Consider the following 72,089-nt stretch of genomic DNA (forward strand, 5'->3'; position numbering starts at 1 on the left):
TCATCCACAGAAGCCATCCTCCACCAAAGAGGGAAGCTAGTTGGAGTGGTAACCGGTGCATTAATTCTTAAAGTCCTTAAAATATTTTGCAGTTTTAGACTTCTTCCTAATTTGCTTAAATCCTGATGGATGTTAGGGGATCTTTCCTATACAACACAAATCTGCTGTCCATCTGCAGAAAATGTGCAGACTGCCAGTGCAGGATGCATACAGATCCTCTAAAAATAGATCTCATCCTGCAATTCAAAGACTGAACCACGATATCCCTGAGCAAGCAGGGGTGTATGGGTGCTCTTGACATTAGCCACTTTGGAGTGCTTAATTTTGTAGCTTAACACTATGGGAGTATTTCTTTGTCTTGTATGATTAGATCTAATGTAAATAAGACTCTTGACATGCTTTTATTATGAGATTTTGTGGTTATTTAAAATCTTTAAATCTTTTGTGGCTTATCTATTTTTAGCAGGTACACCATTTTCAATCTTGGCAATTGAGCATGGGGCCCTTGTCAGAGTCATGAGGCTGCATTTCAAAAACTGCAGATAGCTGAGAGATGGGAAATGAAGGACTTTGATTATTGAATGGTTTCTCTGTAAGCATTTTGCTTTGGAGCATCTATATTTGAAAGCCACTTTAGTCAAACAGGTAATCTAAGAATATACTGGAAATTCATATAGGCACTGAAAAGCCCAAAGTACAGGGCAAAAAAGTTACAGGAATAGAAGTCCTCTCTATGTCCTTTTCATAGTATCCTTAAATGGTAAATGTTTTTACATCTGCATGAATGGATTTTAATTAAATGTATTCATAAATAGAACACTGAGGTGACACATCTTGTTGCAAATACAATCTGTCAGCAAACAGCACCTGGAAGAGATGGTGCTCTGTCAGCTAAAGTAGATAAAGGACCCCATCTCTGTTCTCTGAAACTGGTCCTCATGGACCCTTATTTCTCAGAGTTACAATGCAGGATTGATCTCTGATCAGAGAGCCACCCTCACTGTTTCCAGTAACATATTTATGATACTCACCCCATGTCAAAAACTGCTCCAAGAGACTGTCCATCTATAAGCATCCAACAGCAGAGGTAGGAAGCCTATTATTGCCCACGAGAAATATCTTCATGGCAAGTAAAAGAAGATGTAGATCTATGCCAACAAAAAAAACAATGCAGGCATCTGTTGTGGGCCTACTTGCATTTTAACATCATGGGCACCTGTTAAAGCAGAGGGTAATTTTGAATAATAAATTTGAACAAATGAAAGGGTGGTACAAAAGAAGGACAGGCTGTGTGCCAGCACCATCGCTGACTGCCGTACTGTGCACACACAGCCACCTGCCATGTATGATGGGGTTGTTTTAAGCTGTGCCAAAAGCAACTTGTTTTCAATATCTTTTTTAATATTCTTTCATGCAATAATTTCCTTTTACTGACTGCTTTAAATTATCTCCAAAATGTAGAACCAAGCACTGAGGGTCATTAATTCTGAAGCACAAATACTTCAGTGAGATTTTTCCTCAGTTCACATGTCTGAGACAAAGTCAGTCCACATTTCAATGGCTGTAGGTACTCGCCTTGGTGCCTGGTGTGATCAAAAGTGCACATTATCAAAGCAAGTCTTGCAAACTGAGGTCTCTGAACCCTACTGCCCTGCAATAATAGCACACCACAAATGCATGAGTATGAGAGAAGGGAAGAAAAGCATAAACATGGATCCAGCTGGAATCTGGCAGGGTTTTGTCACAGATACTAGGAAATCACTAGTAACATAAGGGTTTCAGGGCTTACTTTGGTGATAAAATAGCTGCAGCTTTTGGTAGGTGTACTTAATTAGCAGGAGGTGACACAAGCAATAGGTATATATTTTCCAGGAGGCATCCAGGCACACCAACTGTTTCACATTATACTAAATCTGAGAAGAAGTTGTCTGGACTCAGCGTTGCACTCCTGCATTAAGACAAAACAAGGCACTTTTTGGAATCTGACTAATTGTCAGCAGTTTCTTTCTTCCCAAGACAGTGAGTTACTTATTATCAGTGCTCACCTCTTCTCAAAAACAGTTGCTCTCCTAAACCCTTTCAGATTTTATTTAGCTGCCTGGCTTTTTGGAATTTGTTTCTTAATAAAAAAAAAGGAATAACAAAAATAATTTTTGTAAACTCAAATGCACCATACATCCAGACCTTGAAAAATTGCCATATGTTTTTGAAAATAGACTAATAAAAGCCAAAGCCAAATACACAGAGAAGGTATGGGAGATCCCATTCTGTTGTCAGTGTCAGGAGGGATGAAACATAATCCCTAAGACTGGCATGTATTTTAATGAAGAGCAGTTCTTAACACTTATCATGCTTGACTCCTAGTCCTTTATTAGTCTTTTGTTATCCACCTGGAGTGCTAATTACTTGTAACATTGCCTTGTTTCTTAAATAATTTCAGCTTTTCTGTCTCAGAACATATTCTTAAACAAAAAGAACCAGAAAAGAGCAAAACTGGGAGCACTGAGAACACTAGGAGCACATGAGAGTGGTTATGTGTGGTTATGTTGTCTCCATCCTTGAAGTCTAGCACAGTGCAACTTAATGCTAGAGTAAAATGCAAGAGTATGTGCTGTAACTTTGATATGCATCACTGCTTAGGCCCTGCCTTGCAGAGCTACTGACCACATGAAAATCCCGAACTCAGCTACAAATCCAGTATTTACGAAAACTCAGCTGCAGAATGCATTCTTATTCCTAGATATCTAGGCATATCCTTGGGGAAATGGTATTTTTTATATCCTTTGTTCATCTGGTGAGCTGCCAATTAAGCTTCTGGTTCCTATTAGCAATTGCTAAGTGGCATATGTGATGTTTCTCACAGAAAAGATTGCAGCAAATACAGCCTGAACAGAGTGGCTCCTTTCCACAGATTTTACATTCCACCAGAAGCCACAGATTTGCAATCATATATTTCTGTTGTCTTTCATTGAAGGCACAAAAAAAGATGTAGTGGAACAACTTTTTTTGGGCATTAACATAAGGGTGCAGCACAGACAAGCTGAGGGGTTTGAAGGGGTTCAGTCCAACGATGGCATCACCATAATCAGAGGCACATCAATTTCTTGATGTTTACAAAACTGCACAACTTCCATGCAGAGAGTTGTCATTTCCATGTCAGAGATGGAGAACACCCACGCAGTGAGCCTTAGCTGGATTCCACCCTACCCGAGCCTATGTCCAAACAAGCTCATCTTAAAGTCAGGCAACTGTCCTTCTATATGTAGTGCAAGCTGTGCAGGAAACATGCCCAACTGCTTTAAATGCACAACAGACAGGACAAGACAGCTCTGAACACCTCCTGAGAGCAATTTAGAGAGCCTAAATTAGGAGTTTGCATCTCTCAACTTCTCAGTGTATGCAGAGACTCAAAGGGCCACTTGTCCCTGCGCAGCTGAGCAGGCAGCCAGCCCGAGCCGATCAATAGCCAGCACTTAGCACGGGCTCTCAGCCCTGCTCTTGCCATCTGAAACACAGCAGTGCTGCTGCCTGTCTTCCTGCACAGCAGTCTACTCTCCAGGGACCCCTGCCAAGCAAGAGCTAGCCCTGAATATGGGCTTTACACAGCCTGGAATGATTGCTCTCTCCAGCTCCCCGGTCCAGGGAGGGTAGCCATGCATCAGAACAAGAGAAAGGATTCACGTGGGAACACCTCCATTCCCTTGCTCAGTCCAAACCACTACAAACCTGGGGAACATAAGATTTGTACTGGGAGAACAGCAGCTTGAGAAAATCTGATTTTACCTAGAGGATTATGCTCTTATTGCAAGATGGCAAAGCCATGTGATATCTTTGGGTTATTTCTACTTTTGTCACACCGGCGTCAGATGCATAAACAATCCTGTGGGTGGGAAGGACTGACTGGCAAGCAGAAGCATCAAGAACCCTTTCACATCTCCTTCTTTCTGCCTGATAGTTTGATAATATTTCTCAACATGCAATATGAATCCATTAGGTGTACATTTGCAGTATCTGGCACCCTGTGTCTAAATAGGTTCTTTCTTTGTTTCATGCTGTGTTACAGCAAGACCAACAAGGGCAAACAAATCTGAGGGCAATTGAGAAACTTGGCTTTACAATCAACAGTAGGTGAAGTAAAGGCCCCCTGTTGCAGGGCTCTAGATTTTACTGTATCAGCAGCTATTATAAAACTAGTGAGTGGAGACATGCTTCTCCTATTCCTAAAATTGTGGTTCTTCTGCTGATGCGATTGTCCCAGTAAATGGGCACAAAACAGGAAGCCAATACTATTCCCCAGACTTGCACAGCATTGTGTTCTTCCCTTTACCATAGAGTAGAAAGCAATTCAGCTCTTTCAGACGCTATATTGGCTTCGTTTTCTTTTTTTCACTGCTACAGAAAAACATCAAGCTTTAGCAGAAGATGCTCTCTGTTTAACTTGTAGCTATAACACTTCTCTGAAAATATTTCCTGAATGCAACAGAGCATTTGACTTCGTGTTTTAGAAGCTCCACTGAATATGGAATTGAAAAGAAAGCGACTTTGATTAAGCCAACAGTTACTTTCTTAAGATTACTGCTGTTAAAGAGAGAAAAAAAAAATCCAGCTGTGATTACCACAGAGAAGTACAGATGGATAACCAGCCACTGCTTAAAAAGCAAAGATACAAAATAAAATTTTCTGGGGAATTCTTCAGCATCAAGTGAAAAATAATCTGGCTGCTTTTCACAGAAAAATTGGTGTATTTTAACTTGGGGGGATTATATATATCTATCAATCGATCAATTGATAGATGGATGTTTAGAACAGCAAAAACTTACCAGAGAACCCTACTGACTTATGATATAAAAATGCATTTATAACTTTAATAACTACTTTATTACTATAATAAGACTGGAGAACTTCATTTTTCCTTGTAGTTCTCTACTGGTATTTGTTTACATAATTAATGGAAAGCCTGGGAACTTTGGGGTATACATTTTTGAAATAGATTTTTCCCTTTTTATAACATTAACTTAGTGTTGCTGAGTCCTCAAAGAAGGCCAAAAAGTTACTTACAGAATTTTGAAAAATTTTATCATGTCTGTCTTTACTAGCATTGCCAGTTAATCTCAGGTATATATGGTATTTTCTGTATTGGAGCTCAAGTTTTTTGAAACCTGGAAGGTTCAAGTCCTATGTTCTAATCTTAATTGTTCTATAAAATATTAGATTTTATTAATTAATTGTAAAGAGCAGCTTAGCTCAACAGCTACAGACTGATGTACAGATTAAAGGAAAAGGGGGCATGATGACACTTTAATAAAAGTCAAAATTCCAGTAGTATCTTGGACAGACTGGCTGATTTTATATCATAGTCTGAGTACTGGATATACCCACCAGGAGAATTGTTTTTTCTTCCTAGTTAATTAGCTGTGAAAGACAGGAAACATATTTTTATATACATGGAAGACTAACTGAAGATGTTTCCCAGATGGAAGCTTCTCAAATTCCCTGATGTCACTTAGTTACTGGCAACTTGTCCATTTTCCATTTTAGAACAATTTCATGTCTTCCCACTCACAGCAAAGAACTGATCTCATTTTGACACAGATTATTAAAGATGTCGTGGATGAAATCCTGGCTTTATTGAAGTCAGCAGACATTTTGCCAGTGATTTAAGCAGAGTCAGGATATTACCTGGCTGTCTATAATGCCTGGAGCTTTACAGTAAAACTGAAGTTGTTAATTTCTCCCACTAGAGATAGATCTGCTGCCCCACTCAGCAGTACAGTCCTTTGAACCATACAGTAGCTTTTGAGATAAAGCCTCCCACAACAGGAGAGAGACTTACAGGTTTTTAAGGGCCCTCACACAAGACACCATTAGTTTGGGGAACTTAACCTTATGAGGCTTTGCTGAACTTAAGGAAATCACTAACAAATTAAAGGTTAGCTAAAACATAATAATTTCAGTTAAAGGTGAAAAGGTAGGAAGAGTCTGAGTTTTCAGGTTATGGATTACAAAGAATATTTTTCAAGTGTTATTTGATCACAGTATAATGCTGTGATTATTATATGGTTCCCATTATTATTCCTAAAAATATATTCTTGACTCCTACCCTGATAAAAGCATGAGGAGATAGAAAAGCTCTTGGCCTGTAGGGAAATCACGAAATAGAAGCAGTTGGAAAATGGTTGACTGAAGCAACACAAGAAATTACTCCAAAGACAGCTGGGATCTCATCAGAGTCTACAACTTCCTTGTAAGGGGAAGAGAAGGAGCAGGCACTGATCTCTTCTCTGTGGTGAAGGACCTGAGGGGATGGCCTGAAGTTCTGTCAGGGAGGTTTAGGTTGGATGTTAGAAAAAGGTTCTTCACCCAGAGGGTCTTTGGGCACTGGAACAGGCTCCCCAGGGCAGTGGTCACAGCCCCAGCCTGACAGAGCTCAAGAAGTGTTTGGACAGTGCTCTCAGGCCCTGGTGTGACTATTTGGGATGGTGCTGTGCAGGGCAGGAGCTGGACTGGATGATCCTTGTGGGGCCCTTTCAACTCAGCATATTCTGTTATTTTGTGATTCTTCGTTCTTCATTCTCCATTCTCTTAATGGAGACTGAATATCTCCAGCAAGATCCTTAGGAAAAAGTTTGCTGAGACACTGACACCAGGCTCTCATAACCAGGTAACTTCCAAGACTGAGTACAAGTTAGTATTTCCCTCTGTCTGGTCAATACCTATGAACTTGGCTCAGGATGCCCATTATGCCCAACCTCACACAGGCAGATAACAGAGTGCTGATGTCATCTTTCAATAGAAGGACAAAAGCTGCTTGGAATGGTCACAGGATGCATTAATCAGTGCTGGAACGGCTGTTCAGCCCAGCTAGCATCTTACATGTTCCATGGCCACCGTGACTGTGCTGTGTCTCAGAAGCTGCTGCTGCACATGAACAGATAAATCACCCCATCTGCGCAGGCAGACAGCTGTTGCTGTGCCATATGTTCAAAGGCTTGGCTGGATTTTATGTGCATGTCATCTAACCAGCCTGTGCACATACAGTACCTCTCTAGGATGATGGAGACATCTCCAGAAGTATTGCTCCCATGCCTTCCAAGATCCTGAATGCAGTCTATTCAGAGAATTTGCAGCTCTCTGGGTTAGAAAGCTGAATTAAAAAAAAAAAAAAAACAATGGAATTTAACAGAAAAAGAATTTTTGTCCAACTTCTTGCATAGTTTTATCATGATACATAAAGCAGAAGGAAGGTGGTAGCTTGATTACATCAGTGATTGTAGTCTGCAAAATCGCAATAAAGAAGATACCCAATATGTGCTAGAGATATTCTAAATTACAGCTTTGTCTGAAATGGCATGAGCAGGGACAGTACTGATCCTTCCCAAACCTGTGGGGTCTCTCATCCTGTTGCACCTGAAATGCCAGCAGGGTCTGCCTGGTACTTACCCAATGAAGTCTGTCTCACAATCAGTGACATACCACACCAAACTTGTGTGTCTCTGTCACACTGCAAAGTCACTCTATTGAAAGTTGTTCCCTTTCTTTGGGTACTGTATGATCCTAGTTCATCTTGCAAGGCATAACTTCATTTTATAAAGGTATTACCTAAAAGCCACCATTCTAAGATTGTGTATTAAAAAGAAATAATTTTAAAAAATATAGTGCTTTCAAGGAACAGTGAAGAGCTAAGAAAGTCCCTTCTTTCCCTGCATTTATCCAGTTCAGTTAAGATAGGAACAGACTTTCCATGGAGTAAAGAGCGTTCAACTATTTCTCAGTAGCTCCCAAACTATGGAGTGATGGTTGCTGTTCTTTTCAGTGAAGAGGCAGCATTTCAGCAAATTTACTGCTCTTACCAATAATGAGCATTCACTCCAACACACGTCCAAGCATGTTCCAGGAAAGCCTACAGGAAAAGAAAGAAGAAATAAAGAAAGCAGCCCCAAATCTTACCAGTGATTTATGTTGGTTTAAATAGATTTATCTTGTTGCAATCCCTTGAATTCAGCTCAGGGTCTGTCACAAGCACAAAGACAATGGCAAATATCACTATTACTCTCAGGGGAGAATGATGAAGGTACATCAGCTGGTGGCAAGCAGAACATGTGAATGATTCTGGATAACCAATATATCTTTCTGCCACTTAACCCTCCTAGCCTGCAAATACACAGCTGTAGTATCCATCCTGAATGCTTGCTCCATTATCAAAAGCAGGATGAAGTTTGCTTTGAGCAACTACTGTATTCTGACACCAATATGTCTATATCTCAAAATACCTTAGTTTATTTCTCCTCTCCAGAAAGGAGAGTGGGGAGCACATTGCTTACTGGTTTTGGCATAGTGCATTTCTGAGGAGAATTTTTCCAAAATAAATTTTACATTACAATTCTTAAATATTCAGCTTTTAAAAGAGATTAGGAAAGAAAAACAAGCAATAAAACTAGCAGTGTGCTTCATTTCTCTGTAACTGCAAAAGGATATACACTGAGTTTTCTTTAATTCACTGTCTCTACATGTAACCTCAGCTAAAGTAAACCAGTGGCAAAAAACCATTTTTGGTAAATACATATTCCCCTGTCCCCCCAAAGCTACCTATTTCAGCAATATCTAGGCCAGCAGTTTAATAAACACAGCAAGAAAGACACAAATGTCTCCAGGTGGCAAAGAAAAGAAATTTCTCCCAGAGACAGAAAGGAGTTCTTGGCTATGTCAATTCCAGGTCATATGTATGTTAAAAGGATCATCACTTGTTGCAAAAGAGATTGAATCAAGATTAGCAACCTGTGCAGCTAATATAAAAACCAGTCCATCACTCTTAAAGCCTTCCCAATCAAGAACAATGCTCTAGGGAGTCAAGAAGCTGTTAGGTTTCCCAATGTCCTGTTTCAAAATATGACAATGTAGGCAGGAAAGGGATGCCTTGACATCTGAAAGTGACTTTAGAAATGGCTTATATCATAAGATGAAATCTTTAAAAATAGCTTTATTTCATAATATGATCTCATATCTCTTAATGTGAAAGCAAAAAAAACCCCTTGTTTGCTAAACACAAAGCAGAAGACACATTTGCAAAATACAAAGCCATGAATGTGCAGAAATGAAAGTAAATGAGCATTTATCTGTAATCGGTTTCCCATACTTAGGTAAGGAATTTAGCAAGTTATCTAATGCTGATGGGTTTTTACCAAAACAGCCCTTCACATTTTGCTGTGAAAAGCCTGAACTTCAGACCAAAGCTCATTAACTCATTATATCATATATTTAAATAAAAAGTGCATCAGCTAGCATACTATATAGGCATGTGCACAGGTGTGTGTGTGTGTTACTTACACATGTGTCTTGTACATATATTCTGCTATTTTCTATTGAGAGCAGATACAACAGTGAACCAACCACTTTACAGCAGCCCTCAGGGTGAGCTGTTCCTGGCTTTGAGGCACAAGGAGGCAGTGAAGTGGTTTTCCTCAGTTCTCCTCCCTTTCCCTTCATTCTGTTCATATACAGACCCTGCTCAATATCAATATCTTCAGAGAAATCCACCATGCAGCTCTCTTCATCAAGAAAGTTGCCTCTTGCCAACTGCCTCCCTCTCAGGAGGTACCTGATAGTTCCATTCCCAGAAGGAAGGAAAAAGGCCTAGGATTAATTACTCTCTAGCTAAGTGCAGAAAACAGATTTTCCATTACACATTTATCATATCAGAACATTCCAAAAAGTCTGATATCTTCCTCTTTAAAGGGAAAGCTGGGAACTTTGTTCTAAGAAGCCAGAATTTAATTTCAGATGCACCAGAGCAGAGACAGTAGGGGAGGGACTATAAGAAGGAAGAGGGAAGAATGGTAACTGCATTGTTTCTCAGCTGAGTTTAGGTGTAATATGGTAGGACAGAAATGAGAGCTTTACTCATGTTTTGCTCGAGTGGATCTCCCAACTCTTTGTAAAAGCCCCAGCAGAATTCATCTTGTGGTTAATCTAAAGCCAGTGTACTGTTTTCATTGAAAGCAGCAGGAATCTTCCTGCTGATCTGCGTGGACTTGGGCTGCCACCTCGGCAGCCCGCAGCTCTGCCTCACTGCTCCTGCCAGTGATGCCTGGCAGGCAGAGGTTAGCCAAGGAGGCAATACACCAGCTCACTCCTAGCTCAGCAGCTCACAGATTGCTAACTAACACAGCCCAGGCTGGGACCTGCTGCAGTGCAGTGCAGAGCTGCAGCCCACCCCAGCGCCTGTGCTGAGAGCAGATCAACGCTGGCAGAGAAGTGACATGAAGAGGTGAGCTAAGGAGCTGCCTCAGCTGCAATAGCTCCACTGCCATCAAAGCCACCTCAGAGGCTGGGAGGCCAGGAAGGGGCAGCCCCATGGACTCCAGCAGTAATAGAGTGGCACGGGAGGAAGGGGAGGCAGCAGTAAGTGAAGCAGACAAATGAGCATCATTAGGGAGCAGCACAAAAAAAGGAAGCCAGATGAAAAGGATGCAGGAAACAGCCACATAAATCTTCACCCCCTTTGTGCATCACATTAATTTGCATGGTTGTTATTTTTGTGAGGAGATTTTTTTTTTTTCCTGAGGAGTAATCTGTCAGTTTTCATTAGCCCCTGGACCAGCAAGCCTCAGTCAGCAATAATGACCTCCAACTCTCCTCCCCAGAAGATGCCATTCCCACTGCAGGTTTCACACAGCATGTTCTCCTTTTTGCAAAGTTTGATAGTGCAGATTGGCTGCACTTGATGTAAAATAAGGGACTTGAGCCTCAGTGTATCTGTGACTCCACTGACTTCACTGATTTATACCAGCTCAGCATCAGGCATTAAATTTTATTGCACTGAAAACTAATGGCAAAAATTTTACAGTGCCCATTAAAATCCTCTGTTTAAGACTTAAAGTACAGCAACTAAACATCATTAAAAATATCCACAAAAATTATTAATATATTTTGTTCTGTGCAGTGTGAAAATATCTCTTACTGTTCCCTCATATTTCATCTCATTTTAAAGACATTGATTTATTCGTTTACAGCTCAAGTAAATTGAGAAATTCTGATGCTCAGATTTCTTACATGTGACTTTGGAGTCTCATTTCTCAAATATATTGCACAGTTATTTTGACAGTTATGCCAGATTTAATTAGCAATCAGTTTCCCAACAGTTTGACTACTGCAGCATTATTTCGTTTGTGTTTTCCTCTTTTATGCTTAGTTCAACATAGACTGAACTACAACTTTGAACTTTATTTTGTTAAGGCAGTGTGGCAGCTTGACTTTCTTTTCAATGAAAATCAATTAATAAGCACCAGTCAGAAAATTAGTAGAAAAACAAAGTTCTTGTGAATGTTAATCATTCCCTTCAATAAAACCTGCCTTGTTTCTCAATTCTTTTAATTTGTTGGTTTTTGTTTATAGATGCCTATAAACCCACTCATAAAATATTTCCAAATGATCATATAAACATAAAGGAAAAAAGGGCTTCAATGACCTTACTATAATGTGATTTCAAAGAAATACTCCAATCAATGAAATTGCAAATTTGAATGGGATTAATTGCTAATCTCTTTAGCAATATCTTTAAAATATAAGTCATAAGTGTATTCCATTCTCTTTCTGCATTCCTACATTTGCAAAGCACAGTATTTTCAGAGAGAATGGTTGGTGCTAGCATGATAGGTCTTTCTGAGTAGTCTTTATTAAATATTGCTTTCTTGAAGTGCTAAAGGTATCATTCTACCCCCACTTACAGGCCATTCAGCTCTGATTTTTGTGTAATTGATGCAAATGAAGCATGTAATAATGTTTTGTCAAATGCATGAAAAAGAGCTTTAGGACTTCCTAGTTAATGGAGAAATGAGAATGAAGAGAATTCGAGAAGTTAAAGAAGGTTAAGAACACACTAGATGATTTCATTCTTCCACTGATCAAAATGCCTTCCAATTCCTCTTCTGCCTCCAAGCCTGAATGGGTCCTGACCTGGGAAAGAATAAACCCAGGTTACCAGTACTGGCTGGGGAACAGCCTGCTGGAAAGCAGCTCTGCAGAGAGGGATCTGGAGGCTCTTTTGGACAGCAAACTGCCAATGCCACAGCAATGTGTCCTTGTAGCCAGGGTGGCCAGTGGAATCCCAGGGTGCCTTAGAAAGAGCACTGACAGACACCAAGGGAGGTGATCCTACCTCCTTACTCTGCCCTGGTTCAAGCCTGGGCTTTTCATGGAGCCCCTGGAGTGGGTCCAGCAGAGAGAAACAAAGATAATTAAGGAACTGGTGCATGTCTATTAAGAGAAAAGGCTGAGGGAGCTGGGCCTGTTCAGCCTCCAGGAGGGACAGCTGAGAGGTGGCCTCACCAAATGCCTATAAATATCTGAAGGGAGGGTGCCAAGAGAATGGAGCCAGGCTCTTCTCAGTAGGGCTGAGCAACAGGACAAGAGGCAGTGGGCAGAAACTGATGCATAGGAAGCTCCACTTGAGTATGAAGAAGAACTCCTTTACTGCGTGGGTGACCAAACACCAGAACAGGTTACCCAGAAAGGCTCTGGAGTCTCCTTCACTGGAGATATCCAAGAAGTGTCCAAACACAATCTCATGCAATGTGGTCTGGGATGACCCTGCTTGAGCAGGGGGGCTGGACCAGATGATCCACTGTGGGTCCTTCCAACCTGAGCCATGCTGTGTGATATGCTAACTTGACCTTTCACAGATAAAATACCTCTTCCTTCAAGACCATGCAGCAAACAGATCAAGGAGATTAGCAGCAATATGAATAGCATGTAGAATAAGTCATGTATGTAGAATAAGTCATGTGCATTTGCTGATGGGCAAAACATAAAGCACTTCTGGATGTTAGGCACTTACTAAGTTGTCACTAAATTAGCTAAAATAGTATCTTCATACAGAGGTATTTTTTGTTCTATCCATTTTTTTTTTTTTGTCACTCAGTGCAGTTACAAAAGAGATAGCTGCTAAACCAAAAGGTTGAAACTCACAACTAATAATATTTCAGAAGTTCAATACAGGTTGGGTCATAAACAATGAAAAAATCTCAGAGTGCAGAGAAGACTGTGCAAAGCCAAAGAAATAGGGTCTGAGGTGACAAAAAGTTAAAAGGCTCACTGCTTGGAATATGTGGCTTCCTCACAAGCAAAACTAACAAAATCAAACTCTCAAGCCCTGGAAATAGAGGACAGCCCTCCAGAGAATTTTATATGAGGAGCATATATTCTCTTCCATTTCATTTCATGGGAGACTTGCTTTACAGTGACAGTAATTCATCTTCCTCAAAGATGATGCATTTTTTCAAGGCAAATGAAAGTTACTTTTTGACCAACCCATTTCTCCACTCCTCAGGAGGTCCTCAAGAAAACCAGTGGAGTTTTCTGTATAGCACAAGGGGATAAATCATCTGATAAATAGGTGCATGATAAAAATTGTTTCCTTCATCAGCATGGAAGCTGAGGTTGTAGAAACATGAAAGTTGTCTTAATGTGGCAGTCGTCAGATTAACAGTGAGACCCAGAGTGCTCAGGGCATTTTCCAGCTGCTGCACACCAAGAAAATGGGCAGAGTGATAGTTTGGGAGCTGAACTCTGGGCTGTGAGGAATGATCCAAGATGGCACATACCAAAGGCTGTCAGATGTGGAGTGGTATTACAGGCTCGTAATTCATCTGATCTGAAGGCGGAATTAAGTGGCACAATGTATAATAAATATCAAAATTAACATGGAATATCTTGATAGATTCTTTCTGGAGCACTTAAAGACCTCCATACACCATAAATACACGAAAAATGCTTACAGATAATCCACATTAATTTCTACAGAAGGGAGGCCGTGTAGGGCTCTTTCTTCCTTGTGACTGATGACCTCTCCTTCCAAATATCTGGTTAATTTTGACCTTAATCAAGTAGACAGGTAGCCAACTACCCAGCTGCATGTACAACTGCATGCAAAGTACATGGATGTACATTTTTATATCCCATCAAAGTTGGTGCATGTGTGTTTGGGGTTGCAAATGGATCAAGACCTAGATTAAAGGTTTAAAAATAAAGTCAAAGCCTAAGCCTTCAAAATGCAATTTACTGCTTTCTAGGGACTCAGAAAGGAGTGACTATTTTCCTAAAAGTCTCACTATTATTTGAAGAATACACTTACATATTGTCCAACAGATGTCAAGAAATCCTCCTTGTCTATGTCTGACATACATTCAACCACTTCATGCACTAATACATACATACATACATACATACACACACACATACATACATACATACACACATTTCTGTGCTGTGTTATGAACTACAGAGGCATCAGATCACCTCTTTCTTAGCCAGAAAGTTGCATTTCTGGCAAAACAGCAGTTTAGTCTGTGAGATCTACTCATCCATAGAGTTTCTGTGTGCCTATGTGAGCAGAAAGGGGAAGCTGACACACCATATCTCACCACTAGACTTCACCACACCTGCCAAAAATAAAGAAAAAATACAGCTATTTGTGCGTTTTTAAACACTCTATTCAAGTCCTACTGCTGTAAACTTTGGGTAGGAAAAAAAAAAGATGAAGGAAGGTGCAAGGTGCTGCATAAATGGTTTTGACTGCCTTAGGATCTACTCCAATCTCTTTCAAAAGACCAGAGGACAACTTCTCCATGGCATGTAAGGAGAATAACCTTGCTCAGGTAATGCTCAGGTAATGCTATCAACATCACAACAGGCTGTTAAAAAGCATGGGAGATCTTTAATTCTTGGATCTTTGCAACACTGTTCTTGGTCCAATATGGCTGTACCATGTTACCTCCAAATCAAGTGACATGCTGCAAATTTGGATTTCTTATCCTTTAATTGGTAAATAACTTAAAATACCAGCAGTGCGCATGCCTGGTTTTACACTGAGGGATGGATTAGGGAAATATATTAACATGAGTAAAAATACTTTCCCTGAAATCTATAGATAACAATAAGCAAAGAGTCAGGCAATGCTGCTTAGCAAATCTACTTAAAGAGCACGTATTTGTAAATAACTTACCCTGACAAAGTATACTGCCTACATAGATGCATCATAGTGCTTCAGTTTTTGAAACTCAGAGGTAGACAAGCTACCCTCCTTGGGGACCATTTTGCAAAATTATATGCACTAGGTGCAATCTGGTCCAACTCAGACAAAAAAAAAAAGCATTTTCTAAATGACTACCTTTGAGTCCCAGGAACAAATTGCCTCTATTAGCAAGGATTAGGTGTTCAAAGATTACAGAGAAATCACTTGCCTATTTCTTCAACTCAGTAGAGCTTTGACTCCATCACAGGATGTGCTGGAAACATGAAAAGCCCATGAAAAATAGACCCACCCAGTGCAGCAGCTCTCAAACCAAAATATTAAAAGGCTGCTCACCTTGTCCACACTATCATGGCCTTGGAGAGATATTGGGAAAATCTATAAAGAGATGGCTAACCTTTCTCAATATTTTATTTCAGTGCAAATCCTAACACTTCTGCTGGCTGGCAGTCACCTCCAGAGGGACCAAGGCCACCAGCACATCCCAGCGGCAGCTGGACAAAGTCTGTTCCTTGGGAGCTCACAGGACTGCCTGTCTACTCTATTAAAACCTATGCTTCCTCAAAAATTTTCAGACACAATAAATGATCCCACCCTTCACCAGGATGAGTGCACTTCCAGGTGCCTGCGAGGAGGGTTACCTAATCATGTCACAAAGAGTCTGGCACCAAACCGATCATGGAGAAACTGTACAGCCGGGCAGTAGTCTTTCTTATCCTGCTCCCTCTTTTCCAAGTGGGGAGCAGAGACTCACAGATGGCTGCCATGAGCTGCACATCTCCTGTCCTTTTTCCTTTCCAAGCCATCAGGCCTGCAAGGCTCAGGAAGCATTAAGCCTTGAGGAGGATGCTGGCCAGCCCCCTCAGTTGCCACGGACTATGGCAGCATCAGCTTTCTGCCCTTCCCCAGGAGTTGGTGAAGACCTAATCAGCAGCCACACCTGAAAAGGCAAGAGAGGCAGTATTGCCAGGGCCAGGAAAATACAACCACACAGGTAGAGAAAAGGTTGGGATAAGTGAGGGGCTTGGACACTGCATGCAGCACTCAAGGGCTGCCACTGTCTGCAGCTTGGCTCTGCCGCAGCTCTTTGCAGAACCGGGGCCTGGTGAAGGGACTATCCCTGATGGTAGCACACCACAAACTCATGTTTTCTCACATTGCCCATACAACTTGGACTGCATTTCCTCTTCAGCTTTTCTTGTTAGCCAGATTCCATTTTCTTCTTGGGGTCCTGTATGTGATGCTGCAATGAAGACAGTGTCCTCAAGAAATCGGACATGATGCTTACTTTCAAGATGGTTTTTAGCACTGGGAAGACTCTTTGGAGGCCATTTTACCAGGAAGCAAAGCGTAGAGAGAATGGAAATAAACAGCAGCTCCTGAAAAGGGTTAAAGCCAGGATGGACAACTGTCAGGTCGCTTGTCTGAGTTGCAGGAGAAAATGCCTGTCTTGGCAGGGGGCCAACCGAGAAAGGCAGAGCTCCTGCTTTTGAGAGTAACACCATTGCCGGAGCGTTACAAGTAATCTGCAAAGGCTTCTGCTTAAAGCATCCAGTCTGCAGTCTGTCGTGGAGTCCTTGTATCTGCTGAATATGACTGGAACAGAGTGTGACTCCTCAGAGATCTCCCATTTCTTCTGCAGTGGAGGAATACAAAAGTAGTTTACCCTGTCCCATGCCTTGAGGTTTTTTGATGACCGTATCTTCTGAGAGCCTGGAATACTGTGTTCCTTTATATTATTAGTGATGGGTAGTCCATGTTGACATGAATAATTTGATTTGCATAGCTCAACACCATCTCTTGCCAGGGATAAAATTTGATCATATCCCATTTGATGTCACATGATGTTTGTCCTTATTCATTGCCGCACAGATCTTAAAATCATCCTTCTCCAGAAGGAAGGAGGATGTAAGGACACATCACACTTCCTTGATTTCAATACCTTGTCCTCCACCAGCCAGTCTGTGCTGTTGACCTCTGGCTCTAGACTGGATTCACAAGCACTCCTCATAAAATGGTATGTCTGTTTCTTATGTCCCAAGCATAAACATACAATGAAGACACTAAGGCTCTGGTCAGTGTACCCTGGGATCTTTGAAGGGAAATGTACAAATGTGTCCTGCTCTTTGAGGGCCTTTGGGTAAGACAAATCCATAGGAACAAATGCTCCACAGATGTACTGTATTGATGGATATTTATTGATTCCAAGGCATGAACTGGCCTGGAAACCACAGTGCAGGAAACAGCCAGAAGCCAGCCCTTCTCCCAAACCCCACTCCCTTACAGGCTTCCAAGTGATGATGTTGTGGTCTGAGTTAGACAGCTTGCTCTGCTGGCCCTTGCAGGATCACAGCGTGTGTGACACTGACCAGGCTGGGGCACAGCCAGAGAGAGAAGAGGCCTGCTGGAGACATGAGCCAAAAGTACAGTCTGTTCTGTTTCACAAACCTGAAAATTTTGGGGTCACTGTACACAATTCTTGTATATGTTCCATCACCTGCTAGAAAGTCATGTGACAGCTGCTACGTACACCCTGCCCTAAAGCACAGAACAGAGGCATTCAATTCAACATGCTGCTCAAGTGCCTGAAAAAACAGCATATTACAAAATAGCTTATTCAGGAACAAATTATGTATGTGCCACTGCTCTCCGCAATAAATGGAGAAGTTTTATAGTGCATTTTTTTAAAAACTTGACTTTGAGGTTTTTTTAATAGCATTTAACTAAAATTTTATGTTCATGATTGCCTCCTACAATACACAATGCAAATGGAGAAGAAATATAGGGGGAATTACATCACTAGCAGGAAAAAAATTCATAAATAAAATGTGCTGGAAGTAAAACAGATGGTTGGCACCTGGTGGTCCTTTATAACCCTGGGTGACAGTTAGAACTGTTCCTACACTTAGAGAAGGAAAAAAAGGAAGTGAAACTTGTCTGTATCACTGTTACACTTGTGCTCCTTTAGGGTTCTTGACACTGTAGGGTGGGATTTCTAACTGTTCCTAAACTGAAGGTCAGTCCCAGCTTCTCAGCTGTCCATATCCCCCAACGCTGCTCTTTTCCCAGAGCCTGGAGGATGCTGTGCATGTAGATCAGACTATCAGCACCACACATGCTGGGTGGGCACAGTAGGGTACTCACCACCTCCCAAGCAGAGCCAGAGCACAACAGCAGCCTCTGCTGCTCTGTCTTGCAGTCACCTTCTCCGAGTGCTGAGAAGCAGGAAGCTTCTCAGTGTGCTCACTCCTTGTCTCTGCACCCTCCCTGCTTCTGAAACACTGAGTGTGGATCCATGCAAGGCACTGCATTATGTCTTGCTGCCTGAGCAAGTGGACACTCCCTGCACAGAGGCTCCCTGGCTGGCATGTTTGTGACCCTCCAATTTTGGAGCAATGATGCTTCCAGTGGTCTCAATCTTTGTAACCCTTCCTAGCAATACAGGCTCAGAAATAAGATGCCACAGCTGTCAGTCATCAACAGTTCATCTTTTCCACAAAGCTATTGGATGTGACAGTGAACACTCACCTTCAGCTAAGCCCATTCTGAAAAATTACTTGAAGGCAAATTGTTGAAAAACAGACAAGCTGTTGCAAACGGGAACAGTTGAGACCAGTGCCTGAGCTGATTTGCCTAAGGTATGGATACAAGGTCACATAGTAGGAGAAATTAGGAAAAAAAATCAGCATATGGTGCACAATGGGATAATTTTAATAACAAAATTGCTAATTTTCACCTCTTATTCCCAAAGATTCATTCGGCCAATCTGGAACCTGACCTCTTCCCTCCACAGGTTCTTAGGTTGCACTGGTACTTTCTGATACCACACACAGGAAGGTTACTTCATTGCTCACCTCCCAAGGAAATTCAGCACTGAGCAAAGCAAGGGAAGGATAGGAGCCAGCACTGCTTTTATACCAACTGCAATGAACCTGCAAAGAAGTAGTATCCACCTCCACAAACCTTCTGCAGGGGTGAGAGAAGGGGTCCAGATTAAAGAGTGATTCAGTGAGGGGGAGATCTTATGCCAGAAGCATGACTTTCCATGCCAGGATGATTGCTCTGAAGGATGAGGCACTACTGCCAAAAAGCATGACAACAGGGAGGATATTGAGACCACTGGTGCAGAAGTAGCTCTTGACATGTGTTGTATGCATGAGTACAATTCCAGTGTATTTACAACGGCTCTACTCATTCAAAAGTCCACGAGCAACAAGATCATTTGAAATTCACCACCTTTGCCACCGAGTGCTGTATTTTCATCATACAAATTGTCACTAGATGGATTACACGTCAGGTTTTGGTAGGTCATATGCATCATCCCCCTTCAAAAGCATCTACCACTTATGTACTGAGCACTCAGCACTCAGCCAAATTATTTTCATGTTACCACAGAACAATGAGCCCCTGTAGCCGCACTTCTACAGGTGAGACTGCAGATATTATCAGCAAGTGCTGTAACTTTTATCATGTCTATAGTAGCATTCCTATAACTCAAGAAAGATTTTATCAAGTCTGTGCTGTACATTCTTAGCAGCTTATCAGAGACAGTAGCCTAAAAGCATTCTCAAATAGAAGTGACAAAAAAAGTTACTATTTCTACAGTTCATGTACTTAAGTACAAGAACAGCATACATGACTTATAACCCTTTCAATACTATAGCAATCAATCAATTACAGCATCTTTAGAACACCATGCCTGAACTTCTCCCTCTTAGATCTACAAGTGTCACTTGGCCACTCAGTGTGTCTACAGTTTCTTGACATGAACTTTCCATATGTAATAGAATTTCCATACTCACAGAAAAGTTCCCATCAGAGTGCATTTTAAGTTAAGTACTTGGAAGAATGTATTGAAGCATCAAAATTTAAAAAGTTAATTTCTTCTTTAATCTGTTTCCAAAGGACTAATTCTACTTCAGATCCCAGCTGTTTTATGTTGTATACTTGAAAATTCTAAAGATTCAGGAATGGACAGAGTAGTCCACAAACACCCTTTCATTTACAGTAACAATACTTAGGAAATCCATTAATTTTGGGGTTAATAATATCAGAGAAGATGCACATGATCTTACCAGCTCTCTATTTCACTCTCTGTTTAAGAAAGAAAAATACCCACTACAATTCCAGACTCTTTCCCAATAAAGAAGGACAAGATTGTCTAGAATACTTTATTTTTCAATTCCAAAAGAATATTCGTATGAATAATTCACATTAGTGACTGGAAGAACTAATTAACTACAGATATATAACTTTGTAAATAACTTTTCTCCAGAGTAGTGAAAGTGTTCTGAATATCAGCATTTTGTTCAAATAAGAAGCTCTTAATTATAGTTTTAATTGACTAATTGATTTAATTGATTGAACGTACTTAACTACATGTGTTCAGAGGGAAGAAATTCTGTGTGAATAATTCTATCCTACATCCAAAAAAACCAGTCATTTGTTTCCACTGCACAATTTATTCAGTTTCAAATTAGAAAAAAAGTACTATGTATTTGACAATTTGCATGCACAAACTCAAAACATTTCAGCTCAAAAAATTATTGATTTCTTCCAGTCTTGTATTAAGGCGTTCAGGAATTTCACCTAGGCAGACAAATATCTGGATTCAAAAAAAAAAAAAAAAAATCAAAACAGACAGACAAGTTACAAGTCAGATTTACTTCCATTAACAAATATGAGCACAGTGAGTCCTGGTAGTAGACAGCTGCATTCCTTATCTTTTCAGTGTGTATAGCTGATAGGAGTCAAAGTGATTAGGGAAGAGTTATCTTCAGCAGAAGTTTCTTCAACAGTTTCTTGATTTGGAGTGCTGAATAAGCCATTGTAATGTTATGTCTGCCAGGACAGATGAAACAAAATGAAAAACTCAACAGCTTGTTTGCAGACTGTAGAAGCACAACAAAACACCAATAGGTTGATACAAATACAAAAACCCCAACCAAACAAAACCCAGAAACCCACAGGTTCTCATTCACACGTAACTGAAGTTCAGAACGTCAACCTCCAGGTGGCCCTTTTCTAGTTATTTTTGTATGTTTTTAAATCATGTGCATTTTGTATTTTTGAAATACAATGACTGACATCAAGTTCTGTAAGATAGATAAGGAACTGTTGAAAAAGCAAAGATTTAAGTTTACCGTAAAACAAACTGTAAAATCCAGACTAGAATGAAATGCTGAGTGAGAACAAAGGCAAATACACAAACAGAAGAAATGAGAAGGGCAAACATCTGACAATATATTAAGAAGCTATTTAGGTAGGTTGTAGGAGTCCAAGGTCTCTGAAAGACATGCAACATTGGACTAAAACTTGATAGCTGAAATTGGCACCCCTCCTGATGCAATCCAAGGCATTGAGCTGAAAACTGCAGCAGTTCACAAACTGAATTATGAGCAGATTAGATTTTTTTGCCTCAAGGCAGTAACATCTGTCAGGAAGGCAGGAAGGATGTCAGGGAGCAGCAGCAGCTCTAGCCCTCAAATTGAAATTTGTTGCCATATTTGTCTTAAGTTCAAGACAGCTCTCCATGAATATCCTTGCAGACCAGATTAGGCTCTGAGACTACAGAAAAAAATCAACCCACTTCGATATTAGCACTTATATCAAAGCTAATAACTATATAATTATCTTCCACAGGCTCTCAGGACACAGTAACTGGCAGCCTTACACCTACATCTCCTGATGAGACCAGTTAGCTAGGCTGCCGTTCACACTGAAAACCAACTATCATCTCATTCAACTGCACTGACATCAGCCAAAAACACAGAGGAAGATGACAGCTGCCAGGTGTCTCCTTAGCAGACTAGTAGTTCCATCACTTTAATAAGCTAGCATAACAGTCTTGCTTTATAAATGGTACTTTCCAGCCCTTTGGTCTCCCTAGCCTCTCACCCAACCTTTTTTTCAATGTCTTCCTCAAATAATTAGCACATGGTGCTCCTACAATGCCCACAGTCCGAAATGGTACACACAGTGTGCTCCCTTCTTTATTTTGTTTTTGGCAAATATTCAAGAACCTGGTGAGTCTTTCTAGGCACAGTATTACACTGGAAGATACCTGACCAAGTCTCAGTTAGGATTTGAGTCTTTTTCATCACTACTCCCAGAACTTCCACAAGTAAGGGATCTATACTGTTCTGCATTAATGATCATTCTTTCATGCAAATTTTAGCATGCTTTTTGTTGCATGCTTTTCTCCTCCAGGGCATCCAGATAAATAGACTGGGATCAAAATCTATTTTCTCTGTTAGTCTTTCAGAAATTAAGCTGTTTTTACTAGTTTCCAGTCATAATCCCACTTTTAAGAATCTCCACTGCAGCCCTGCCAATTTGATGAGGATCAAGCACAGCATTTCAAAAACCTCGATCACATTCACTGCCCTTCAGCTACTGAGATTATCCTGTGTTGTCTTCTACAGTCCTTATCTCCTGAAGTCTAATCTTCCCCAGTGTAGCAGCACCTTCTGTGCATCTCCCTCACTCAGAGATAACAGCTGGACCCCAAGCTGCAGCAAACATGCGTCTGGTCTCCTTCTAACTAACATTCCCAAGTCATCTACACCACTTGCAGGAGAAGCCCTCACTGCCTAACACATCTCTGCACACAGCTGAATTCTCCCCCAGCTTACTGAAGTCCAGGGGCCCCAGTACAGTCTCCTCACTATCTCCACTACCTGGTTCTCTCTGTGTAGGATGGAAATTTCTCCTGCAGCTGAAAGAAAGTGTCTTTCTTCCTATTCCCACTCCCACAGTTCCTCACTCAGCTGAGCCCTACAAAGCTGCCCAGCTCTTCTATCAAGTCTGGCTTCCTCACTTAGCAACTATAAATATCTAGCCAGGCTAGATCCCATCTCATCCAGCACCACCTGTTCCACCAGCATGCAGAGAAGGGTGGCACAGAGGTAGCATTCCCCCAGACAATTGCTGCTGCTGCTAGCTTCATCCCTTCCTCCTGCCCTGTGGAGGGAAGAGAATGGGAGAAAACGACAGAGGAAAGGGACAGGAAAGAGGAAGATAGGAGAGAGAGGAAAAGGCAAAAAGCAAAGGCAGATGGAAGACAAGTTCATGGGGATAGATCTTCACTGACTACAGGATACGCTCATTGCATTTCCACTTGGAAAAAGCACCCATCCCTCGGTTCAAGGAACAGCCACATGCTCATAAAACCTGCTTACTGAATAAAACCATGTGTGGAGTAAACCACCAACAGTTTTTTAGGATAACCTAATAACTGGAAGGCCTTCATACACAGCTACTGTTTCTTCAAAAGTAACACAGGTTTCTTGTAAAGCATTCAAGTACTCCAGGCTTTAAATACACTTTTCCATGGTCCCTGTCAAATTAACTTCTCAAGTAACTAAAGATTTCTACAAGTTTTTTTCTTAATTAAACATAATTCTATGTTGAAACAAATGCAGTGGCATACAATATTTGCAAAGTATCTTTCAATAAACTGAGATCTATTGAGATCTTCAATAATATAGTGGAGGTAGATGTTCAAACCTGATCTGATCCAAAGTACAAACCATAAACTGATGACACTAGAAGAAGCTTACCTATGTTATCCTTCTCTTTACAGGAAATAGAATAGCAACAGATTTCTCTGTCTTGAATAGCTGAAAGGTTTCTACAGAAACAAGAATGATAAGTACTGTTATAACCCCATAAACACTGAGAACAGAAATTTCCATTAAATCATATGTTTTCTGCTTTTTACTCAGTGGGTTCAATTCTATTCTCAGATGTTAAAATATGCCACTGCACACAGAAAACCACACATTTCTCAAACTATAAGATTAAAAGGTTATAAAGTAATTTCACAAAAATTTGAATTTCTAATTAGGTCAGTGTAATAGCAAGAAATAAAACCACAGAAATCCATAAGCTAAAAATAATGTTTTGTGGTCGCAATCAAGTATTACTCATGTCTTATCATTCACCTTTTACTCGTTTCACTTAGAATTCAGAGGTTTTTTTCTCCAGTAAATCATAATAAAATATGAGTGCTCAAATGATCCCACTATTTATCTTCAGGATGTTTACTATATCATACTTAATATATCACATCTGACTCCTACTGAAAGGATGCCTCTACATTTAGGAATAAACTGACTCTTAATCAACTTCTTTCTGGTTGAAAGAAGTTTCTTTCCAAGCCCCCTCAGAGCTTCTGAACACTGTGTTATTTTTTTCATTTATTTATCCTCAGACAAGTGACAATGACATGCACAAAAAATTTTGCTGAAGCAGGTGGGAAGTGAAGGCACTGAGAAGTCTGAAGACCATACAAGAGTAGTAAAGAAGAGAACTAAACAGGGACCTCCCTGGACTTCAGCACCAGTAAGGCTGTACCTGACCAGCTGTGGACCATCAGTACAAGAGGGATATGAATCTATGGATAGGGTCCAATAAAGGACAACTAAAATAATGAGCAACTCACATATACTAAGAAAGGCTGAAGAGCTGGGACTGTTTAGCCTAGAAAAGAAAAGGCTTAGGGAACTTCTTATTAATGTGTACAAAAATCTGAAGGGAGACTGTAAAGAAGATGGAGCCCAGTCATGGGACAAGAGGCAATGGCCATGAATTGAAACACAGGAAGCTCTCTCTGAACACACAGAAACACTTTTTACCTCTGAGAGTGACCAAGCACTAGCAAAGGCTGACCAGAGAGGCTGCAAAGACTCCATTCTTGGAGATGTTCAAGAGCTGTCTGGACATGGTCCAGAGCAATCAGCTCCAAGTGGCAAAAGTCTCTCCATGAGCAGGTAGATGACCCCAAGGTTCATTCCAACCTCAGCCATTCTATGAGCCCCAGTTTAGTAGCCCAGTCTTTGGACCACCCTTACTACAGCAAAACTTTACTTCACTTTCTACTAATTAAAATTATGTGACTTGTGAATCCTATTCTACAAAATTAGTGCTATACTGGTCATTTTTACAAAATTGTTTATTTTCTTTTCAATTACATTTACTATGCATCAATTTTTTAGTTTCAGTAATCCCTAAGTTATGCTTTGGCTATATGGCAAAAATACCTGACTTTCCTAAATGTACCAAGAGTAGATTGATATGGTTCTGTTCTAATACCATTCAAGCATTAAACTGACTCTGCATCATACTCCGAGAAGTCAAAATGACCCTTTCACTATCCATAGCAGTTCTTTCCTCAGTGATGGGAAAACAGGATTATCTGAAATAACTTCACACAACCAAACAACAATCAAGAAAGACTCAAATCTACTGTGGTCAGTTATCAGCCTAGATCACCACATCAGGCACCAGCACAGCTCAAAGTGGAATATCTGAGAATGCAAAATAGCATCTTTTATAGCCAGTTATTGTCATAGACTGCCAATAATTTTGACTTATATATCAAACTTCACAGTGTCTCAGCTTTTTACAAAAGCCAGTTACTTACAATTTCTCAATCAACTGCTTCTCATCCAGTGCACCTGGGAGGTCTCGTTTATTTCCAAGAACTAACACCTGAAAGACATAATTCATATGCATATTAAATCCAGGAGGAATGAAAGCTTATTTTTGTCTGTAACTTTTTGTTGACATTATTCTGGATCTTACAGCTATTTAGAATGTAACAGAGGACATATTCAAAATGACCAATGACTGTGGGAACATCATGGAAATCCTGCTCCTAGTCAGGACCAGATGCTGGATGTATACCCTCTGAAAACTGGATTAAATTATTTCAGGGTGTGTTAGTATCGAAAGTCTCCTCTGGAAGTGAATCCCTCCATTCTGGGTGGCATTACAGGATGGTATCAGATTAAATGCAAAGAAATGTGGAAGAGAGCATGCATCAGGTACACCCAAGCCACCAAAGGATATTCAATTCAGAGGACCAGACTGATGTTAATCAAAAGTAGGGCCCCAGCAGCAGAGGCTAGTCCTAAAGACCCAGACAAAATTCTCTCTACATTTTCATGCTCACTTGTTTCTTAACACTGATGCACTGAACAGCTCAGTCTCTGAACCAACTATCACCTAAGCACCTGCCACCCCTCTGTCCAATTTGAGCATCCATGGCAGAAATCTAAAAAGGCAGCCATTAGGAATTAAGTCCAAGAAATGCAGAAAATTTACAGAATAGATGCTGGAACTTCAGAGTTCCTATTAAAGGCTTCAAGTATAAATGAAGGTCAGATAAATGGGTTGAGCACATTCTAAATAAAGTAAGCAATGGAAGGTTTCTCTAGTTATGATTGCATTATTATTTTCCAGATGTGCTACAATTCTAAGACTGTCCCATTATATCCCATGAATCTGGAACACATCGAATTCATTACTTGCAGTAATTTAGAGTCCAGATTAATAAAGTTGCTCTAAAATCTATAATGCCAAATCCTGAGCACAATAAATTGAAGTAAGTTCAATACTAATTACTACATATGAAAGAAAAGTAAGTAAAAAATACATCACTGCATCTTGGAAATTACTGTGTGGGTCAGCCTGGGCATTTGGAATGTGATATTATAACATATAAGTGGCAAGGAACTTAATTAAATACTACTGAAGATATAAGAGACCAATCATTTCAGTAAGGAAAAGTGAGAAGCAAAAGAGCATGCAAAGAGAGTGCAAAGGACAGGCAATCTCACTCCCCATGAACAGCATAACTGCCAATTTCTGTAGGACTTGTTCAATAGATCATTAACATATAAAATCACAACAAAGAGAGCAAACCTTATAAAAAAGATGGTGAATCACTTGAAAAACTCTCCTTTAAGAATAGTGGGAGGAAAGGAGGGAGAGAGAGAGGGAGACTGCATGCTGGAGGTACCATTTTTATACAGACCCAGGTATCCATGGGGTGTAGATGTCATTCCCATAACTGATGGCATGTGTACAAACACTTCCTTTCCCACAGTTTACCAGGATAACTAACTAAACCTTCAGCTAACTAAACCTTCAGCTCCATTAGGCTGGAATTAGTTCCTGCCTGCTGTGGCATCTGTGCTTATCTCAAGTTCCTGCTGTGGTGGCTTATCTTATGGGAAGTTCCTTCTGTGGCTTTGAACGTGTTTTGACACACTTCAAGTGCATTCTTTAAGTCCTTACACTGCCCACTAACCCTCAGGTAACTTTGATTACTTGTAGTGGCCACGTGTCCAAATTACTGCTTACAAAAAAGGAGCCAAGGAAGAGCCATCAAGTTGTGAGTAACTTCTTCCTCATTTGTATGTAGGACTGTTTTCTTTCTTTTAATCAAGGTATGAACTCTTGTTTGGTGATGTCAACATAAAGACCAATGACAACCTGATGGATGCCTAAATTGGCAGATTATATTTAAATAAACAACATTAGTCTCCACCTTCGTAATTCCTCACTAGAATTTCAGCTGCATACACTATTCTTTGACACTTCCAACTGGAGAACAGATGCATATTTGCATTTTTTCCACACAATTTAGTTTGAAATACTAAGTCAAGCAAAAGTCAGGACAAATAAAAAAGCTCCTACACAATCTCTGGAGGCAGACTACACTAGTTGATGTTACTGTCTGCCAACCTGCAGAAATACTGATCTCACATGCCATAAGATAACTGCCAGAAACGTACCTGGGTCACTGGCTGAAACCCAGCCAACAAGGGACTAACTGGAAGTAATTACTGTCTGATAATGCCACATGTGAAAACACAATTTTTCAAAATCTATTCTGACCTTTAGACAAGAAAATGTACAAATACAAAGCAGTGCTCCTAAGTTGCTAAGTACTATGCAAAAAAACAGTCATTTTTCTAAGAGTGCTCAATGTATCAAGGCTGCATCATATATAACCTAGTATTTTTAAAAGACCAGAGAAACCAACTCAGGAGGATTTAGGCCACACTGTCAACATTCAGGTAGGAATAATAATGAAAATACTTACTGGAATTCCATGCAATTGTGGTTTATCTATCAAACTATGAAGCTCATTCTTTGAAGCTTCTACTTTTTCTAAGTCTGCTGCATCCACCATGTAACTGCAACAAAGAATAGTTATTACCTGCAGAAATTTGCATTAAAACATCTGAAATGTGACAAACATGTTGATATTGATAAGAGCATTAGAAAAATCCAAAGTTGTATAAGCCCTGCATTTACTGATGTAGGAAGATAACAGATTTAGGCTGTGAAATACAGCCTGTGGTGGGAAAATGGCCTGGAATATGCAATTACTAACTTGTCTGGGTTGCTGCAAGTGGAAAACACACTACTTTTATTGTATTGGGTCTTCTTATGTGATGGAGGTGGACAGAAAAAAAATCTATTTTCTTTATGTGTAATGTAATACCTAATTATATAGTAATATATATTACAAAGTACTTTTGCTATGGACATACAAAAGAAAACTTACACAACTGCATTGACTCCTCTGCAATAACGCTCCCACATGCTTCGAAACCTTGGCTGTCCTCCAATGTCCCACACCTGAAAAGGTACGAACACTCCAGCCTCAAAATACTTTTTAACTACATAGCCCTAATCCAACAGAATAAATTAACTCTTACATGCAGCATGCTGGTTGTATTGCCAATTCCACAATTTTATTAAAAGGGCTTCTTGTTCCCTTCTAGCTAGTGGAGGGGGACATGCATATTCACAGAGTGTGTCAGGCCCAGGACACTAAAAGCTCCAAACGTTCCTTTGGAGAACGTTACCCTTTCCCATTTCTGAAAGAAAAGTCTTATTCAGATACTGAAGTGAATTACTGCAAATGCACAGTCTCAAAACAAAAAAGAGTATCATCATTGTATGAAACAGTTATGCAGGTTAATATTTAATGTGGCTAGGGAGACCTGAGTTAAGAAGGTATCAGATTTTCAACAGAGTAAAGACAGATAGTAAATAAACAAAGAGCTGGTCAGAGAGCAGACTGAATCCACATGAGGGATGATACTCCCCACTCCAAGGAGCTCCAATACCTCCACAGTCCTCCCACTGGTTGAACAAATGTGCTTTAAAAGACACATGGATTAATTAATCAAAACCAGAAAGAAAACAGTAATATAGGTAGGCCTGAAGTGATTAAGCACCGTTTCTTGAAGCAAGGAAGCTACAAATTCTGCTTATGTTACAAAAGCTCAAATCCTATAAATACTTACACATGCTATTAGTGCCCAGCAACCCCATGGAATTCCTAAATTTGTTAAAACATTAACACACTATTTTTCTGTACAGGAGTTATGTAGTCTGCTTTACTTGCAAAAAAAAAAATTGGTATTTTTGGTGGATGACAGTGTGTTGTTTCAAAACTGTTTCTCAGATCAACGTACCAGGTAACATATATACATCATGCAGGTCAGGGCTACAGGATAATGTATCTGTTACAGCTATACCCAAAGACAGTTGTGTTACAAGTGACACACAGGTTAAGACAGTGATGAACACTGAATAAAAGGAATGGATTTGTTCCTCTGCCAAGGACAAAGAGAAGTAATTATTTTTTATTTTAAGCAGATTTAGCTATCAAAACAATATATACTGTAAACCAAATCTAGGAGGCATATATATTACAGAAGAAACTAAATTTGGAAGTAATATATACAGAAACAAATTTTTTTAAGAGTTGTCCTCACTTTTACACTATAAATCCAAATTAAGCCTTCTGTGGTAACAAAGCTCTTCACAAAAGAGCAAGGCTTCACAGACCCATGGGCTTCACAGACCCTTTTTCAAATAATGTCCACTATTTTTTAATTTCACAGCCTGTAAATAATTTTTATGTATCAATTTCTATGCCATTTTCAATATCTTATATTCATATTTCAGAAATAAGTATTTCCCAATTCACCATTAAAAATCATTCCCTGATTGATATCTTAACAGTCCTTCCAACATAAAATTATTGTATCACCTAAATGTAGAGTGCTTTCTGATCCCCTGAATAAGATCAAACAATTTTACACATGAAAGAGCTTCTGACCACGAAGTGGGTATCAGTTAATATCTGTACTGACATTTGAAGCACTGTATCAAAGGCCTTAGTAAAATAAACCTTTATACTTTAAAAGCTTGAACGTAATGAGTATTCAGCATTATGGTTAGGTGACAAAACTTACACCAACACTAATTACTCCAATAACTCATCAAGACCTTGAAACTATCCAAAGCCATCTGGTGCACATCTGCGTGTCTTGAAAAAGAAACTACATCATTTTCTTGGTAGACCAGAGGGGAAAAAAAAAGGGGAAAGATGATAGGGCAGGTTAGTAGTCAGATTAGATTTTTGGAATGCTGATAGCCATGAAAATCTACAAGATGATGTAGCACGGACTAATCACAAAATAAATAATACAAGATAAAAAATCCTGGGTTTGTCCTTGCTTGATGATATACTGTATCTTGCAGTATTAAATTGCACTGCAGAACAAGATTACTCTCATTAGGAGAAAAAGTCACCTTGAAACAATGGAAAGATAAGTCATTTCCAGTCAGTTTCCCTAATCAGGCTTACAGCTATTCATTAAAGTACAACATGAAGGACACAATAGAGACTAGGTGTTTTTAACAGAGCTTTAGGACCACATTTACATCAACATAGCAATAATTATGTGATATAGGAAAAAAAAATGCATTAAATTAAAAAAGTTCCTTATCTCTTTCCCTTTGAAATCAAAATGGTTTTAATAGTAACTTTCTAATACTCTTTATTATATTGAATAGCCAATGAAAGAGTTAACTACTTAATTCTAAACACAAATTGCTGCACCAAACCATTTTCATAGTACATGACTGAACAGACAGAACTGTGAGAGTACAAGAAGTACCTAGGAAGGAAAGGAGAGAGGTCTTATTGTTAAAGAAGTTTTCTTGCATGAGCCTTGCATATTTTGTATATCAACTATTTTTGCATCCTAGTATTTAATACACAGGTAAAAAGTATGTTCTGGGTATGAATGGGGATAGGCAGGAGACTAAACCTTAACAATTGAACATACAGCTAGCTATAAAAAGAAGTTTATTTTGTCTGGTTGTTTTTTAAAAGAGACTGGTCTTCAAATCCTTCCATGGCTTTTACTGGCCCCTCAGGAATAAAAGTTTCATAATATTTAAAGAGTAATTTTACCTTGATTGATAAAAGTGTGATTTTAAGAATCAGCAAAAGATTACAGAATGACCAAACTGAGAGAAAGTTTCTTTGATACACAGTACCACTGCCTCACAGGAGATTAAAATCTCAAGGATTTGATGCTCAGGCTTAATCCCAAAGGCACATATCTTGTTGGTACTGCATTTTGATCTGTTTTATTCATTCCTATCTACTTCTGTAGTGTAGCAATCCTTATTGTGCTTGCAGGTCTACACTGTTGTTAATTAGTGCAATGTTTTAATCTGTAAACTAAATCACCAGGATGGAACCACTGTTTACCATGTACTTACCTGAGATATATCGAATTCTTCTAAAAGAGGAAACTTTGGATTTATCTCTTTCCAATTTTTCAGGAGGATCTAAGGCGCCATCTTAGGACCGTAGCTATTAGCTGTGTTTAAGGAGCAGATCCTTTTCTTTTGCACAGAGCTCTATCATGACAGTTGAGCAAAAATGCACATGAATAGGTTCAAAGATTTTTGAAAGCTTTCAGTTACAGGAAGGTTCATTAACACTCTAGCTCTGCTTCTTCAAATTAGCTCATATTGTGGGAAGGCTTGATGGTCATGAGAAAGTTGCAGGAAAAGCATTTTCTAGATGTCATGTTACATAGCTTTTTTCAGATATGCTGGGTACGAGATTTCTTGTGGACAGAGATTACAGTGACAAATGTCCATCTTGATGTCAGTGTGTGGGTTCAGTACCTACAATCTCACAGTAGTCAGCAAAGTCTAGACAGACTTTCAGTTGATCAGATATAACATCTTGTTTAGGATGAAAGAATTATGCTCTAGGCTTGACAGCACTGACTACAGCTCCTCTGACTATTATTAAAAGAGTTTAAGCCTCACTGCAGACATATAGCTGTTTACATGCAGACATCTCAACCTGCAAGATGAATCCAACACTACAAATATTTGAACTTGGAAATGTATCTTTCCTCTTGAAAGTATGCAGAAAGTATCACCCATTAAACCTAACCTAAACAAACAGGTGAGGAATTTGTTAAGCAGAGAGGGGTATTTGGACAGAATAAGGCAGCACCAGTAACATCCACCACCACAATGTACACAGAGAAGCCTAAGATATGACCTATGAGCTCACACAGCAGTCATTGCACTCATAGCCAACTCAGTGTGTAAAAGGGAGCAACTGGAAAGCATGGGACATTTTCAATCACCTAGAATTTAATTTGGTCACCTAATCCAGGTGACCAAAATTTCTCTTTGGCTACTCAAGTGCTCAGAGGGCACCAAGAGCAGGAAATTTTTCTGTTTGTTTCACCCACCTTAGCTACCTGGTGAAGCATTCTTGCAAAGCACCCACTGCTCCCCAGCAAGTTCAGACAACTGGCTCAGGCTGGGTTACTTACCACCTGGCTAAGCTTATGAGGGACAAATCCTAAACACTCACCTATTCTAGACTGGAATCTTCAACCAAAAATATCTTTTTTTTTTTTCCTAATAAACAGAATAATAAAAAACCTAATAACCTTAAATTTTTTAATAAATTGCCCTGTATATACAAATCTACACAGCCTGACCTGTAGTACCTACCAGCCATGTAACTTAACATGGAAGTTAGAATATCTTACTACTTTAGAACACTTATTAATTATTATCCTATATATTGGAAATGCCTTCATAGTTGCCCTTAAGAGTCAAAAAAAAAAAAAAGTGCAACGTGGTTACATTTTCTGCAGGCAATATTTCTCAGAACAGTATGTTCTTTGAAATCAGTCTTGGCTCTTTAAAGAACTCTGTTCTCCCTCCTCACTGGTGATAAAGTCCAACTTTTAAACACACCATTTAGGCTTTTTAATCACATCAAATAAAAAAGCTATATGCACATTTCAGTGTTAATAATTTAATCATAATATTTCCACTGAAGAACTGGAAATAGAATTGCAACAGAAAATGTTCACGAAGTATCTTCAACTCTTGACAACAAGCACTGAGGCATTTTAATGGGAGGGAGTATTTCAAAGTGATCAGAGGCTATTTGCCATTTTATCAGAGACACAAAATACAATGCTAGAAGGATCAATAGGTGGATTTTAAGCAGGACACAAAAGCAAAGTCCTTGTACTTCCTTAACTTCCTAAGGTCCAACTAGTCCATTTCTCTAGCCTGTCAAGGTCCTTCTGGAACCCTCTGCTGCACCAGCCACTCTTCCCAGTTTTGTACTACCAGCAAACTTGTTGAAGGTGCACCCTGTCCCACCACCCAGTTCACTAATGAACACACAAAACAATCCCTGGGATTTAGCACTGGTAACTGGGCTTCCTGCTGTGGATCACGGCCCTTTCAAACCACCAGTACAGCTCTTCCTTACAGACAACTAACATTAAACACTGGGACATTCAGCAAAAATTCTTTTTTTACAGAAATAACAGCTTTGACTTGAAATCAGGCCAGACACAGCACAGGTTCTTCAGAGTATGTGCTGAAACACGGCTGGAGCTACACTCAGAGTACACACATAAGCTTGTATTACTGCATGACATTAAAAATTACAATATGACAGGGAAGATAATCTGAAGAGTAGGAGGAAGCATTACACAGCAGGAGGATTCTGCTTCTATGAGGATGTGTAGAGACCTGAAAACACCACTGTCCAGAGCAGGAGTGCTGCAACAAAGGAAGCTGGCAGAGGAATGCACAGAGGCAGTATCCTTCTCCTGCCTCTCTGCCACATCAGAGCAAAGTGCCAGCAGCAGGAAGCTCAGCCGTGCTCTCCCGCAGCCAGGCTGTGCAGGGTGTGGTGGAGGGACACCGGCATCTAGTGGTGACAGCCGGGGTGACCACAGCCCACCCCGCCAGCTCCACTCCCCTGACCACCTGCTCTCCACTCCCTCCAGACCACAATGGCCAGGAAGTGCCTGGCCATGCTACTTTAAGAAAAACAAACGCAAGAGCAAGGGAAATGAATCTGTGGAATTATCTGCGCATACACACATCTGTGGTGCTCTATTTCCTTTTAACTGAGACTGTTCTAAGACCATCACTGCAATAACCAAAGGTTGCTTAGCTGGAGGTTCCCAATCACTTTAAACAGTAGTTCACAATTGAAGTCTTCTGAGGTTCTTAAAACTTGGCTGGTTAAAGTAAATTTTATTAATTTCTGTCTAGCTTATTGAACAGCTAATCTCACCTAAGCAAAAGGACTGCTACTACCAAGCAGATCCAGAAAAACCATCAAAATCAAATCACTCACCAAACAGCAAAACTTGTTTGGAATTAAAATCTCAAAGCAATTCAGTCAGATATTTTTGTCAGGGGAAAAAAAATGATAGCTATCAGTTTTGTAATGAACTTCAATAGCATAGTTCTAGCAGATCCCTACATTGTAGTACATAAAATACTTTGATGCTAGAAATCATCCTGTACTTCAATACCTCAACCACAACCTAAAAATATAAAGCTCCCTGCTTGGATTTCAAACACTGTGTGGTAAAATCCTTCCTTTATTGCCATCTCTTCTTGGAAATAACAGGTGACAGGTTATTCAACATGTTGATAAGTAAAAATTTGACAATTCATGGTTGGGCTGGCAGCCTTACATTTCTAAACAGGTTTAGCTTCAGTTCAAGAACATCTGAAACTGGCATCTTCCTATGAAATGCTTTGGCTTGAGTAAATAATCAGCGCTTTTCTTTTAGTGTGGTTCAGATAAATACTCATACACATATGCATGCCAGTGACCATACTTGTAGATATTAAGATTAGAGACTAAAAATTAGAATAAATCAACTGGCTTTTGGAAATGACTGCCAGATCAGAAGAAAGGAAAGAAGACCATGGGTTTCAGCTCTTTCTGGAATTGTATGGAATCGGCAGATGGAACTGAAGAAAAGAAACCAACCAGTGACACTGAACTAGCATAGTACTTCCTTCTTAGTGGCCTACCCCAAAATAGAGCAAAAAACAGTAAAGGGTTAGTATCACCTAATTGCTGGGTTTGCAAATTACTTTTCCAAAAGTGATCAATCCTAATACTTCTAGAATGCCAATTTTTCACTTGATGACTTTTTGACCCAGCTGATTTCTCAGCCTGAACTTTATAGTAAGTTTAATTGATTCTGTTTTGCAGTGTCCCCTGAAACCTTCGAAAAAGGTCAGACACAATGTCAGGTCTTTGCTTAGCATAAACATCATCCCTTTCATGCTTAAAGAACTTCAGGGGTTTAGTAAAATAACACTTTATCCATTAATTTTAATAGCTGAAAGTTGAATATCATAATATTTCTATGAGAAGGATTACCTGTTTTGTTGGGATAAAAAGGCTAAAGAAAATTTTACTGTGAATTCTTGTTACTGGACTGCAAATAGTTCATAAAAGGATTCTAGCAAAAGGCACTGCTTCATCATTCTTGAGTCATCAACTTATCAAAAGATTATGTCATTTTTCTCTAAGTAAAGTAATTTTGGAAACCTTATCTAGCAATAACCTGTAAGTTTTTAACCTAGTTACAGGAATAGTGACATACAAGTAGTTTATCCTGACAGACTCTTAAGGAAATAAGCATCTATGCCTAAGAGTCATATTCCCCTACACCTCTTCCTTGCACTGAATGCTGTTGTAGCAGAGAGACTGCGAGAATGAGTCAAGATATCTTCCTATGCAGACTGGCTTCCAAATTAAGTATGGTTTTTGAAACTAATAAACATATTAATTATGTTAGCATTATCTCCTTATTCTTAAAAATTCTATTATAGCAACTATATATAAAATTACTTTTGAGAACAAAGAGTAAAGCAAGGCACAGTTCCACAGAAACTCACCCACACCCTCTCTACACAACTTAATCTTGCTCAGACATCATTTGCTCAGACAACCCTGGTATAAACTATTAGACAGTTCCTTCTTGAACTATCCTGGCTCAAAAAATACTTTATCTTGACAACTGCTTACAAGTAAAAGATTTTTGCCTAGTTTAATGAACCATCAACAACTTTTCTGTTTTCTTCTACATCTGAAAATTCTGCAGCAGCATTGGTACACCCCTCCAACTACACCTATGTTTTCTATCAATCATGGCCTCATTGCTTTTGTGCAAAAGAAAAAAAAAACAAAGGAAATTCCTATTCCTGAGAATTATTTATAAAGTATGGCTGAATGCAGTAACTTTTTTATTGACTGTGGCACCTCTGGAATTTGATCAGTGGTTTAGGAGTCACACCAGACCAGAGGAAGAGTAACTACAGAACTGAGGGAGAAAAGAACTTACATATTATGGAAAAGGAGAAAAAAGTCAAGGTAAAGACAAAAATCCAGATTTCCTTGATATAACTTTAGAAGTTGTGAATTTCATCAAGACTAATCAACCAGGCTCCCTTCATAATCAAAAAACAGACAGTGTGTTAGTGCTACCAGAGTGATTTATCTCTATTTTGATGCCTGTGAGTCTCTACAGCTGTCAGAGATTGTTCTCTGATAAGTGATTTAAGCTAGATGTTCTATTTCAGCATAGCTACCGTGTGAGCTAAACCGCACTCTCCACTGAAATACCCAAGTTAGGAGTCAAGTCGCTCCAGATCTCACTTACAGTTAGGAGGAGCGGGGAAGGGGAAGAGAGAGGATAGATACACCCCCAGGAGTCAACTCAGCTACCTCAGTATCTCCACATTTTATGACCTTCCTAAACCAAAAAAGTGCAACAAAGCTTCTGCCTGGCATGGAATACAATGAAATCAAATAGATTAATATAACAGAGAAATATATTACTATTGGTTTAAAAAAAAAAGTTAGTCTGGAGCTAGAAAAACAGATAAGGGACCCTATAATCTTAAGAGAAATTTCCTGTCTTTCAAATTCCAGTTGAAACTATTTTTTATTCACTCTGTATCAATTCAAACATGCACACCTACCTTTATGGTAACATTGCCTTTTGTTATTTTTCTCATATTGAAGCCCACTGTAGGAATCATATCTTCCGTGAACTGCCCCGACTAGAACATAAAACCAAAATTATATTTATTATAAAACAGATACATACTAGAAAGGTTCTCATTTGCAATCTAAAAAATGTTACTTTACAATACTGAAAATTATCACATTCATTTTCAGCAAGAGCAGTGGCCAGCACTTCAATTACTGCATTGTCACATCATGGAATACTGTTCATTTCAGTCCCTTTAAATGATCTTTTATTCTCTTCAGCAACGAAGATCACCCCAGAAACCACGAGACTTCAGATAATTCTTTATCTGATCCTTCAGCAGCACAGCCAAAATATAGAATTGCAGGATGATTTGAGTTGAAAGAAACCTTCAAAGGTCACCTAGTCCTACCCCCAATACGATAAAATATTATAAAACTGGCTACACCATGACTTCTCCTGTAGTTTCTCACTACTGTTACCAGTAGTTTAACTCCAAATCTAAAAACAGTGAGTAATATGTGCAGACTTGTTCCTTCTGCGTAGGTGACAGCAGAGGAATCCTGCTGCAGAGCTAAGAGAATGCCAATAATAAAGTACAAGGTGCCAACTCAGTGTAAACCCCAAACACAAACCCCAAACAGAAACCCCTAGCACAAAAATGGTGCCTCCTCCCCAGTTGAGAGAAATATTTTCAGAACAGAGACACTTTTCATCAAACCAACGGGAATCTTACAGACTTCCACACACTACAGAAGATACCTTTTGAGGATTAAGACAGAACTCAGATCTGAGTAGGAAACTCATCACTCATTCCTCCTTTTCAAAATGAATCCTCAGCAAGCTATTGTGTCTCCTGGACACCACACAGTAACACAGGCAGTTTGTTACTTATGTCCATACAGAGTCCCAGGTATGCTCTGCAACAGACACAGCAATCCTGGTTTTCCAATCATCCAGCAAGGAAAGCAGCACCTTCTGGGCCTGCCACTGCCCTTCCACATCTATCTGCCCATATTTACCCATCAACCCTTGTGCCCTGGGTTGTTAGTTGTTTTGAGGGGTTTTTTTGGAAGAAAATATGGGTATATGGACAAGGCAGGATGCAGTCAGTTCCCTCTCATCTGAGAAATGGAGGATCAGGGCTTGAAGGTGCATGGGAACAGCAATGTGTCTCTCAGACTACCCCTCCAGAGCTATTCCTGGGATCTGTACAATTTCTGAAGCTTTTCTCTTTCCTGTTTTTGTGGCAGAGTGAGAATACCCTCTGCTTCCAGTTTGCATTTACAATTAAAGGTTAACAATTTTTAATCTGGGGCTTTAAAAGCTGTATAACTTTTGACAGTTACATGATTAACTCACAGGATTTTGGAATTAGATCCTTCAGGAAAGAAGCAACTTCCTTTAGTTGTTTGTTCAACCTTACTTATGGGAATCTTCTTGCTAAATTCTGTACTATACATCTCCACCATCTTTTGTCTTTTTCTTCCCTGCTCCACTAACTTGTCAACACCAGTAGGAAAAAAAAAAAGTGAAAACAAAAGCCCCTGCAGTTTCATACAGATATACATAGCCAGCACTGACAGAAGTTTTTATCTGGATGTAGTATGACAAACACAACCAGTAAAGCCTCTTGTGTATCAGGTACTGGTCTGCCCAGGAAAATGGTGGAGTCACCATCCCTGGAAGAGTTCAAGAATGGACTGGATGTGGCACTTTGTGCTATGGCTTAGTTGACAGGGTGGTGTTTGGTCAAATGTTGGACTTGATGATGTTTGAGTTCTTTTCCAATCTTAATGATTCTATACTTATATGACTTTTTAAAAATATGTAGTACCTATATTTGTGGAGGACTGATGTATAAACACAAATGAACACATAAACATTGAAAATGTAGCATTATTACTCAAGGACAAGAATGCCTGGAAAACCAGACAGTTGACTCAAGAGGCTGTAGAAAGTCAGAATTCTACTTTTGTCAGCAAATTATGCATCACATGCAATATGCTAAACTGGAAGACAAAAAATAAATAAAAAACCCAAACCACCACAACTCCTCTAGTATTGGGGATAGAACATAAAGAGTTAGCATCCTCTTCATTGGTTGTCAGTCTTTTCCTCTAAAAATTCCCCATTCTGGTTGAATGGAATCAGCTACAAAGAAAGTATTATGTCTACAGTTTTTTATTTTCCCACACAGTGAAGAAAGAAATAGGTTCAATTGTTTGCTCATGTTAGTCCAAGAGCTGTTTACTGAGTTGTAATGACCTGACCACCATAAAGTAAAAAGTCTGTACTAATGTGCTTGCTAAGGAAGGTTACATGACCTAAAATTGGCTATTTTTGTGAATATTTAAGAAGTGCAAAAAAAAATTTATTGTCATATTTCAATAAAAAACAGATTACCTCCCGACACAAATGAAAAATAACTGATGCTACAAAGTTTGTAATGTCCTCTAAAAGTTTCTGGATATTGAACTGATAATGAACAGTGTCATCACCACCTACCATATCAACAATGATGGACCAGACTCTCTTATATCAATGCACATCCACAGTATAAGGCAGTGACTTTATCCAAGGTTTCCATTGGTAACTAAGGACTAAATATGGCTCAAACTCTGAAGAGCAGAGACTGTCTCAAAGGGTATATATTCAGTCTTAGCATGATAGGATCTCTGAGTGCTCTTGCGAAGTGAAAAAAATTGTAATTTCCAATGTTTTTTCTTGATCCACTGCAGCTTGCATTTTAAGTAGCCACTATTTTGCAAAAGCTATTTTCATTGGCACACTCTAGATATGTATTCAGAAACATACATAGAGTTCCCAATCTGTTTGCCCTTCACATATCAATGGTATTCAAAAGAAAACTATTATTAATATTCTAATATGAATATTATTTTATTGTTAATAAATGTATAGTTATTGTGTATAATATTAGTTAGACTGATCCTAATTTTTTTTCAAAAATTTCCAACAACTTTTCTTAGGTGATTATCATGGCACGTCATCTCCAGACTGGAAGATCCAAAATCCATAAAACCTGCAATTTGTGACCCTCCCTAAGTCACAAAACATGCTATTTCTTAAGTGTACTCCTTGTAGAATACACTTAAGAAATAACAATTGCAGGGAAAATCAGACGGGCAGTAACAGGAGCGCTCTGGTGTTGAAGATAGCATCCCAAACACCTACAGTGCCATTCCACTGGTGGAACAGTGCAAGGGAGCGGACAAACAGTTACACACACAAAGTCTGGCACCACACACTGCTGAGGTCTCTGAGCCACTGTGTTCACGAAAACAACCCAAGAAGCAATGTAATTTGTCATGCCTTTTTCCCATTCCTCAGCAAGGCCCTCCCTTGGGAAATGAACACTTCCAATGGGAATAAAACGCACTGAGGCCTATCTCAGCAAGATTACCTGAGTGCCTGACAAACCAACTAAAATACCAGCTACAGGTGTAATCCATTGATTGCTGATGTCACCCAAAACACACTTTCACTGGACACTTGCCATTTCTTTTTCTCCTGCTATCTCTCCACTTCTTCATTCACATTAATGCATACTCTCTTATTTTTCCCTTATTCCTTAATCATATACAAAAGCAAGTACGAAATATCATACACTCAGGTTTTCATTGCCTCAATCTCTGACTTTAACCCATACACCTCCCAGTCTAGTTTTTAGCTTTTCACAATAAGGATTGAAAAACATCTAGAAATTTTCATCTCATAGTAGCTGAAGCTGCGATACACCTCACAAGAGATGCCAACTTGCAGAAATGCTTCATGATTAGTAGTAAGCAAATATAACATATATACATATATATATTTATTTCCATCCTCTGATTGAAAGCAAATCTTTGGGATGGACCCAAATGCAGTTTGGAGGGCACAGCAAACAAAGATGAGAAATATATTTCAGCATGGCGCCGAAAGAGAAAATGTCATGGTAGGTGCCAGCATTAGAGAGGCTGCAAGACCATCACCAGAGGGGCAACAGAATGCTGGAATCAGATTGAATGCTGGGGAAGAGCTCTGGAGGATTTGTGGAAGGCATTAGTATTGCTGACTGCTGGGAGGAGAGAATTCAGTGACGGACAGCTCGCGGCTTTGAGGGATGCACAGTGTATTATTCTGGGATACGCTCAACATGAAAGCCAAGCTGAACCACGGCAAGAGCCCATGCCCACCAATCTGCTCCAAGATGGGCACAGATTTGCAGCCAGACCCAGAAGGCATCTTCCTCCTCTCCCTGAGAACACTTTCACACACACCTTGAGCCTCCTGCTGTGAAATTCTCGAGGCTGCAACAATGCAAAAGCTGCCTCATGCTCTCTCCCGCCCGGCCCCTTCCTCCCTCCCTCCCTCCGCATCCCACCACATCCCACCGCATCGCCGCGGGACCATGGCAGGCGGCTCCATCACCGCAGCAGCAAAGCCCGCACTTGTTGCCGGTGAAAGGCCGCGGGGCGGCGGCCCCGGGCGGGCGGGCGGCCCCTCCAGCCCCGCCGGGCGGCCGCGCCCGCCGCACCCCCGCGGCCCTGCCCCGCCGGTGGCTCCGCTCCGCACCGCCCTGCCCCGGGCCGGGGGCGCGTACCGCCAGCACGGTGAGCAGCGTGGTCTTGCCCGAGTACTGCAGCCCCACCAGCGTGAGTTCCATCTCCTCCTTCCAGAACAGCGAGCGCAGCCACTCCAGCAGCCGCGCCACCAGCGACAGCATCCCGCCCAGCGCCCCCGACCTGCGGCAGGCGCCCAGCCCCAGCGGCACCGCTTCGCTGCTGGGCATGGGAGCGCCGGAGGAGCCGAATTGAGCTGAGGCGAGCCGAGGCGAGGCGAGGCGGCGGCGGGGCTCGGGCCGGGCTAGCGGCGGCGGGGCTGCGCGGGGAGCCGAGCGCCAGGCAGGGCCTCACGTGACGGCGCCGCCGCCCTTCGCCGCCGCCACCCGCTGCAGACAGGGGAGGGGCTGGGCCGGGCCGGGCCGGGCTAAACTGGGCTAGGCTAGGCTGGGCTGGGCTGGGCCGGGCCGGGTCGGGGTGGGCTAGGCGGCGGCAGCGGCGCTGGCCGGGGCCGGGCAGCCCTGAGCGCCCAGCGAGGGGATGCAGCCGCGAGGCGGGAGCGGGAAGAGGAGGGGCAGGGCGGCTCCGGACACCGCGGGGATCCTGAGCAGCTGGTCCCTGGGGTGCGGAAGGATGGCACGGCCCGGCACAGTCCTGCTGCCGTGGGCGGGCTTTACAGCATCCCCCACCCGGCGAAAGGGAGCCGAGGCTGCGCTGGCAACACCGCCTTACTATAGCTGCTGGGCTTGGGCTGCGTGACAGCATCGATTTTGTAGGTTCGTTACATCTAGTTCTCACACCCCTAGGCTAGGACCTCCACTGTTCCCGGGAAACTCTGCTTGAATATTTCATTGTGTAGTGACAGGCTTCCAGATCGAGGACCTACCATGGTTTTATTTGGTTTCTGCTGTGATAATTTTTGGAAAATCACCCGTAGTATGACTCCTTGCCCCAAGAGATGCTTGTGATGGTGGTTTTGTGTTGTGATCAATGATGAGATATGCCACTTCACCAAGAATCTTCTGCCTGCACCTTCAGTATAGTCTTGCCATAGAGCATTAGAGAAAGGCTTTTTTTCCTATACACACAGGGCTAACACTTACGGATCCATCTGCCAGCCTCAGAACTTGCAACTGAAATTTGATGCTCTAGAAAGGTTACAGTGGTATTGGTTGATGAAGGACATTCATACAAGTATAAAGGCACATACACCTTTTACTGTGGATAACTTTTGTATTGAAACATGGCGCAGTCATCAAAGCATTTTGAAATTTGGTTTTCTTGGCCTTTTTAGAGACATAATTCAGCAATCTAGAGGATGCAGTTTGTGACAAAACTTGACTAGTTATGTCAGTTGCACCGCAAAATCATGAAGCTCCCAAGAGCAGTTGATTGTGGGCTAGCTGTTGAGGTGAAAAACTTCATGGTTTTTCATGCCTTGGTTTTAGATACAGTGAAAATTGCTAGTAGTGTAGTTCTTAAAGTACTGAGTTATTACTCTTGTAAATTTAATTGCACATTTCCAAAATTAAATTGGGCTCTGGAGCTGGCCCTGCCACCCAATGGTAATGTTGGGGAATAATTTTTCATTGCTTCTCTTAAATCTGATTGCTTTAGTCCAGATTTTATATTCAGTGGCAAATCTCAAACAAACAAAAGAGGGCTCTTCTTTTTTTATTTTTTTTTTCTTCCCCAGTAGTATGAAGTTTTGTTCTGGCTACAGGTAGTCCATTTCTCCTAATGCTGTTCCGTAGCATTGGTATTTTGGGTGGAGTCAGAATTTTGAGTGCCATTCTTAAAACTGTGACACTGATCGTGTCTTTGTCAGTTTCAAAACATGATATTGCTCTTGAAGTTGCTTGAAAATTGGTGGCAGAGTAAAAGGAACCATGTCAGATCCTGCACAGAGGGAGAGCATAGCAGAACTTGTCTCTGAGAGGCAGCCAGATGGCTGCTCCATACGTAGGTGCATCCTCACCAGCAGTCACAAATGTTTCGGCCAGTTTACCATTTATGCTACAACTAAATGGGGAAATCACTGGGGAAATGAGTGGAAAAGTTGGTGAAGTGATTTATTCTGGTTGGATGTGTAAAACAACTGGGAAATAACTCAAAGGCAAATCACTAAACTTTGATTTTTCTACTATGGATCTTGCAATTTTTAAACTTGTTTTGGCCAAAGCAGTTACTGAATTTTGGGTGAATAGGTGAAATGTTTCTGCCTGCCTTAAAACTGATAAATATAAGAATTTCCCCCATCTCTCCTAGTCTGGTGATGTGTAAAATAAAGACAGTCCATTTGTGAGAGTGATTTCTGGGAATAAAGTGGTTCTGATTACGGCATGAGGAACAACTCACATAAAATTGAACAGTCCCTATTTTTGCAAGAAATATTAAAATTTGAAGTAGTGCTTGAGTCTCATAGTGCTGGAAGTTTACTTAACAATAGATTGTAGATGTAGTAATATTCTGAAAAAATACATTTCAGGCATATCCTCATAACAGGCTGGCAGAAGATGCACAGATAAATTTTAAAACATTAATTCAGTTGTACAATGTCTGAAGTCTTTTATAGTGTCTTAGGGGTTTGTCCAAGTTTAAAGTTCTGGTATATTGTTCTAAAATCTCTCCTATCTTTTGCAAAGCTGCATGATTATAAAAGTCATTCTTTATTTTACAGACTCTATGGTAATAGAATATTGTATGTAAACATATTGCTGCCTTGCTACAATTAGCAGCTCAGAGGACATTTGTTTTCATAGCTCAAAGCTATCCTGTTATCCTGTGTGGCTGCAGACAGACAAGCCACTTAATCTTTCTGGGAAACATTTAACCGCTGATAAAGTATTTTACTTTTCTGTCTTTTCTACTGAGTTTTACACACTGTAGGACCAGTTTAGTAGTGTTATGGGACAATGCAGAATCGACTTGTTGAGTTTTCCAAGTACTCTGAAGGGATAGCAAAGCAGCTTACTTCTTGCAGAGCCTTATTTGTGCTATAAAAATTTATAAAAGTGTATCCTACATTTCAGGTAACAATGGTGGGGATGCAATAAACACATGGTCAGCAAAATTGCTTCAACCAACACTGCATATCCAGATCTTTCACATTTGGGGAGAAACAAGGTATTTGAGACTCAGATTTGTAGTTCAGAGCACTACCAAAGAGATTGAACCCCATTATCTGTATTTTAAGCATGCATTCACTAAAATGCATGAAAATTCACTAAACAGCTGAAGATCATAGAATGATTATGATTGGAAAAGACATGCAAGATCATCAAGTCCAACATTTGAGTGATCACCACCTTGTAAACTAGGCCATAGCACTAAGTGCCACATTTAGTTGTTTCTTGAATGCTTCCAGGGATGGTGATTCAGCCACCTCACTGGGCAGATCCTAGGGAGAAGAAGCTTTCTGCTGAATGAAGTCTCCAGAGAAGAGAGCATGAGAAGAAGTAATGTCTCACTGGTATATTCAGGTTTGTCCTGATATACCAGATGTTTGGGGAAAAAAACCTGTAGAATCAGTCATTTCTGCTAGTGAGGCACTACGTTAGGGAATGACTAGTCATCTTTTCTGTTTGTAGGCCAGAGTCAAGCAGCTGCATTGCTGAAGGGAACAGAAAATCGTGTTGAACTTTTTAGTGAGATACCCACCAGTGTCTGCATGTGTCATCTGTGCCCTCTGCTGGCTGCAGCCCCTGAGACTCTAGTATGTGCTCTAAATTCCTGTCGTGCTCTGGTGAGGGAAAAGGTGAAGGATTTCTGTCAGGACTGTTGGAGTGGCAGATTAAGGCTTTTAACTCAAAAATGCTGTGATTTGGATGCCTAAACTTGGTATATGCAGTTTGTGCTGAAATAGTACATAGGATTTACAGGCAGTCTAAGTCTCTTATTAGCCCAGTGCCCTTAATTACTGGCTGCCCCAGCAACAAGGCTCTTTTTACTCTGTTGTGACATTAACCATATTATTGTTGTGGGACTGCAGGGTGCCCTTAACCTCCCTTTAAACGGGTGGTTGTTTTGTCCCTGCCTCAGGAAATCATCACTTGACAGGCAAGCTGTCTCTTGTCTCAACTTGCTAGTGGCCTGAGGGAGCAGTGTGGTCCATGAGACTGCTAACATATGGTATATTTCTTCTGCAGGATCCTGAAGAGTTCTGTTGAATAAATATATTTCCTGATATGGAAAAAAAAGGCAGAGCCAGGTGATTGCATATTGTCTAGAGCCCACATAAATATTAAACACCACCCTCTGGAATTGTGTGCACAGAGCCAAAACGTCAGTTGAATATATAAAGTAATGATCCACTAAGGCTTATACAAGTATATACTGAAAAATGTCTAATTACTACGGACCAAGGAGAGCTAGAATCACTATACCATGATGGTGGTAACACATTAGTGAATATTATTAAATCCAGATTTATTCCCCTGAGGATGTTAATATTGATAGGTGCCCTTTACATTCTTGCCCTTTACTTTCTTATTTATAACAAGGGGACAACAAATGTGGGAAGCTTTTGCAGTTCTGAGTGTCAGTGACAGTGAAGAGAGGATGACAGTGAAGAGCTGCAAGAGTATTGGAACAACTGCGTGAAAGAACTATTCTGTAAAGACCCTGATCCTTGACTGGTATACACAAAAGCTTAGAATTTATCTTGAGTACAGCATGTTTACATGATCATCATCATCATCATGAAAAATATTGTGAAGCGGAATATTCAATGAAGCACTTCCAGAAAAACAGACAGGAAGGTCTGGGATAGCCACACTTTGGGAATAATTTAGAAGGGGTAAGGGATAAAGTTAGACTAGTAAGCTTTTTGAATCTGTTTACAGCCATCTATACAATGGCTTTCAGTAGCACAGGAGAAAAAATTACAAGAACTAACAAAAAAAGTCTTTAGGAAAGATGAAATCATTAAACGAAGCAGTATTTTTTTTAAGATGCACAATAAACAGTTTTTTGTATGAATGGTTTGGGTTTTTTTGAAATGAAATTCATTACTTCAGTGTGAAGTTTCATGCCCTAATTTTCCTGGCTATCTGCCAGTGCAAAAGAGCTGGCATAAGCACGTGTGAAAAAATCTTTCCAGTAAGTTTTAGGTGCATATGCTAAAAGGGTGGAATTTAGTTCTCATCTTAAAAAGGTCATCAGTGCTCCATAACAGAATGCGTTTTAAAATATTGTAACTGTCTCTGCTGTCTTGTTGTTTGTACTGAAAAGTGATGGATAGGTGCATGTAGAAATCTAATCTGTCTGGAAGTTGTTTAGAACATATTGCACAGGTCTGAAATCTTCTGTAAAATTCTTTGCTGATATATATATTTACAACAGGATATCCCAGTGTGATGCAGGAAATAAAGCAAATTTTGCTGAACTCTTCAGGATTCTAGTCGCATCCTAGGCTGTCTACAAAGTGACCTTACTGGCCTCTCAAAACATCTCTTCATGTTGTCATTTTTACCAAAAAAACCCCAAAAAACTGTAAGGTGATGATTAGACTATGTTTTTATTCTGTTCAGATTCTTTAAGTGCAAATTGCCATTTCCCTTTGAAGTACAAATATCTTTGTATGTCCCAGAATAACCAACACAAGAAACTAGATCCAGATTATTCAGATAGAGAAGCAGAATTTCAATTAAAATTCTAACATAATGTCAAAACATCGAAGGAGGGTATTATTAACAGATTTCACTTAAACAGACCCTTTCATCAAACCCACTTTGTATTTCCCTGTCCCTAAGTATTGCCAGAGGTTTCTCTAGAAAGGAGAAATACAAAATAATGAATCAAAGTGAACTGTTCCTCTAGTGTTTGTTTAATCTTTTCAAAATTACAAGAATGCAAGAAATTAAAACTATAAGGCTAACTTGTGATTACAGGCAATACAGTGAATAGAGAAAAATCTCTTTGGAAAAGGACCCACTTTAGGAGCAAATAAATTTGGCTTTGAACCTATGACAGTCACCAGCAATGCAAACCATAGATAACACCCCTTTCCTTCTTTTTTCCTTTTACTCCATGGAGACTCACTGACTCCATGGTGGCTCTTTATCATAGAATATAGGTAAGACAAATATAATAAGAGAAAAATCATATATTTGGAAAATACTGTATTTTAACACATAGCAGACCTAAGTCCTGAAGTCTGTAGGATTTAAAGCATGAATTACAGATACATAGGTAGGTAACATAAATAGTCCTGAATGAGTATTTAAAAGGTGGTTGGCAAAGCATTGTGCATCAGGGCACAAGGTAGATAGCTACTTACACATGCAGCTTAGGAAGGCACAGTTCATTCCAATAGACTGCTTTCCTCTCATCTTCCTTTTACTTTCCTGGTCCTGGCTGTTCTCAAGAAAAAAACTCTATGGGATTGGATGAATAGGTCTAATATATCAGTTAGTGTGTTCCTTTGTCTTTACAGTGAGCCTTGGGGAAAAGTTGTCAATATTAAGTAACAGGTAGATAAAAATACTGAATGGGAAGAGACTGGTTTGTCCACATTCCCTCCTGCTTCACTCTTTCATTTCTGCACTTCACTTCCTCTGCATCCATTGGGAGGTCCTGGGTGCTCTGTTTCAACTCTTCTGTGATTATATCTTCTCATTCCTCCTTTTTTGGTGATTTCTTGCTTGAATCATCACAAATATTCTGCTTGCTATTACCTGGCTGATAGTCAAAAGTATTCATGGCAAGACCTGCAGACTTTTTGTACCTGCAAGCTGTCTTAGTATAAAGTGCTACAGATCCAGTATCTTTAGGTTTAGCCATGTCGAAGTGTTGTGAAAAAAACAGAATTTCATATAAGTCATACAAGTTTTGCTAAGGCATTACCCGTGATGTTTCCAGTTCTTAGAAACCGTTTGATAGTTACTACAAATGCAGTGTGAAGGGAGTTCCAGCACAGGAGTTATGATACCATGCTTTTTCTTTGCCCAAGATGAAATAACCAATATCAAAGCTGCAGTGGAAAAAAGCATGCTTTTGCACAGGTGATCAAAACCAGATTGATTCTTTTGTGCTGAACAGTCTGCTGCATATATATATTTTTTATTCATGATTCCACTTGGAACATTAATGGCAGAAACAGCTTTGACTCGTGGACTTATCACTGTAACTGGGATGAGAAAATTGCTACTTCCTCTTGATAACTTGCTGCTCAAAAGCCATAAAACATTATTTCTCCATGTTAATTCTAAAGGCTTCATCTATTTTTCTGCATCTCTGTTATGACCAACAACCTGAAAATTCAAAGAAAATGGATATAATAATATGTGTTTTCTGCTAGATTAAAGAACGAACTTTTTATAAGTAAATGGTTACTATATTGAAGTTCTGGTTATTTTCAGTAGTGAGGCAGGCTATATCTATGAGAGGTGGTGAATTATTTATGCAGATCATGCCTGGCTCTAGGGAGGTTTTTAATGTATCTATGCCAGCAGCCACTCTTCACCCATCAGAAGGCCAACTGTCTGTTAAGAATCTGACATAATAATTTGAAAAGGTTATTTTATCAAATAAACTGCAGCTAATTGCTTCTAAATGCTTAAACTGACTATATGCTAATCATAACTAGACTCCTGATACAATACTGGGAGTAGTTTTCTTCTGAGGTATCTCTGCTACTTTCACACTGCTTTTGGCAATGGAATGGTATTAAGCAAATACTTTCAGTTCTGTCAGCAAACTGAATCAGAAAGGTGGTCCTGAGATTGTCTCAGGTCTCCAGTGACACTTGTCTTTCTGCCTCCCCTGCTGGATTTTCCTAAGGAGCAAAAGGGTTTTCACCAAAGAGACTCCTCAGGAATAACAAGGCATACAGTCCCATGCACAGACTTTTGTCCAAATGGCACATACAGCCATATCCAGTTCCTAGGAATGGCTGGATAGAGCAGCTAGGACTGGTGACCTGTGCTACAGGGAATGCACTGGCAGAGCAGATGAGTTACTTGTATTGGCAAGACAAAACAACTGGAAACCAAGGGACATCTAAACTATGGGGGAGGGTTTGTGAGAAGAAAGGATAAACTGCTACAGCTCAAATTTTAAATAATGAAGCTGTAATATTCAAAGTCAACATTGACACTGAAATTAGAACCTTTTGAAGAGTTACAAATATACTTAATTAAAATAAAAGCTACAGCATCCCTGAAGGTTTTGTGAAAAGTGGGGGAACATTACATTAATCAGATAATTTTTATGCTGCAAAGCTCCACAGATCTAAAATTAAGCCAAATATTTTAAGAGATAATTCCATTCAAATTGAATGAAATTAATTCTTGCATAAACCATCAAGCCTGATGACTTATTTTATGTATTATATATTTAACTGTCTTAACTTGAAGTACACAAAAGTGCATTGTCAACCATTACTTTTTTCCAAATATAATGGTTAAAAATGTAAACTGTAAAAAAATGTTTCTTATTCTGGATTATCCTGTCATATAGCATACTCAGTATATATAGACCAATATCTCTTTGGCACACATAGTAGTTTATAGAACTAAACTGAGGAAATTTATTCAAGCTGAAGTGATACCTATGGGTTAGAAAAAGTTACCTGATAGAGATAAGACCATAAGCCTTTCAGGAATTATTTTGTTTGTTTGTTTTGTAAAAAAAACCTTGAGAATTTCAAATATAGTCAAGGAAAAAGATATTCCCATTTTCATGGATCATTTGTATTAAGGTTCTCAAAAGGAGAATTAAGTGAAACAGACTAAACATCCTTATCTTATAGGATGAAGAACTGCTGAAAGTACGAGTATCATTTTCTTTTAAATCATAGCTACTGGCAGCTGTAACAGTGCTATATTCTGCAGTTGTTATATTAAGTATATTACTTCCAAAGGTAGATTGGAAATCTTCTACTTCAGGATGTGTAGATAATGTCACCTTACTCTCAGAGGTAAATGAAAATGCAGTTCTGTTAGACAGGATCTTTTCTTCAGAGGCTTCTATGTTAGAAAGTGAGTTTGAGGATATCTGAATGCAAATATCTTCTGAAATGCAAGCATGGAGGTAATGGATGTCATTTATATCAGCTCTAGGTTCACAGCTGTGCCCTGCATAACAATGGCAATCAAATTTTTCTATGAATGTTTGCAGATCCTGATATGATGGCTGCCCTTGCAAAGTGTATTTTCCATCCTTTGTCATTTGAATTGCAATATTCTCAGGGTTCAAGTGAAGATAGTCACTGGAATTCCATTTTTTCCGTGCACAAGCACCAGAGTCTTGGCATAGCACTTGGCTACATATTCTGGCTGCCATTGTGACGTTGATGAGGTACGGGGTCAAAGTCCTCCTAAGGTAGTTGTCCAGAGTTCTACAGGTGTTCTGTGAAAAGAACATTATACGTCCACAGTTTAGTATGGAAACCATTCAAATGCTGTCATTCTAATAACAGTACCACAGTATATATCTATAAATGTTTCCCCTGAGGATTTGATAATAGTTATAAGTTGTTGTTGGAAGCATATTTATCTGAGAAGCTGTTATAAAATTCAAGAATCTTAGCAAATTTATGTTGTGTAGTTGCTGGAGATGTTACAAAAAGCAGCTAGATCAGAAAGCAATTGTCTTTAATCTTTCATTTTATCTCTAGATTTCATGTAGCTTTTTGAATCAGGTGTATTTAAAGAAGTTTGACGAAGACTTGAAGTTCCTTTTTAAGTCTTAAATAGTTTGAACGGGTCTGGGAAAAAAACACACAATTCTTCAGTCTAAACAAATACTTCTTCCATCAAGTAGTCTCTGAGACTTTCCAGCTTTCCCCTGACATGAATATCTTGGCTACAGGGTAGGGACCTTTCATGGCATTATTAAATGAAAAGAATTGTGGTTGGATGGTCAAATTGAAGGTATGCTAACACAATTCATCATTCTAACTGATCATGAAATTGGCATATGTTCTGTGCATTCTTGGCACAGTTCAATAACCAGAAGGTTTGGGAGCTCTCTCTTTGTTTCTGACATTATGGGCATTTGCCCAATTCTGCATGTAGATGTCCCTAATATTTATACACATGGAGATCACTTTGGTGAATCTAAGATGCGTGTAGGTTTTTTGGTTTTGTTTTAGGTATACATAAAAATACTTCCAAAAATTATTGTTGATGCAGAAGTGAGTCTTACAGATATATTTAATTGCTGAATTGCTAGTGACTGTGAAAGCTGTAAAAAATGAGGTGCAATTAGTGTACAAATACATAGTCTGACTGGGCTGTGGAGAGTTCTTTTTTTCTCACAGGAATCTCAAAATTACGACAATAAAAGTTGCTGCTCATCTATATTCTGATATTGAGATAACGGGCAGAAAAGTTCCTGGTGCAACTGATATCCTTTTTCAAAGGCAGGCACATACAAAAAAGTCAAGGTGGGATGCTCTGGGGAATAACAACCTTACAGAGCTGAGGAGGTGTAGTTGGCCATGCTTTCTGTGACAGGAGGTCTGGGAGAAATGAAACATTTTGGTTCATTGCACTCAGAAGACTTCACAAGAGTCTTCCCATACAATGGTTTGTTAAAGCTAACTTGCCTGGTTATAAATGAACTACCTGGAAAGAATTATGAGGACATCCTTGTAACTGTTCTCAAACTATGTATTTCCTCTTCCTAACACAAATTTCATACAATGAAATTAATCAAAGTAGTATTTGCAGCACACAGAACAGGCTAGGGCTGAACTTTTACAGACTGACTTCTATTGTTGCCAAGTTCACCACTCCAAAAAGCAGGAGAGTCTTCTAAAAATTGTTCCAGGCAAGCCCACGTAATTTTTTCTTTACCTCATGACTAAAATGAAATGAAGATATAGGGATTCTTTCGTATACTAATTAAACAAGTGCTAACTTGCCTATGGTTATCATAGTAACTTGTCCAGTTACCCAGTCAACAGAATTGAGACATTGAAAGACTGAACTCTTGTGCTGCATAGCCAATGATCACCTTAATAAGCCTCAGATATGCTTGGGTTTTGACTACAAGAAACTACTGACAATATGGAGTCATCATTTTAAAAGTAGATGTAAGTGATCATAATGCTTTACATCCTTTTCACTTTATTTCTCCTTAAAAATTTCATATAATAATTGATCTAGCATACCTTATTTTGTGTTAAATTCATATCACCCCAGATCACAATTCCAGAAGCACCCAGCGCAGCAGATTCTCCGATGGTATTTACCAGGTCATCCTGAAGTAAAATATGCAAAGAATCATACAATGTAAGTAACCTATAACAGAAGGGCACATGAAAAAATGCATATAGTAAATGACATTTCCAAAATAACTGCTTTGAAGACAGCAAGCAATGATACACAATGCAAATATCCTGCTCTCAATTGCACAATTTTATCCTGGAATTGGATTGCACAGGTGATACCAGAAAATGTTGCCAACAATATCCAATTTATATATGTCATCTGGTTAGAAAAACAAGGCTGTAAAACTGAGCCAGTGCTTAGGCATATGACATACACTCCTCCAGCCATGTTACAGCTTATTTTGCTGCATTGCCTCCTGGCTGCTCAGAGTTGGTAGCAACTGGTTTCAGTAATGCTGTGGGATAAAAATACTGGAAAACACAGCTTTTTTTTTGCTTTTTTTTTTTGCGCTTTTTTAAACTTAGTTTTTGTTACCAGAAAGTGATAAAACAGAAAAGTAGCACGAGAAAGAGCTTTCAACAGTAGGAATTTCCTTTTTCCATAGAATGTCTCTGGTCTTTTATAGAGATTGATTTGGGAAATTTGTTTCTGTTCAGTTCTCTGTTTAGGGTGAGCTATTAGGCCAGTCCTAGCAAAATTTTAAGGCCTATATGGGGTGGGAGAGGACTATGATAATGAAAAAATAATTAAAAAGCAAGTTACTCTAGGGCACAACAGACACATACACAAAAAAAAGAATTAATGTAAAGATGATAGGATTTCATTTATTAATTGGGATTCCAGCAGGGCCCCTGACAGCACCCCTTGCTCCCTGAAAGTATCCACGATGTGGGGACAACACTTGCTAATGCTCTGTCCAGAATGTGGGAGGACGCCAGATAGAATGCCATCACCAGGACTTCCCCTTGCTCATGGGCTGGAACACCAGGAGATTCCCCAGAGTGGCGGCATCTCTGATAAGGTGGGCGTCTATAAAAATGGGAAGGGAAAAGTATAGCCAGAACTGCAATAAGATGATTGGATTTTAATCAGAGCCTAACCTTAACTAACCCCTGACATGCTGAAATACCATTTTTGTACTTGAGTACAACTAAAACCAGATTTTTTTCGCTAGCTTTAAACACTTTTTAAGGAAAGAAAGATTCCATTCCATTGTTTTGTATTTTTTTCTTATAACCTAAAAAGCAGGCAGTAGGTGAGCCCAGTATTACTAATTCTCTTTGCAAGACTTTACTCATATTTCTTTCCTCTGACCAGGTGTGCTAAATATGTTTTCTAGTTTTGTGATATTTTGTTATATGTGAGGAGAACTCAGAGAATAAAACACTGTTTGATAAATATAATGAGAAAGGTTTGAAAATAAACCTCTTAGTGTTTCATTTGGTCAAATTTCTTTGATGAGTTAATTTAATTTTTAGACAAAATTGCGCACTTCTTTCTGATGCAAGTTAGTACATTTGCTAAATAAGTGTCACCTGGTAATTTCTTGCCTTATAAATTTGACCTATATAAGGTCTAGCTTCACTCACCTCAGAGAGATATTCCTCATAGACATCTGTGAACACTGGACGTGTATACACAAAAACTGGAAGGGGATAGCTAGAGTTAGAGACATAGGAAGTTCTAATGGCTTCCTGAACTCTGTTGCGAACAAAGAGTTGAGCATTTCTGGAAGATTTTAAGGCTGTCTCTAGATAGATAGATGGATAAAGTGCTGTGCTTTTCTCCCACAACCAGTTAAGCTCATTATTTCTTTCTATTTCAATATCTAAACAGGCTCCTGTATAATTGTGTGGGTTTTGTTTGTAATCATAGTTATAACAGTCTGGATAAAGGTAATATCCCCACAGACGATTTGGTTTCATTTCTATGCCCAGCTTCAAAGTTTCCAACATAAATGATTTTGCTGCAAATTCAAATTCCATTTTAGCTATAGTTCTGGCTTCGGCTTCGGATAGACTGAGGTCTCTCTGCTGAACTAGCTCAATGGATTCCTGTCTGTAAATATCTTTTGATCCCCAGTTCCTTATCCACACAGGTCTCCAGTTTTCCCAGTCAATGACAGCCAATCCAAGCTGTTCATCTGAAGGAATGTAGAACTGGATGTCCTCTTTGGCTTTTTTTAAATGATTCTCCAGCAGCGAGAGTTGAGGGAGTCCTCCATTGAATGCCTCTCCTGTGACTTCATTTTTGTAAGGATAGTATCCAAGCCTGTCTGGATAGAAGAGAGTGATGTTTTGCCCAATGGATGTCTTTAGTGTACTTCCAATTAGAGGAAAAAAATTCATGTCCAGCTGCACTCCAGTCCTTTCAGTACAAAGTTCTGTAGGAGCATTCCAGATAGAAAGGAAAGGTGAATTAGAAACAAGTGGACGAGCTCTTATATTCAGAGATGAGCAGCAAGAAACTAGAAGAGTGGCAAACACCACACCAGATGCTACAGGATATGTACAGGTAACACAGATGCCAAAACTTTGTATTTGTCTTACAGTTTCCATTGTAGCATGTGCAGTGACATTAGGTGCTTCTGATCAGACAAAAATTAAATGTTCTCTGGGTGTTCAGAAGGTTGGTAGTCTGTCAAAAACTTTATTGTAAAATATATTTCTTCAGATTAATACCTATTAAGCAATATTCCTTGGGTGTAAAATAGGGGTGTCCTTTTTACAAGGCTCTCTGTCATTTCAGGCTGCAGGAAACTTTCCAACAACTTCTCAGACCTAATGCAGAAAAAGAAGCAAATGTGAAGTAAGAAATTAAACCTATTTAATTTCTAACCTTGAAACAAGTACCATTTCTGATATTGACTATATTGTAATGCTTGAATACAATTACCCTTTGAATGAAAAGAACAATGTACAACCATAGACAAATAAACTGTACTATTCCACTGTCAGCTTTATGCCTAAAACTTAGATTTAAAAAACCTAGATTTAAAAGAGGCAGCAGAACAGTATTCAGTGGCTCATAGATCAGAGTAAGTGTGCTCAGAAGTACTCCAGACTCTGTCAGTTACTGATGTCTGTAAAAATGAGCAGTTTCACTGTGACTTCTCTTAATCAACAACAATGTATATATAATATTTCTCACCTACATCAAAATAAAGTTCTTATCCTTCATTTGGTAATTTTACAGAGCCTTTAAGGGAAGATACAAAATAATATAAAACAAACCTGGGCTGTTTTATACTTGCAAAAAACCAATCAATGAATAGTCATTTAACTCAGTGAGGTATCTGAAATATTGTAGGCACTCTGTCATTCTGTTCAGGCCTCTTTTAAACAGTTTCAAACACCTGTGAATCACTTTGGTTTATGGCTGGCTATATGTTATTTCAGGTAATTTGAGATGTACAGATTAAGTGGCCCCAAGTCAAAGTCTACCCAGGGGTGCAGTTCATTAGGAAAGCTGAGGCTGTCCTTACACCCACAGTGAGCAGTCACATTTAGTGGTGATAGCCTTAGTACAGGCATCAGCTTTTACATAGAATCCCACTAGCTAAAGCATTCTCTGTGCAGTAACTCCTAAATCTACATTCCTTCTGATTTTGAAATGGTTTAAACTCAATTTGTCACTTTCTGTAGAGGCCTTGTGATGAGGCAATAGAGTATGCAAGGATTATGTAAGAGTGTATACACAAAAATATAGGGGTCGCCATGAAGTGGGCCGTGGAGTGGCTGGCAATGTAAAATCTCTAAGGACAGATTGAAGAAAAAAAGCAAATAACATCTTAGGTTGTATTTATTGAATTCAGCCAGGAGTGGAGTCTACAAATTTTTGTATAGAATCAGCAGATGGACTGAAATCTAAACATTCATGCAGATATTTCATCATTCCACAGCTGGTGATGTGATAACTAAAGGAACCCTGCCAAGAATCAGTTTTATAAATCAGACATAGATCATAGATCCAGTTACCAGGAAAGAAGGTGTGGCTCTATTCATTTAAATTGCTTCAAGAGCCGTACCTCATTTGCATGACATCTGCTTGATGAAACTTGTAGAAAAGCTGTCTGCATGCATTTCCCACAGCTGCCCAGAGGTGACAGCAGGAAAAAGCCATCTCTCCTCTGAGCTAAACAATTTTGGCTCTCTCATGTCTCTTCATATGACAAATGCTATAATCCCTTTTTCATCTTTGTAGCAACTTGCTAGATTTGCTCCAGTATTCCCATTGCTTTGTTCTACTGGGAAGCTCAGAAGCGGACACAACACTCCAGATGTGGCATCATCAGTGCTAAATAGAAGGAATAAACACATTCCTTGACCTGTTGGTGGTGTATACTCTTGTTAATGCCACCCGAAAGGCTGTTGGTCTTCATTGCTGCAAAGATTCATTACTTAATCCAGTCAACTTTGTAGAGCCTACTCTACAACTCATTCCAGCCATTCAGCTCACAAGCCTGTACTGGTGCATGGGTTTATTCCTCTCCAGGTGTAGGGCTTGATGCTTTCATATGTTAGACTTCATGAGGCTCCTGTCAGCCTCTTTCTCCAGTCCCTGGAGGTCCCTCTAAATGGCAGCATGATCCTGTGGCATATCAACCACTCCCAAGTGTGAATTATCTGTAAATATGCCACAGGAACGCTCTTCCCCATTGTTCAGATAATTAATCAGGATGTTATATAGTTTTGGACCTAGTATGAAGCCTTCATGTTACTAGAAACAGGCTTCCAGCTGTACATCCTGGACTGATCTCAACCCTCTGAGCCTGACAGTTCAGCCAGTTTTCAGTTTCACTGTCCAGTTATCTATCTTGTACTTAATCAGTGAGAACATTACATGAGACTGTTGAAAGCTTTGCTAAAATCAAGATTAACAGTATCCAATGTCTCCCCTTATCCACCAAGTCAGTCATCTCTTTAGAGAAGGCTGCCAGGTTGGGCAGGCCTAATTTTCTCTTTGTTAATCTATGCTGACTACTTGCAATCACATTCTTGTTCCTAATATAAATGTTTTCCAGGATTATTTGCTCTCTCAACCTCCCAGGGTTTAGGGTGAGGCTGGTTTCACCAGCTTGTAGTTCTTTGGATCTTCTTTTTTTAACCTTTTTAAGAAAGGAGTTACATTAGTTTTCCTCTTGTCCTTGGACCCCCCCCCCAGTCACTGTGACTATTCAATTATCAATTGACTTTACAATGACATCAGTAGCTTCTTCAGCACATACCCCCCTTGCAGGCACGTGCCATTCTGTCCCATAAACTTGTGTGTGTCCAATCTACATAAATATTCCTGACCTTGTTTATCCTTTGCTACTGGATCTCTGGCCAGCACTAGGTCTATATTTTTCTTGTCTTCTGTTGCTGCTATACCTCTAGAAGCCTTTCACACATCTTGCCAGGATCAGCTCCAGGTGGGCTCTGCATTTCTTAACCGCATCCCAACAGCACAGATAGTGTTTCTTGTTCACTTGTCCCTGCTAGTACCTCACGTGTGCTTTCTTTTTATGTCTGAACTTTGCCGGGAGCTGATCCTTCCATTTCTTGATTTCCTGAATGTGGAGATTTTTGAGCTTGGAAAAGGTGATTCTTAAAAATCAGTCAGCTCCTGGACCCTTCTCTCCAGGACTGTCTCCCAAGGAATTCTTCCAAGCTGATGCCTCTAGATGCCAAAATGTGCTTTCCTGAAGGCAGTGGTTATGATCTTGCCATTTCCTTTGTTGCCTCTTTTCAAGATCCTGAACTCCATCATCTCATAATCACTACAGCCAAGACCCAGCCTTCGCATTTCCTGTTTGTAACTATGAGGTACACCAGAACATCTCTCTTTCTGGCTCCTGCATTATCCTAAGTGACACTTCCTGAGAGAATACAGACAGAGACTTCCAGGACAAACTTAAAGAATTCCATACTGAAATTCTGCAGAAATACTTTTTCCCCTTATGCAAATGCAGTTTATTCAAATTAAATAAATTTTCACACATAACCAGCTGATAAACACTAGCATTTGCCAGGACCGTGATCTTTTATGTGATTGGTTTGATCATAAGAAAGTGGGAAGGCCTCAGAAAGAAGCTGTAGGAGTAGTTTGGCTTTTACTGTTCCTCTGACTTTGATTGTAAGATCTTTCATGCCCCCATTGAAGTCAGAAAACTACAGAATACAATTTTTATTATTTTTTCCTCTAAGGTTTTTTTTAATGAGTGGATTTCAGCAGTGGCTGACTTGATGTAAAGGAAAAGAGGAATTCCATTCCAAACATTCCATTGTTTGGAATGTTACATTTACTGGTTTTGCTAGAGCTCATTTATTATTGGCTAATCCGGCAGAGTTAAATTTATGGAAAATGGTTTTCCCCCAAATCTTGCTGTGATGTACTCTACTGGGTATGTGTTAACAGATTGTTTTATGTGATAGCTTCCAGTTAAAAGGGTTGCCTTCATCCCAGCCTTACAATGACAGCTCTGATAAATGTTACTCTCTTCAGTCTCCTTGATGGTGGTCTAAGGGAGCTGAGTCAGAAAGCTGCCCTTTTCCTTGTCAAAAAGCCAATTGCTTTACAATATATTAACACTAATTGTTCATGGGATACCTGACTGGAAGTACATATTGACGGAGCTAAGTGGCTTTTGTCTAGGGAAAAAGCTTCGACTTTAAATTTTTCCAAATCTGGCATTTGTAAAGGTTAAGTATTACAGGAAATCATATTAATTTTCTTGGCTTAATTATTGTGTCATTTTTCACAGCATAAACTGGACTGCAGGAACACACATGGTTGAAAGTGCAAGTGTGCTCTTGTGTTTTGGTAACTACACAGTCATGGATTCGGGCCATACCACGTCCCTGAAAAAGTGGGCTCTGAAAAGGTTCCACAGGACCAAAGAGAGTCGGAAAACAAAAAGGGGAATTATTATACATACTCTTGAACTTCACACAAATCAATGTTTGTTGCCCCACAAGGGGATGGGGTACTGCCTCAAAAAGCACTGGTCATACCATTTGGCTTATGTTCAAAGCTTACAGCTAGACATTAGAGGAATTCAGCTTTGAGGCTTTTTATGCAAATTAGACATGAGAGACCATATTCAGCCTTGATATAATTAGATATTGCTTAATCAAGTCAGATCTGCTAACATTAAACTTAAGCCAATAAACAAAAAGAGTACCTGATGTTATCTGTTATGTTAATAGTGTTAATTACACTTACTGAATTTCAAGCAGGAGTCTCTAAAATCCTGCACTTCCGCTGTTTTAGTTGGAGCACACAAAAGCAGGCGTGCTCTTCATGACTTCTAAGGCAGAAGGTGTGTCACTGAACTGTGCTATCTTGTTGAACAGCAGTATGTAAGAACACTTGTAGTGCCAAGGTCATCAGTGTAGTTATTTTAGATTACAGATTACATACTTCTCTTGTGTTTATTAACTGTTTCTTTCATCACCAACAGTATGATATTGGCTATTAATTAATGGAATAGTAACAAAAAAAATACAGATGTGAAAATTGGCTGGTCTTTTCCCTACACCAAAGAAAATATGGATATTGAAGTTGACAGGTAGAACTGCATTTTTATGGGACAGAAGAATCTAGCTCTTTAAATCTTTGTATTTAAGTCTATAAATGCCTGAGGCTGTGATGTAAGGTATATGGTCAAAAATTCAGATAGGACCAGAATATTTAAGGATTTATTCCTTATTCTTTTATTTTCATATAAACACCAGCTACTTCAGTGTAGAAATAACTCCTGATGTTACAGACAAAATAAGGAGTTAGTGTAACTTAAGTTCTTGGGAAAAGTTGCCTTGTATTTGCCTTTATCTGAGGGTTACAAAAATGTAAAGTTGTACAGATATCTAAGGACTCAATTCTAGCTTCTGTGAAGATGTCAGCACTGATTAAGTCCTAAGGAGAGATAGAATACACTTCTGAGGAGCAGACTAAGTATATATTAAATGTTAAACTTGGAAGAAACCTGAAGGAGAATCCAAAGCATTTTTTAAAGTTACCAGCAATACTGATACAGCCATATACAGTCTCTCTAAATAGGCTCAAATCAGCCCACACTGCTGGGAAAGGGCTCTCTGAGGTCAACACATGTATTTTTTTATAGATCAGTGGAAAACAGTCAATGTGTCTGGTATCTGTCCTGCTGTCCTTGGGTGCCCCAGTGGTGCTGCTGTGGGAAATGGCCCCATTCCCTTTCCATTCTGTTCCAGAGGGGTCTTTCTTCTGGATGAAGGGGACAGTATCACTATTGCAACTTCAAATTAAACCCTCCTGCTCTTTCTAGAGATGCACGTTCTGGCTAGAGGCTGTTCATTACAAACAGGTATGAGAGTCACGAAACAGCCACAGAAGAAAGGGAAGTATAACACTGTAGTTGTATTGCATTGCCCATTTGTGTCATTTTGGCATTTCTTAAAGAAGAGGCAATGACGTTCAGTTAACACTAACACACATGGGTGTTGTGATGATAACATGAACATTTGTGAGGAATAGAAAGCTCCACAGAAAGAAGGTCCACCTCAGGAAGTATGAACCATCTGTGCTGCACAGCTGATGGCAGGTTTAACCTGTGAAGGGTGATATTTGCATAGAGGATGTGGCCTCATTGTTACAAGTACATTAAGACATCTCTGTAAAGTCAGAATTTGGTAAGCACTGATCCTGACAGTGGTTTTAAAGCTCCACCCTCAATTCAGTAGATTCTTCTCAGCTGGGCTAAGGCAACTGTTAATGAGGCCACGTAATGAATTGCTGAGGTTGAAAATGCCTCAGCTGATATAGAGGAGAGGAAGGGGTTTTTATAATTAGGTACATGAACCAGCAAAACTGGCTAGTTTAGTCAGCATGTCTGATTTAAGAGATGCTTGTCAAACTACACCCCAATGCTGTGGCTGTCCTTATCATCAAGAACTGCCAAATCATCTCTTTCATCATTGGTTACTCCCATTCCTGAGTACAAGGCAATGAGTACATGAGGACCTGAAAAAACCTCCTGAAAATTTTTGCCAGCATTCCAGCCTGTAGAAAAAAAATTAAAATATTCCCATGATGTAAATGTCAGGAAGTGAGCATCCACATTATAGACGAACCTCCTTAAAAATACCTATGCAAAAGTAGTCAAACAACTTTTTTATTATTTAAATGAGTTAACTATATGGTTTTAACTAATTTTATTTAAATTTGTTAAAATATACATTTTTACTAAACTTACCCAATTATTTTCATACTCTTACAATGACTGCTGCAGTGTTCCAGGATTACTTTCATGTATTCAGTAAAATCTCTGTACATTTCATTCTCTTTTTTTCTCTTGCATGTTCTAATTCTTAATTTTATAAAAATTCTTAATATCATATCAGCCTGTTAATTGATGTTCTAATTTGTTTTTTAGCAAATTAGCCAAATAAACTATCTGAACACATTTCCCGGAGTACTTGGAAAAATTTCCTTTGCTGTATTCTGTATAAATAGATTTGGCAGAACTCAGATTTTATAATGACAGTTTCCACTGCACAGGAATCAGGGACAAAACAAAGAGTCAGTCCTGTGACTGTAAAATTTTCTATGTCACTAAAATTATCCTGCAAAACATTCACTGAATCTCTAGTATTTTGTGGCAAAACAAGCACAAACATCTTCTCTATAGCAAGAAAAATGCATTAGTCATCAATATAGAATTTAAAAATATAATTGAATATTTACTATTAATGTATATTATTAATATATAGCTAATTAAAGGCAAAAATAACCTGGAAGCATATGTGGACCGCTGTACTACACCACTGCTATCCTAACTTAGAATACTGGGCGAATCACAGGCCAGTTTTTAAAAGCATCTGGTGGTTTTCTTTGGGTTTTTTTAGTCAAATATATTTTCACTATATTACAGTAAAACCTTTTGAATTTTAATGGAAGCCTTCAAAAAAATAAACACAAAAACAACGCCCAAACCAAATTTTCTTTGGGCTTGTATATTCAGCCTAGTCTTTGTTCTGATTACTTCTCAAAGTAGGAGGTCAAATTTCACAGTCATAGAAGGGTTTGAGTTAGAAAGGACTTCTAGAGGTCACCTGGTCCAACACCCACTAGGGATATTACTTAAGATACCCAGTGTCATATTTTCTGCAGCATCATGTGTTCCAGCATAATTTTAAATTCTTTTGGGCAGCAATATTTACAAAGGGCTCTAGTGTAGATCACTGTGCACGCTGCAGTACAAGAACAGGCTTCCTAAGCACTTCCCTAGATCTTTCAGGGAGCTCTTCCAAATAAGACAATGTTATACCTACAAGTGTATGGACAGTATCAAAGGTGGCCCATAGTATGGAGGATTATAATCCACTATTAGTAAGCACTTAATGATCATCTCCCTTATGAGTACTATTTTGAAAATCAGAAGTCTCAAGTGAACATAAAAATATATATTCTTGCCTTCTAAGCCAACATGCAACACAGATATAACTGCCGTACTTTTCTTTACAAAGCAGGTATCATTTCACATCTGTGTTAAAAGTATATTTCCCCTTTGAGAAACTACTACACTAATCTAGGATTTATGAAAGGAAAAAAAAATCTACACTGTACAAAAGTCACTGTGCCTTTGGAACAGGTGAGATTGCTCTGAAGAAGAGACCAGAACAGACTTTTGCATAGTCCTGGGAAGTATTGCAGTATTAAAATTAACACAGCAGTCAGTCTGAAACAGAGTCACAAAATTGTGCTGTCCTTTTTAAAAAAAATAGAATCTTCGAGAAAAATGATAATGGTGCTCCCTTTCAAACATAAGGGAGCAGAAACACCCCTGGGGGAAATGAAACCTGCATGGATGAAATTGTTCTTGGATATTCAGTAGCCACATTCTATAGAGTGTGTTGCTAGAGCAACAGGAGGTGGGGGTAGCAGGCGGAGGGGACCTCAAAGCAAATTATTCATGGAAATAAATATGTATTATTAACCTTATACCAGTTTGTACATTAACATATGTCTTCACAGTATGACATTTCAAGTTCTCTTCTACAATACCTGAATGCTCTCTCTTTTTAATCTTCCTCTCCTGGGACTGTAATTCATTCCATATTCCTTTCTCCCATGATTGTATATAAATAAATACAATGACAAAAATATGAAACTGCAGTAAGGAAATAAACCTTGCCTCAAGAGTAATTTCTCTTTCACCTGCTGTTCCTTCACAGCCCTCACATAGCCTTTTGTTATTTTGATAAACCTACTAATACCGAGAAGCCTGTCTAATTGCCATCCATCCCTGGAGATAAGTGGAGGAGATGGGTAAACAGATGTCAAAGTCTCAAAACAAAAGCGAGTACAAAGCTATGCAGAAAACCGGTGATTTATTAAGGAGGCATTAGCATTTATCGAGCATTGTTTTGGGAAATGGCTATGCAGAAAATTAGCAGTTCAACTGAAAAGAAGAAAGGAGCGCAGTTGGGCCTGCCTGAGCAAGAACATTAGCATAACCCTTGGAGAAAGCCTAAGGAAAAGGATTTCCAGTGGCTCTGAGCTGAGGAAATGAGTTCTTTTTGTTTGGGCCTGCCACTGGTTAGGGTGGCAAAGTTGGTGCTGTCTCTACTGACATACAGCTGGGACACTGACCCCACCATCTCATCTTCTGAGACAACCTGCAAACCCTCGTAAACTCTGACTAAACAGCGAAGCTGAGAAACACAATGGTGTTTTAAGAGACCTTGACATGTTGAGAGAGTAAGTTTGGACCACTTGCCATGGGAACTGGGACTTGGACAGTGTGTGGCAGTCAGGCCTGGCTCTCACTGCCCACATCCTCACTCCCTCTCAGACTTTCCCTCCTGGGAGGCTTTAGTGGATACCCATGCCAGCCCTCACCTGTGTGAGATTACCCAGCACGTGCTCCACTGCTTCCATGCAACTCTGACTCAAACCTCTTGCCACAGATATATTGTGGATTGTCTTGCCTGCCTGTGGCTTCACGTAAAAAATAACTATTACTCTGCACCATATCATTTACCTGAGTTGAAAGGCTGAAAACATGCAGGTGTCTTTTCTTTCACCCCTGATTAGAAGCATTCACTAGGGAGAAGTAACTTCATACTGAATTTCCCCAGGTGTAAGTTTATACCAATAAAATCTAGATTCCTAAAGAAACAGAAATCTCTCTTAGCATAGTCACACCTGTAAAGGAAACCTATTCCCACCTCCTGAGAAAAATTGCCTAGACTAAGGACTTAGCCTAAAAAGCTTGAAACAAGACTTACTTAAAATAAGGTTGTTTTAGCAATTTCGTTTGTCTGGAGACATAGATTTTACTCAATACCTCTGACAGCTATATATATAGGCATTTAATAATTAATTTTGTATGCATGTAATAGTTCAATGAATCACTGGCATTGGAAAAAAGAAGTCAAAATTCACTGAGAGAAAAACAGCTGATAGTGTCAGTTCAGCAGATAGATACAGTTCAGTGTGTAAGTGGTTGTTCCACCTTACAACTCCTGACAATCTTTCTAAACATCCTATCAAATTTTACCTACCATCTGTGAGATTTTAATTTAAAAATAGTAAAAATTTAAACAGCATAAAAATAAGCAGTAAATACTCACCTCAATGAGTCCACAGGTCAGGACTTGCTGAAATGAATGAACCAGTGAGTGGACAAAATTATTATCCTTCTCTAGAAAGGCAGGGCTCTGGCCCAGCCAATTGGGATTTGTCATTTGGTGAAAGCCTTAGCATAATTATAGGGTAGTTGATGAAAGGTGTCTCCTGACACAGCTGATTGCAGTTGAGTAGTACAAAAACACATTACTTGTCAGAGGACTTGCACCATGTTCTGTAGTTTACTGAACAAATTCTTTGAAATAGTTCCTTTTTTCCAAAATAAAGAAATACAGTTTGACTTAATTTTGCTTTTCAATGTAGGAGGGATTTGTCCAATGGAGGTTAAAAAAAATGTGGTGGGGAGAGCAAAACTATGTTCTGCTTTGCCAGAATCTAGAGTACCCCCAGGTGATGCATTCACACATAGTGTGAAAGAAGGTCAAGAAGAGATCCTGTGCTGGAGAACAGATACCAAGATTGCCATGCTTGGAGATCACTGAGCTGAGTGCATGTTGGACCCTCTGATTGCTCCCACAGGGATTCAGGCAGAACCCTTGGAGCTGTATAATTAAACAACAAACCCCTCTCTGTCATTTAACTCCCAGCTCTGATTGTGCTCACGCAGCACTTTGGGTTGGTTGAGGGCTTCCCACACCAAAGGGAGGGCAGGCAGTGCCACACGTTAGAGTTGTTTCCAGCTGTGGACTCACTGCTGTACTTTCAGTATTACAATTTAAAAACTGTTTTTCATCTTCCCTGGCATAAAAACAGTTTTGTCTTTGGAATCAATTCCAGTTTCAAGACAGTAATTTCTATATTGAAAGGTTTTTGTCATTTTAGATGTCATACATTGTTTTCTTTGTGTAATATTTTTTACTATATAAGTGTACATAATGATAAATCATCCAAATCAGAAATAATCAAAATATTCAGCTATCTACTTTTTTTTAAAGGTCAACTCTAGAACAAAAATTTAAAATAATTATTTTCTAAAAAAATTGTTTAAAACACTAATTTATAAAGCTATTTTAAAATTATGAGAAAATATATTCTAAAGCACTTTGCTATGATGAATAAAAAAGAATGGAACTTGTCAAATTATATATTTTCACATTATCATTCTTCAGTGACATGCTGGTATATCCATTACTCTTATTTTGCATAAGAACTTTAAATCAATATTGGTTCGTTAAAGTTAAGGAAAGAAGTTGTGGAAAATAAAGTTGTGGAAAATAAAGTGGAATTTTCAAATTCAGTGCTAAAATATGTTTTAGTCTGTATTGAACTCTTCCACCTGCTATTTTTTCATGGAATATAGGCAGCCATCTTTATGTGTCAGAAAAACAAGGAAAATAAGATAAACAGTAATTAAACTATGTAGGTCAAACTACTGCAGAGACACTCATGGTAGCAGTTGCTGTTTCAGCCCAAGCCATGGACTACAGGGCTTTACCACTTCACAAGGAGCAGTGGTTTTGTCTCCTGTAACCTTGCATCTTTGTGATGCAGGATCCACTCCACAGTATTCTTACAGTCAGCCATCCCATCCAGCATCTTCACCACTCGTCTGCTGGTCTGGCATTCACTTCCCTAGTCAAATAGGAATTTCCTCACAGAACAAGCTATCTCTTGCTGGTTGCAGTACTAAATAATAAAGGGAAATAATTCTCAGCTTTTGAATGAACCATTGAATCATTAGTGGACTTGGTGGAAGTGATGGTGCAGAATAGAATAAAGCCAAGGGGCCCAAGGAGTTACAAAAATGGGTCTGCAGAGATATGGAAAACAAAATAAAAAGAGCTGCAGAGAACAATGGACAAACCACTCTTCACACAACGACAAACACCTCGTTAAAACCTACCAGTTTTTCTCCAATGTCCAGCAACATCCCCCTGGCTTCTATCATCAAAATATTCAATGTATTCAATATACTTCTTTCAAAACAAGACTTAGAGTTGCTGGTAGAGAAGGTTTCCATCTCCACAAGAAGCGTCACAGAGGGGTGGCCTGCAAATTGTTCACTCCAGTACTCTTGGGCTTTTCTTTGTGGATACTGCTCGGTGTAAGAACAACCTCACTGCCCACTCGATGTGTCCCTGCTGAGGCTGCCAGCAACAGTGTTAGTTTTTGGTTGGGGTTTCATGAGGTGGACATCTGTCCATTAGCAACTGGAGAAGAGCCACCAGTATCACGCCCCACAGCTGCCAGCCTGTCAGCAGGCATTAACAATTTCCAGTTGCTGCTGAATGAGCTGGATTCAACCCAATAACAACCTGGTGTTAAACATTTTTGTGCTCCTTCAAATCATAAGAGTATGGCTGTTGGGTGGCTCCTGATTTCACGTTGATATAACACAAATTAAGTGTTCCTGCTGGCTGTGAGGCAGCAGGAAAGATGAAATAATAGAACAGCCACAGCTGGCAGCTAAGAGAAGTTGGTAAAGATCTTCAAATACCACAATACACGATAAATAAAAAGTAGGATGCATAATGTGCAAAGACAGAGCTGGTGGAAAGCTTCCAAGCAGTGTAAGCAAAGGTTGAACTCAGCTGATCCAAGAATGAAACATGGAGGAACTAATCCCATTATTAATGAGTGGCAAAAATCAACATTGTGATGTTGGCAGAACGGATTGCAAGGCTGAGGGTACATGGAGTGGAGTGATGGGAGGCAGGGGACTTATCTGAGGATGTGGGATCTCACTTCCCTTCTCACCACACATCAGCTGCTCTTCTGCCAGTCTGATTCCACTGAGATGAATCCCACCACCTTGGCACCAGCCACTTCATCTCTCAGCAGAGCAGGTCATTAAGGCACCTGTAACCTGTTTCTCAGCAGCTGTCCCCTGAGCCTCAGTCACACATGTCAGATCCTACCCTGCACACACCATATCTATCCCCTTTTCCTAAGCCCACCCTTCCCTCAGGTCCTCTTCTCTTTCTGTATTCCAGCACATCACCACCTCCAACCCTCATTTCTCCAAAGTACCACCCTAACCTCCACAAACCCCAGGCAGAAAGGCTTTCTCTGTATCATGCTCACCCACCATGGCCATGGGACAGAACCCATCCTCCAATTTACATCACTCTGGGCACTCTTTTCCTTCAGCCCTTCAGAAGATGGGGCTGACTCCCCTAACCTGCTCCCAGGACTCTTGCCACTAGTGAGCATTGCCCTCCCACACAGTCAGACCCAGGCAGTGTTGTGTCTTGCAGGTAAATTATGGGAGTTCAGGTTGCAGTGGTAGTTCTGGTTAGCACCATGTGCATTTGGCATGCCCTGTGCACATCTAAGATTTGCTTTCCTCATTTAGGAATGACTTTGTCAGTTGCCTTTGTCTTGATTTACCACTTATTTATCTTTAGTCAAGATTTTCTAAATATTTTCCATAGTTCTTTCCCAGCTACGGTCTAAAGAATTCAAACTGCTTTTGGAGAACTATGACTAAACTCTGGGGTTCAGCTGCCTGTAGAGGTGACACATTATAAGCAACTATCACTTGTGTCCTCTTATGTTTGAGAGAGTCACTTTAGGTGTTAGTGAGGCTGTAAATCTTTTTCTAGGACTGGAGTCTGCGAGAGATCAGATGAACAAGCACATACTGTAGGCATCCTCAAATCTTATTGTCTGAGCATCTGTGTCAGGGAACTGTTCTGAACACACGTGTTCTCATTCTGGCCTTTATCTCATTCTGGCTTTGTCACCAGGTTTCTGTTCTATGGAAACCAGGGCACTGGGGAGGAGACATGGAAGTCAGTGAGCTCCTTCTGAGGATGCACATTAAGTATACAAGAAAACCAGGGAGCTTGGGAGGATTCTGTTATTTAATGTGAGAGAGTATTTTCCTTCCTATGTGTGCATAAAATTTCCAGGTGGAAGTATGTGCTGAATGGACCAGAGTCCTCTTCTGTATTACAGCAGTTCAAGCCACTGACAGCTCCCACTGTCCACTGGGGCATCTGATGCTCTGTGGGCAAGTCTTTATTATGCAATGGAGACCAAATAAGTGTTTACCTTCTTTCCAAATAAAGCATTTTACCTGCAGAGTACAATGAAATACAGAGACACCAGCCTGGATTTTTAAATGGTAAAGCATGAAAAATTGCAGTATATTTGTTCAGTATAGGACATTTTTAGTTTGCCTGGCCTCCTTTTGGGACCTGAGATGGTGTCAGTGTGGAATAGTTCTGCTCTACAGCTTCTAAGCCCTAAAGCTGCCATTAGCCAAACTGGCAGGTTTCAGTCCCACACCTCATTTGCAGAGCAGCTTTGCTGTTGCTGTGTCTGCAAACCCTTTAGTTTGGACACAGCATCACATTCCTGCAGTTACAATCTTTTTCCTCTTCTGGCATATTTGCATATTCAAGACTACTTTTTACTTGTGCTTCTCTGTGCAAGCAAAGAAGATACTGAGGAGCAGCATAACTCTCCCCTGGGAGGCCTCCTACAATGTGTCTTGCACTGAGTGCTTTCCAGGGCTCACATCTAAGCTTTTAAAGGCAACACAGAAGGCTCTTATGCCTTTTTTTTTTTCCCTACAATTTTGAATAACTAACTTGTTTTCATTTTGAGACTGACAGTTCTAATTTATATTTAAATCTTTCTAATCCTTTGCCAAGCTACCGTGACAATAGGCATTGAAAAAATCAGTAAATAACAATTTTCATAATTACCTGATTGCCATTCATGTTTTGTTGTCTTTTATGTCATTCTATGGCAATGCATTTTAAAGTTATATCTTCCAATGTGAAAGCAAAAATCAATCTGGGTGAAATAGGTTTATGTCAAGAAAGATATATTCCTGTTTATCACATGTACATAATGAAAACAGCAGCTTCAACAAATGAGCAGAGAGAAAGACACCTTTCCTCACAGAGCCCAAGTGAGAAAGGTCTGGGAACATAAACTCCAGTTTAAACCAACAGCAGTAGCACAGGATGCTTTTGAAGCTTATCTCATCCTGAAGTGTCACTGGTAAAAACCCAAACAATACAGGTAATTAAGTGGTGCATGTCTGCAGATTTATTCCAGTGAACCCACATTCCTTAATACAGTGGATATTTGGAATCATGCCTTTAGCAAGGGTAAGTAAACTGGCCTACTGATGTGCACTGATGTGGTCATCTGGGAAAGGATCCTTTCCACGTGGACAGGTTCAAAGCACACTTGGGAAGAAGAGAGAGAAGCACACATCCTTACCACAACAGCAGAGAACAGGAACTTAACCAACTTTGCCACTATAAGTACTGCAGAGTACAAGAGGCACTTACCAGCATTCCCTGTACTCCTTAATTCTTGTCATTTAGGATACCAGGAGCACTGGATCTCAGAAGATCTGGCTTCTTGTTCTCAGATGACAGACTTTACTTTTTTGTACCAGAATGTGTCTTATGGGCCAGAACATTTATTTTCTGTTAAGGAAATACAATCCACCTGGGTGTTACTCATGTGGCAGACATGCAAAATCCATGCTAATGTTCTCCACCCACTTTTTTTCTAAAATACTGATGTTTTTATTAGCCATTACAGGGAATTATACAGGGTAGAGAACATGACAGATGATACTGACTAGCAAAAACTATCTTTGGTTCAGAGTCTTGGCCTTTATCCCAACATGGAAACATATCACTGCCCCAAGCAAAGATACACACAAGGCTTATGGGGGAGGAGGCTTTGTTTCCTGGTTATTCCTTCACAACGTTTTGCAAAAGGAGGAAGGAGGAAGTAGAGTACCTGGGAATAAACTCTGCCCTCTGTGTCTGGGGTGACTGGAGGAGTTACAGCCCCCTCTCACCTGGAAGATCTCTACAAGTGCAGCGAGACAGGTAGCACAGATGTGGGCAGCCAAAATCACCTTCACCTGGAGCACAGCAAGCAGGAGCAGGGAGATCAGTGCCTCTTCTATTTCCAGCTCTGAGAGACAGTATTTGACTTGTCAATGTGCACTAGATTAATTTCTTAAGGATTGCTATAATCCTTACAAGTTTCTGATTGGTATTTTTATTTTTTAAAACAGATTAGCGTTTTCTCTTAAAAAATAGTTTGATCCAACTGTTCCTATCCAGTAGTCCTCCACAGTGTAGTTGATTGACAGGGTTTTTGTCCTCCTCACCTTTGCATGTATCAACTTGATTCAGATTGATTCAAGGATTTTCTTCCAAGACCTTGGAGTAAAATCTGTTCCTTCTCATGAGCATTCAAAACTTGTCTGGTGAGTCTGCTTTCCCCCCATGACCTGCTTGTAAAGACAAGGAGAGTTAAAACTCCTTACAGCTTTGCTATAACTATTAGTACACTGGAAGAAAGTTTTGGAATGTAGATACTAAAAGGTTATGACCAATATTTGCCCTGTATTGTAAAAAATTCAAGGGTTCCAGAAGTCTTTTTTGTTTATTTTCTTTCCCCGTTACTGGCTTACATATCACTTCTGAAGAAATCCAGAATACCCATTTCTGATTAGATCTATCTAGAAGTGGTTTGTCCCTGATGCAAAAACTACTAGAAGATTCTTTTTACTTTTTTCTGCTGGAGCGAGACATCAGACCCAGATTTGCTTGTGATTTCCATATTGAGAACAATAATACAAGTCATTTTAAGTCCAACCTGACAAAGCCTTTGTGCACTTTATGCATTATTTAAATAAATAAGAATCTCAGTTTAAATGAATGCTTGAAGCAACAGACCCTACTGTCTGTTACCTTTAAAAATGAAGTGTTCAATTTACTAAGCCTGCTGAGAAAAGTGCCCATTAAAGTAAGCCATAAATGTTTGTGTGAAAAAGTCTACCTAAATTTGAATTAAAAATAAA

General features: G+C 39.7%; 2 protein-coding genes across 2 annotated transcripts; both read right to left on the minus strand.

Moving 5' to 3' along the window:
- Window positions 1-20,373: 20,373 nt before the first annotated feature.
- On the minus strand, window positions 20,374-41,797 carry LOC311153829 (ADP-ribosylation factor-like protein 8B; the record flags this gene model as incomplete). The annotated part of the gene is made up of 7 exons (XM_084205886.1): window positions 20,374-20,866; window positions 23,587-23,657; window positions 25,452-25,519; window positions 27,921-28,014; window positions 28,389-28,462; window positions 36,995-37,075; window positions 41,609-41,797. 7 exons carry the CDS (start codon window positions 41,795-41,797, stop codon window positions 20,817-20,819), a joined length of 627 nt encoding a protein of 208 aa, XP_084062012.1. The 3' UTR covers window positions 20,374-20,816.
- Window positions 41,798-50,213: 8,416 nt separating this feature from the next.
- LOC311154078 (hyaluronidase PH-20-like) lies at window positions 50,214-55,245 on the minus strand (the record flags this gene model as incomplete). Its single annotated transcript, XM_084206263.1, has 3 exons — window positions 50,214-50,918; window positions 52,687-52,776; window positions 54,277-55,245. The coding sequence occupies 3 exons, from the start codon at window positions 55,243-55,245 to the stop codon at window positions 50,214-50,216; spliced, it is 1,764 nt and encodes a 587-aa protein (XP_084062389.1).
- Window positions 55,246-72,089: the final 16,844 nt, after the last annotated feature.

The sequence above is a fragment of the Fringilla coelebs genome (assembly GCF_963513975.1).
Source record: "Fringilla coelebs genome assembly, chromosome: 5".
Lineage (NCBI taxonomy): Eukaryota > Metazoa > Chordata > Aves > Passeriformes > Fringillidae > Fringilla > Fringilla coelebs.